This window comes from Triticum urartu, chromosome 1 (genome assembly GCF_003073215.2).
Source record: "Triticum urartu cultivar G1812 chromosome 1, Tu2.1, whole genome shotgun sequence".
Lineage (NCBI taxonomy): Eukaryota > Viridiplantae > Streptophyta > Magnoliopsida > Poales > Poaceae > Triticum > Triticum urartu.
In genome coordinates this window covers 397,955,521-398,027,609 of record NC_053022.1, presented here as the reverse complement: position 1 = coordinate 398,027,609, position 72,089 = coordinate 397,955,521, and positions in this window count along the sequence as shown.

The following is a 72,089-nucleotide window of genomic DNA, read 5'->3' as shown; positions in this document are numbered from 1 at the left end:
ATAATGATATAAGTTCGGAGGGCCCCACTTTGTGAAAGTGTTCGAACTTCTCACGTCGTATTATGGGGTGCTTGAGCCCCTGGCGTATGGACCGTACCAAAGTGTGCGGGTGCTAAATGTCATAACTAAACATATGTATTGAAAAAGAAATGAATAGAGAATGCAATAATAAGCTGAAGCTAAGCATTGTTTATTTTAAGGAACTTTTACATCTATGCCCTTAACTCGAACCCACTACTTAGTTTTGCCCCTAATTTTTAGGTATGCTCAGTTTTGCCCCTCCGCCGTTAGTTTCACTTATAGAAATGCCCTTCTCTGCCGTTACCATCCGGTCAAAGGTCTTTGACCGTCCTGAAAAAATAGCAAAAAAAAATCAAAAAAATATGAAATTTGGTGGGATCGAAGATAGTCATGTCCGCAAGGCGCGTGCACATTTTCATGCCGTTCGGACACTCCGGGAGCTCGTGTCAAAGGAAAACATAAATTTTGTATGCATGCGAGCAGTAAATTCAAAAAAATAGAAAAAAATCAAAAAAATATGAAATTTCGTGGGACTCAAGATATTCAGGTGCGCAATATGTGTGCACGTTTTTGTTGTGTTTGGACATTGTAGGAGCTCGTGGAGAAAAAAAAATTTAGCTCAAAAAAACTTTGAAAAAATACACTATTTTGTTTTTTTTTCTCTAGAGCGCCCCGTACGTCATTTGATCACCAAAACTTGCAAGCACTTTGTGCACTCAAGCCTCTTTGACTCCAAATAAATTCAAATTTTTTTGAACTTTTTTGCTATTTTTTTCGAATTTACTGTTCATAGGCATAAATTATTTTTGTTTTCCTTTGCCACGAGCTCCCGGAGTGTCCAACCAACACAAAAATGTGCACGCGCCTTGCGGACATGACTATCTTCGATCCCACCAAATTTCATATTTTTTTGATTTTTTTTGCTATTTTTTTCTAGATGGTCAAAGTACTTTGACCGGACGGTAATGGCGCAAAAGGGCATTTCTATAAGTGACACTAACGGCGGAGGGGCAAAACTGAGCATACCTGAAAATTAGGGGCAAAACTGAGTAGTGGGTTCGAGTTAGGGGCAGAACTGGAATTGGCCCTTATTTTAAAAGGCTGTTGTGAAAGTAGAACGATACAAATAGTGCGATAAGCAAGAGATGGGACTATTTGACATGTCCCCCTCCAGGGGCGAGCTGCGAGACGGTATGTAAGACGGGTATTTTGCTCGTTATAGAGACCACCTGGGAATTCGACGTAGCTTTCTGGCTCCTTGGTTGTTGCATCGTGTGTTCGGCGGTTGTACTGCCGGACAGGCCTTCCGAAGAGTGGAGTCCTGAAAGTAGGAAATAATGACAAAATCGGGAGCCCCTAGTGTGGTTGAGCCGCATTTTTGGGCGTGCCGTGGTTGTGCCCCTCCCCCTGTGCCCATGGTATTTTCAGAGCGTAGTTATGTACGTGTAGTACTGATTTTGCAGTTTCGCGAGGGCTGGGGTTGTGGCCGTATTGCTATGCTTGCTCGGAACGTGCCAGGCGGTCTTGTTGTAGGTTACTCCGGGCGCGCTTGACGGTGTCCAGACGTTTAATAGCCGGACTGGAGAATTGCCTTGAGAGGCTTCTTTGTACTTCCGCTGCGAGGGCCACCATGTGCTCCTCCGTTCAGAGAGAGCGTTCGGTGTTTCTATTGACCGTAATGACTCCTCGAGGGCCTGGCATCTTGAGCTTGAGATATGCGTAGTGCGGCACCGCATTGAACTTTGCAAATGCAGTTCATCCGAGTAGTGCGTGATAGCCATTGCGGAACGGGACTATGTCGAAGATTAACTCCTTGCTTCGGAAATTATCCGGGGATCCGAAGACCACTTCAAGTGTAACTAAGCCTGTACAGTTGGCCTCTACACCTGGTATGACGCCTTTAAAGGTTGTTTTTGTGGGTTTAATCCTTGAGGGATCTATGCCCATTTTCCGCACGGTATCCTGATAAAGCAGGTTCAGGCTGCTGCCGCCATCCATAAGGACTCTAGTGAGGTGAAATCCGTCAATGATTGGGTCTAGAACCAATGCGGCGAATCCACCATGGCGGATGCTAGTGGGGTGGTCCCTTCGATCAAAAGTGATCGGGCAGGAGGACCATGGGTTGAACTTTGGGGCGAATGTCTCCAACGCGTATACGTCCCTGAGTGCACGTTTCCGCTCCCTTTTGGGGATGTGGGTTGCGTATATCATGTTCACCGTCCGCACTTGTGGGGGGAAGCCCTTCCGCTCCCTTCTTCGTCCTCGTCGTTGTGCAGCCCCTTGTCTCTGTTTTCGGCATTTAACTTGCCGGCCTGCTTGAACACACAACAATCCCTGTTAGTGTGATTGGCTGGTTTTTCGGGGGTGCCATGTATCTGGCACGAGCGATCGAGTATACGGTCCAAACTGGACGGGCCCGGAGTGTTCCTCTTAAATGGCTTTTTCCGCTGACCGGGCTTAGAGCCTCTGAATCCGGCATTAACTGCCGTATCTTCAGCGTTGTCGCTGTTAATGCGGCGCTTGTACTTGTTGCGACGTGACCAGCCATTGCTGTCCTTGGTATCCGAATTACCAGGGCTCTTGGTCATGTTATTGCTATGAGCCATCCAGCTATCTTCTCCCACGAAAAAGCGGGTCATGAGTGTCGTGAGGGATACCATAGATTTTGGCTTTTCCTGTCCAAGGTGCCGGGCAAGCCACTCGTCACGGATGTTATGCTTGAAGGCTGCTAGGGCCTCTGCGTCCGGGCAGTCGACGATTTGATTTTTCTTGGTTAGGAACCGTGTCTAGAATTGTCTGGCAGATTCTTCTGGCTGCTGAATTATGTGGCTCAGGTCATCGGCGTCTGGTGGTCGCACATAAGTGCCCTGGAAATGGTCGAGGAATGCGGCTTCTAGGTCCTCCCAACAACCAATTGATTCTGCTGGCAGGCTGTTAAGCCAATGCCGAGCTGGTCCTTTAAGCTTGAGTGGGAGGTATTTGATGGCGTGTAGATCATCGCCACGGGCCATGTGGATATGAAGGAGATAGTCCTCGATCCATACCGCAGGATCTGTTGTGCCATCGTATGATTCTATGTTTATGGGTTTGAAACCCTCTGGGATTTGATGATCCATTACTTCATCTGTGAAGCATAGTGGGTGTGCAGCGCCTCTGTACTGGGTTGTATCACGACGTAGCTCAAATGAGCTTTGTCTGCTGTGTTTGGCCTGGCCGGATTTACCGTATCCGGCGTGACGGTTATCGTCTCGTGTCGTGGGGCGCCCGCGCGATCCGTAGATCGATCTTGTTTGCCTTGCCCTGTCTTCCAACATATCTCGCAGGTCTAGCGCATTTCCCCGTGCCTTGGTATTTTTTGAGCGACGCTAGGGTGCGGCTTGAGTGGAGGGTCGGGAGGACTCTCTGTCGCGGCCGTGAGGTGGCCGGTCAGCCGCATCATGCACTGGTGATGTAGGCTTAAGTGCTTCCTCCTCTAAACGGGGTAGCGACCTGCGCTTTGGGTAGCTCTTGGAGGGGTGTTCGAGTTTGTATTCCTCGGCCGCAAGGACTTCCGTCCATCTGTCGGCTAGCAAGTCTTGATCAGCTCTAAGCTGTTGCTGTTTTTTCTTAAGGCTACTCGTCGTGGCCATAAGCCTGCGCTTAAACTGCTCTTGTTCGACGGGATCCTCAGGCACGACAAATTCGTCGTCGCCGAGGCTTGCCTCGTCTTCGGAGGGAGGCATGTAATTATCATCCTCTTCTTCTCTGTCTGCCGCTCTCTCAGGGGGGGATGGCTTCTCCATCCTCCTGCGCTGAATCTTGCTGGAGGGAATTGTCTTCGGCACTGTCCGGGGTGTTATTATCTCCCGTGCCGGCATCACCATTTTTACTTTGGCGGGACTTAGAGCGGCGCCGCTGACGTCGGTGCTTGGGTTGCTTCTTGGAGGGGTCGTCCCCCGTTGTTCCGTCGCCATTGCCTTCTTTGGGTGTATCCACCATATATATGTCATATGACGAGGTGGCTTTCCAGTGCCCTATAGGCGCTGGTTCATGTTCATCTCCTACATCGTCGTCCATACCGTCGATGTCTTCAGAGTCGAAGTCGAGCATGTCGGTTAGATCATCGACAGTGGCTACGAAGTGGGTGGTGGGTGGGCGTTGAATTTCTTCGTCGTCCGCATCCCAATCCTGTTGGCCATAGTCCGGCCAGGGCTCTCCTGACAAAGAGAGAGACCTTAGTGAATTCAGAATGTCGCCGAAGGGCGAGTGCTGAAAGATATCCGCGGCGGTGAATTCCATGATCGGCGCCCAATCAGATTCGATTGGCAGGGGCGCGGAAGGTTCGGAGTCCGAAAAAGAGTCCGGAACCTTGGAGTCATGGGCTTCGCAGAGGATGAGGCTGGTGTTCGGCTCGATCGCCGTTGAGACTGCAGCCCCCGAGGCGGTGTCCAGCCACCCGTCCTCGATCGGCGCAGTTGGCTCCGAGCTAAGGGTCAGAGCTGATGCGGGCGCGGCCTCTAGGGTACTGTTCGGTGGCAGAGCTACGTCATACCCATCCTGACAGTGCGGCGCGCCCGGCTGTGGCTCGAATTCGTCGAAGATCAAGTCTCCACGGATGGCGGCCATGTAGTTCAAACTTCCAAATTTGACCTGATGGCCAGGGGCGTAGCTTTCAATCTGCTCCAGATGGCCAAGCGAATTAGCCCGCAGTGCAAAGCCGCCGAACATGAAGATCTGTCTGGGGAGAAAGGTCTCACCCTGGACCGCATCGTTGTTGAAGATCAGAGGAGCCATCGGGCCTAAAGGTGACGACACAGAGGAACTCTCAATGAAAGCACCAGTGTCGGTGTCAAAACCGGCGGATCTCGGGCAGGGGGTCCCGAACTGTGCGTCTAGGCGGATGGTAACAGGAGACAAGGGACACAATGTTCAGGTTCGGGCCCTCTCGTTGGAGGTAAAACCCTACTCCTGCTTGATTAATACTGATAGTATGGGTAGTACAAGAGTAGATCTACCACGAGATCAAAGAGGCTAAACCCTAGAAGCTAGCCTATGGTATGATTGTTGTTCGTCCTATGGACTAAAACCCTCCAGTTTATATAGACACCGGAGAGGGCTAGGGTTACACAGAGTCGGTTACAATGGGAGGAGATCTACATATCCGTATTGCCAAGCTTGCCTTCCACGCCAAGGAAAGTCCCATCCGGACACGGGACGAAGTCTTCAATCTTGTATCTTCATAGTCCGAGAGTCCGGCCAAAGGTTATAGTCCGGCTATCCGGACACCCCCTAATCCAGGACTCCCTCAACGGTGATGTTATGGAGTACGTGCCTAAGTACTCTACTACTACTATATTAGTTGGAGGCACGTATTAACTTTTATATTTGTTTACGTGTATGCCCCGAGACCTTCCAACTAGACGTGTCTTTCTCTCCAGGTCGCACCTTATATCGTTCATACCACTAAGTACTACTACGTGTGGTCTCCGACCCAGAAGTGGAAGAAGTGGGGATGCTCTACCATGCTGTTTTTTTACGCTGGGCTCTACCACGCTGTTCATGTCCCACTCCTTTCGCTGACGTGTGGGACATCCAGCACATGCCGTGTTTGGCACCCTTCGTCGTAAGAGTTGAAACGCTAGCATTCATCAGAAATAAAAAATAATTATAAATCGGCAGTGATACTACTTTTTTGCGAACCAATCAGCACTGATACTATACCACGCGGTTTCCTTGCTCCTCAATATCGGAAAGAATACTTTCGTTCGCCAACATGTGGGACGTCGACCATCCTGGTCCACTTGCCATGCACGCAGAACTCCAAGGGAGAGTCACCCAGGTCGTCGCGCCGCAGTAACAATGACCAATGAGCCGTCAAATCACAGGCCCACTTCCCACTTTGAAGTTGCTCGGACGAAGGAACCATCATGACTTCGTTGAATTCCGCTTGTTGGAGAAAACTACTGTACCAGCAGTACTGCTAGCTACAGTAGTTACTCCAACAGAGGCCTCCTTTCGTTCATAGGATAGGAATATGAAAATCATAGGAAGTGAGATGACATGCATCTCAATTCCTATAGAGAAAGAGATGCCATTTGATGCTTAGGATAGAAATTTTTCCATTTAGTCTAGGCTAATGTACTGGTAATTTGCTCTAAAAACTACAGTAGTAACTAGTAGTATTGGTACATGCTCGTACTCAGACACAGGCACACACACTAACTACTAGTACCACTACTTCTCACATGCTGGCCAGACGTCGTCGTTCTCCTTCCCGACTTTGTCGGCGACACCCCCACCGTGTTTGGATCTCCGCCGACCTTGTTTGAAAGTTTCCATCAAACTGGACAAATATAAAAATTAAACGTAAAACGGCGCCCAACAGGATTCAAACCTGCGACCCCGCAGACAAAGCCGACGCGCGCAAACCGCCAGGCCACTTGGACGCAAGTGCTACATAAGATGCGAGATTTCTTTTATAGCAGCTTGAACACGTTGGGCTGGCTGTTGGGCCCATCGCGGATACGTTCCGTTAATTACTCATTTTTCTTTTTTTTAATTATTGATTATAATATTATTACATTTTTGTCTGATTTTTAACATTTCCGTTAATTTTAACATTTAATAAGAATTAAGTGGACTTTTTTTAGAAGATACTATTACATGCACGGCCCAAATTCTATGTGTCTTCGCTAGGACCACAAGCATGCACAATTATTGTGTAACCTCATTATATTATACAAATACGCAACTATTGCAAAAATTATATGCCCAACACACAGTTTTTTTACTTACTCGTATATTTATTATATTTTGGTAAACACACTATTATTAAAAAGTTGATAACATGTATTAAAAAATGTTATCATAATAAATTTAGAAATGAAATAAAATAACTCATCATGTATTAAGAAAATGTTCAACATAAATTACAAAAATGTTCATCGTATATTAGAAAATTGTTCAACATAAATACAAAAATGTACACCGTATATTAAGAAAAATGTGTGAACATATATGTTTGTTTGTGTTTCCCTATTTACAAAAAGTTCATCGTATATTAAAAAGATGTGTATATTAAAATTTTCTTATTAAATGTTATACGATACTGAAAAAGGTTATATGATATTAAAAAACGTCATCGCGTCATATAATTAAAAAAATGTTCATTGCATCATATATTAAAAAAGTGTATCATATTTTAATATACAATGATCTTATTGAAATATAAGATGAACATTTAAATATACGATGACTTTTTTCCGTACTATAAAAATGTTCATCGAACACATACATTATATACACAATGTGTGTAACTTTTTCTATATATGATACGCACATTGCGTACGTCCCGAAGAATACCCATCTGAGAAAAGATAAAAGAGACATACAAAAAAAACAGGAATAAAAACAAGTACAGGAAAAAAACGAAATGGCCCAACCTATAAAAGCGTGCACGTTGAGAGGAAATATGCTGTGGCGCAATGGCAGCGACGTTGCGCTGCGAACCCACCATCGCTAGTTCGACTCCTGGCATCGCGCTGGGCGCGTGTGTAGGTTTTTTTAAAAAAAATCCTAGCAGGGCCCTTTTTATCAAACCAGGGATGGATGCGTAATTAAATAAGAGGTAAGGGTCTTTTTTGGAAAAGAACATGCCACATCAGCACTTGACAGGCGGGCCTTAACGGTCAGATACACTGTCAATACGCGGTTTAGACTATTTTGTAACAGGCAGTCCCAAACATGGTACTGACATGTAAAAATTACGAAAAGTGGTATCAATCCGCCACCACCGCCCCAAATGTGGTACTATCGTGTAATTTACTCTTGTATACGAGATATGGTGATTATACGGTCACTGGCTCAGCGTATAGCTCCGTATTTGTCTGGTTGACCAGTCAAACAGTCCGCATGCGCCTCATCAGCTCGTGTTCTTTATCTATCTACGCGGGCCTACCTGTCAATGGAGAAAGAAATACTGTAAAAACCAAAATTATGCGTATGTGGGGAATCAAACCACGGACTCGTCGCTGCAACGCACCCTCGTCAGCCAAACGAAAATGAAATACTTCGCGTCAGACACTCACGCTCACGCTGTCAAAGCATGCTAATGCATGCACGTCGCCCTCTAAATCAAAGTCCTGCTCATGGCGCAACGCAAACGGCAAGCCCATCACCTGCGCGCCCCGGCGGTGCCTGACATTACTGTTTAGAAGTTTGATGGAGGCCTACGCGAACGCCGAGCATGTATTCACCTAGCTCAACACCAACGGTCATACTCGGACCGCCTTGCTCATGTATATCGTCCATCACAATGACAATCTATAAAACAGCCTAAGCTAGAGAGGGTACTATGGTAGTATGGTACGGAGTATGTACTATCGTGAGCAACCGATCTTAGTGCCATTGCACACCGAAACCCCTTCCATTGCTAGCGTGCGCTTCCCGCCTGAAACGGTCACCGTCTCTCCAGAATGTCAATGCCGCATTCACCGGACTTAACTGCAGGTGCAATTGGTGTGCCACTCACATGCGGGCCAGATGCCCGTTGGGCCCACATGTCAGTAACCCAAACGCATCTGCAGTTAAGTCACTGAAGCAGCGTCCGCATTCACGCTCGACGAACCTACTCCGGCGCCAATTCTCCATCCGTCTGCCGTGGCTCATTGCCATTCGCCCGCTATATTAACTTGAGCCCCAGCTCCCAGCCATAGCCAAAGACCCACACTTATTCTCCTCCGGTCCCTTCCTTCTGTCGGCACCACTTCAACCATGGCCTCCTGGCGCTCCGAAGCTCTCTTGGACGTACTGTCGCAGGAGCAGACGAGGGACATCGGCGGCTCCGCTCCGGGCACGCTCCAAAGCTCTCTTCGACGTACTGTCGCAGGAGCAAACGAAGGAGATCAATGGCACCCCCCCCCGGCCGCCCTCCGCCACCACGACCACGAAGTCGGCGCGCGTGCGCGGGCGCAGCCGGCAGCGAGGAAGAGTAGTACACGGTAGGTCGCCGCCGCTCTGGTCCTGGGAAGGCCATCGCTACTCCACTCAGTCGACGCCAAGCTTGGTGGGGTAAACATCGGCGGCCGATTAGCCGCTTGACAGCGACGTGGAGGCGGAAATCTTCAGAACCTTGTGCTCCGGAGGAGGAGGTTATCGAGGCGGATGAGGAGGAGGCAAAGGCAATGGCCGGCTTTCTCAGGTTCATGGCCGGACATGGTGGTCGGGCGCCGACGATCGTTTAGATTAGGTTTACAGTAGGTTTTAGTACGGTTTGTGCGAAATATGTAATGAATTTCGTCCAGTTTGTAGGAAAAGTTTTCGAAATGTAATGAATTTCATCCGGTTAATTTGAAATTTGCTTTGTTTGCGTTAATTTCGTCCGGTTACTTCATATAGTTGTCGAAAGGTATGAGGGCAGCATCGGATGGCATCCATCAGTGTCCTCGGACAGATGCCGGTGTAAATTTGTGGGCCAGCGCTGGAGATGCCCTGACTATCATGCTATAATCGCTAACAATCCTCCATTATTTGGCAGGGAACAGTTATCCCTCGATCAAAATCAGATCCGCGGTGTTTCGCACTCCTCCTGCATAAGAGTGTAAACTCTTGCTTACATAAAAATGGAGCAAGTGGACGGCACTATAGCACGTCATATCACACGAACTAGCCCGCCTAACGAGCGGGAAAGCACCGCCCTCGTCATTTTGTTTTGGATTTCTATCGATCGATCGTGCGAAAATGTTGCGCTTCGCAAGTTCTAAAGGAAAAGGCGACACACTTACGACTCGTGCACGTCGCAACCCCGACAGTCCGGCTCGCACGCCGCTCACCAGAGGGGACACGCGTTGTCTTGCAATTTCACTGACATGTGGGACCGTAATTGAATAAACCGTCGATAACTGAAATCTAATCGCTCGGCGGGCGTCGGCTGAGAAGAGATAAACGGGGGAGAGAGAAGAGGTCGCCCGCCTGCCACGCACGGACTCCAAGAAATATATGGTGATAATGTGAGGTGGGCCATGCTGGAGTCCGGACCGCTTTCGGAGCCCGCTCTCACCGCCCTGGCCCCTCAAGACGCCAGCTGCCCGTCGCATGCATGCATAGCAAGTAGTACTCCTTATGTGGAGGAGAGAGAGGCATTGACAAAGTCAAGGAGCAGGCTCTACAAGAGCCCGTCTCTACACGTGCTCCTAGGTATAAAAAATAATTCTAAAAAAAGGCATAAAAATTGTGTCTTAAAAAAGAAAGGTAAAAAACATTTGAGAGGAAATAGATAGAGAGAAAGGGAGAAAAAGTTGTAACCTGGGCATTACATGAGGAAGGAGGGAGTGGTGCACATGCCAAGTTCACTGGGCTGCCGTGTTTCACACTCCTCCGCCGTAACAGTGGAGACAATAGATTTCATCAAAAATAAACAATGAATACTCATTGCTCATCCTCTATATCGGAAAGAATACTTTCATTCGCCGACATGTGGGACGTCGACCATCCTGGTCCACCTGCCATGCACAAAATTATCTTGGTCTACCCCGATCGTATCGCAGGCCCAACCTTTCCCACTGTAAGTTGTTCAGACGAAGGAACCATCATGACTTCGTTGAATTCCGCTTCTTCAAGAAAACTTACTATACCCGCAATACTGCTACCACACGCGAAGACTGGACAGCACTGTACCACGTCATATCACTGAAACCCACTAGGCCAAACTAGCCCGCCTAGGTCATCTATTTTGGAATGGAGGGAGTATGTCTCTGCACTGCTATGATTTTGTGTTGCACGTTCTCTGTACTTTTGCTACAATTTTCCTACCCGATGAACCAAATGAGGCCTGAATGTATGTCGACTATTGTCTGATCGATCGCTAAGCCTACAATTTTAGGAGCTAGGGCTATTGGTCGATCGACAAGGGATAAGTATAAGCGTACCACGAGCTCATCAGCCCCAACGTTTCTCTTCGGTGAGTGTTTTGCAAGTACTATAGCTCGCACAGTAGCTAGCCTACTAACACCAAGAATCATCAAACAAGCCTTGTTGATATAATAAACAGTTCAAACTTACATCTAAGCATGCCATATATTACATCAAAAGCTGGTGAGGATACATCTGTTTCCATAACTCGGAGAGGGTTCGCATGATTCACTATCAAACAAAAGTAGCAAGATCCGCCCACAGAAGACAGTGCACTAGCCCTAAGATGGTTTGATAACACGCATCGTTCTGGTAATTAAACATAGGGCAATGCAAACTACCCAGAAGGATTAGTGCGACCAACTATTTCTTGTCATCGATCTCTCGGGCAATGACCACAACACGGACAGCGGCATGGGAATCGATTTCTAGGGCGATGTCCACAGGACTGACCGCGACATCGGAATCGATCTCTCGGGTGATGTCCACAGGATGGACAACGGCATCGGAATCGATCTCCGGGGCGATGCCAACAGGACGGGCCACGACCTCGGAATCATCAAGGACGTCCACCGGCACCTGCACAACCCTAACATATTAGCAAGCACATTGCAAATAATCAAAAACCACAACTATGGTAATAAGCCATTATTTTTTACCTTGTGCAGCTCACCGGGGGATCTCATCCCTCTGGGGGCCATCTCCTCGTCCTCGATGGGGGCCATCACCTTGCCAGGGGAATACTGCTTCTCAACGGCGACTATCTCCTCAAACTCGGTCTTGAGCCTCACATAGGTGGCAATCAGAGTTCCTGGGGTAGGCACGGTGGGGCCCTTGCTGTTCTTCCAACTTTCATTGAGGAGTTCGTCCGCCAACGTCCTCAACTCTTTGGCCAGTGCTTGTTTCTTGGAGTTCTTCGTCTCCATGGGTTGGCCCGCCAACATGGTCAACTCGTTGGTCGGTGCTCGCTTCCTGGAGATCGCTGTCTCCAGTGGGTTGTCCGCCGGCAACTCTTTGCCTAGTGCTCCAGGATCCACCAATGAACTGACAAACAAAAAGCAATCGAAAGGAAACCACAATCGCAATGAAAACGGGAAAAGAATAGGATGTGAGAATCGGTCGGTGCTTCGCAAAAAGAAGATTCTTGGAATGAAAATATAGCAGCATAACTAATTCGCCCACCTTTCCTTCGTCGGTACAGAAGAAAAATGGCAGAAGTGAGTAGCCTGGAGTGAGGTTTTCTTCAAGAAAGGGAAGAAAGGGCTTGAACGAGCGTTCCAGTGAAATGATGGTTGCTTCGTCCAGTCCAACTTGGAGGCCACCTTACCACTACTGGTAAAGGTGTGGGTTTTGTGATATGACGGGTCATGACGGCCACGCCGGGGTGACAGTTGAGTCTCGACTGTAGCGCCTCGCTGTGATTTGGTGGATGGCACGCGGGCCCGGATGCTTTGAAATGTCCCGCATGTAGATAGAGCGGCTAGTCATATAGGAGTGCTCAATATTGTGCATGGCGACCAAGGTGGAGAGGAAAACAAGAGAACTACGTAATTAATGCATGAGTTTAATTAGGGTAGTTTTGTAAAGTACGAGATACATTCCTCCAATCGCAAAATGCCTTGGTTCATGAGATTTGAGATTTGAGCCCTATAAACCGAAAGGGGGGAGTACTGCACACGATGTAGTCTAGTCACTTGTTGAAATCTCTAGAAAGGCAAATACTCATTTCCAGTTTACAGGGCTATACTACTCCCTCCGTCTAGGTGTGTAAGTCATCTTACGAAAACCAAATAGTCCCAAAACACTTAGGCGCGGTGCATTAACTTCTACCTTGTTTCTTGTTTCTTGACATATCAACCAATAAGAGATGAGAGGTGTGCATGCTTTTAATGACTTGCAATGGCTACTTCATTGCATGCAATGCTATTAATTAGCAAATAAACATTGGTGACCCCAGGAGGAAACGGTGCTAAGCGCGTGGACCTATGCAGAATGAGTATCAACCAATGGATAATGGAGTTTAATTGTTAAACAATAGCAATTTTGTCTCATGCAAGAGCCTGGCTAGTACTCCAAGGAACCGCACCACGCGAGCGTTCGCAACTGCCACGTTCGGGTTGCGCTTGGCTCTTTGCCTCTTCGAGAAGACGAACAATGATGTTACTCCTACTTCTACAGTATCGAATCCACTGCTGCATGTCCGTCCACCTCGTGCGGGAGGGATAGCGTGTAGCAAAAGCTTCTACTTATTGCTCCTTCCTTTGTGTCTATGATAGGTGGGCCCAACAGGTGGTTGGCCCTCCTGTCATGCAGCCAAAGGCAGGTGCAGTTAAGGCACTAGAGCTCGGTCCGCGAGGGAGAGGGTGTTGTAGTAATAAAATTTCTCGGTCTTGTACGAGTTGACGCGACGCATCGAAGCACTGCACTAGATATAAGTCTTTTTACACACTTCAAATGGGCTACTTCGTATGTAGGAGTAGACATATTTTGCTTCGTATGTAGTCACTTATTGCAATCTCTAAAAAGACTTATATTTGGAAACGGAGGGATTACAATGCATGCATGCATGTCGTGACTTCCTTTTAATACTTGCATGTGTTGATCTGATGCACCTTGCCAAATTTTGACTATAAATTTAACTAACCAAATTTTTATGCATGTCACAAAAAATTATGGGGCTGTTTGGATTATGACTATGTTTGTATTATGTTGCCACATTATTTTTCCCACACTTTCCACGCTTGCCTAACCTAAGTTGCTCAAATTGTTAGACACACTTTGGCTTTCCTAAGGGAATCTTGCCACAATTTTTGTGTCTATGACATGTGGGGTTCACTGCTAATAAAAAAATTCTTGTCTTAGGTGTGGCTAATAAAAAAGACTTATATTTAGGAACGGAGGGAGTAGAAAATATAAATAATAATGCATGTTGGGGCTACCCACATTTCCGCTAATTTTAGCCGTGGGCTTGTTCACAATTTTTACGAGGGGTGGTTGTTCATTTAATGGAGGGACTTGTAGTACCAGACTTGAACGATACAAAGTGCGACCTGGCACACCGTAACACCACTTGGAACAAGCAGGTAGCTATCTCAAAAAACAATCAACAACTAAAAAACCGTGACCTGACATGTAGTAGTACACAATTTTAAACGATTGTTTTGATGGAGTGAAAAAGGAAAACTACCCCACTACGTATATATAGGTCGGAGCCTCCGCGCTTGCTTGCTAGGGTTGCTCTATTCACACACTGTCATCCTCTCCAGATCTAAACAAGATAGGGGTAGTAACACTGTCTTTCTCCCTTCAAAAATAACTGGCTTTCTATCCTCACCGCTGGTTACAGATCCGGACGTATCCCCCTCCGCCGGTGAAGGGGAGGAGGGGCACTGTTTAGGCCGTCCTCGACAGCGAGGGAGGAGACCCACTGCCGGCCGCACCGTTATCTCTGGCCGAGCGCCGGCGCGGGAGGTCCTCCGATACCTTCGTCGTTGCCTGTGGGCGGATCCGGCCTCCCGCCGCCCACCTATCCACATCCCGACGACCTTCAGGTATATATTCGTTCGAAACCGCCTTAGCTCTACTTCCCCAGCTCGCTATGTCGCTGCATGTGCATCATTTTCTACCTCTCAGCCCCTGATAACCAACAAGTATAGGAGATCGCAATAGTTTTCGATAAGTAAGAGTGTCGAACCCAACGAGGAGCTAAAGGTAGAACAAATATTCCCTCAAGTTCTATCGACCACCGATACAACTCTACGCACGCTTAACGTTCGCTTTACCTAGAACAAGTATGAAACTAGAAGTACTTTGTAGGTGTTGTTGGGTAGGTTTGCAAGATAATAAAGAGTATGTAAATAAAAAGTAGGGGCTATTCAGATAAATAAACAATAAAGTAAATATAGCGAGTGTGGAAAAGTGGTGGTAGGAGTTGTGGAATTGCCCCTAAGCAATTGAGTACTTTACTAGACCGATAGCAAGCATTATGTGGGAGAGGTCACTACTAGCATGTCATCCCTGACTTGGAATTCTATGCACTTATGATTGGAACTATTAGCAAGCATCCGCAACTACTAATGTTCATTAAGGTAAAACCCAACCATAGCATTAAGGTATATTGGTCCCCCTTTAATCCCGTATGCATCAATTTCTATGCTAGGTTGAAGCTTCTGTCGCTCTTGCCCTCCAATACATAGTCCTATCAACATACAACTAACCCTAGGGTGTGATCCATGCGCGCAATCATATGATGGGCACCAAAGGACAACAACATAACCACAAGAAAATTAAATCAATCATAGCAATTCATCAACCACCGATAGGACAACGAAAATCTACTCAGACATCATAGGATGCCAACACATCATTGGATAATAATATGAAGCATAAAGCACCATGTTCAAGTAGAGGGTATAGCGGGTTGCGGGAGAGTGGACCGCTGTAGATAGAGGGGGAAGGTGATGGAGATGTTGGTGAAGATGGCGGAGGTGTTGGTGTAGATCACGGTGATGATGATGGCCCCCGGTGGCACTCCGGTGCCACCGGAAGCGAGGGGGAGAGAGCCCCCCTCCTTGTTCTTCTTCCTTGACCTCCTCCCTAGATGGGAGAAGGGTTTCCCCTCTGGTCCATGGCCTCCATGGCACGGGAGGGGTGAGAGCCCCTCCGAGATTGGATATGTCTCTCTGTCTCTCTCTGTTTCTGCGTGCTTAGATTCTTCCCTTTCACCGTTTCTTATATTCCCGGAGATCCGTAACTCCGATTGGGATGACATTTTGACACGATCTCTATCCGTAAATTAGATTTCTTGCGGCAAAAGAAGGGCACCAACCGCCTTACGGGTGGCCCACAAGGGTCAGGGGCGCGCCCAGGGGGGCAGGCTTGCCCCCCTACCTCGTGGCCACCTCGCGCACCGTCTCGCACGGATTTTTATTCCCAAAAATCATATATATTTCAAAAAAAATCTCCGTCAGTTTTTATTCCGTTTGGACTCTGTTTGATATGGATATTCTGCGAAACAAAAAAACATGCAATAAACAGGAACTGGCACTGGGCACTGGATCAATATGTTAGTCCCAAAAATAGTATAAAAAGTTGCCAAAAGTATATGAAAGTTGTAGAATATTGGCATGGAACAATCAAAAATTATAGATACGACGGAGACGTATCAGCATCCCCAAGCTTAATTCCTGCTCGTCCTCGAGTAGGTAAATGATACAAAAGATAATTTTTGATGTGGAATGCTACCTAGCATAATCTTCATCATATGTATAATCATGGCATGAATATTAAGATACGAGTGATTCAAAGCAATAGTCTATCATTTGACATAAAAACAATAATACTTCAAGCCTACTAATAAAGCAATCATGTCTTTTCAAAATAACATGGCCAAAGAAAGTTATCCCTACAAAATCATATAGTCTGGCTATGCTCCATCTTCACCACACAAAATATTCACATCATGCACAACCCTGATGACAAGCCAAGCAATTGTTTCATACTTTTGACGTTCTCAAACCTTTTCAACTGTCACGCAATATATGAGCGTGAGCCATGGACATAGCACTATAGGTGGAATAGAATATGATGGTTGTGGAGAAGACAAAACGGAGAAGATAGTCTCACATCAACTAGGTGTATCAACGGGCTATGGAGATGCCCATCAATAGATATCAATGTGAGTGAGTAGGGATTGTCATGCAACGGATGCACTAGATCTATAAGTGTATGAAAGCTCCAACTGAAACTAAGTGGGTGTGCATCCAACTTGCTTGTTCATGAAGACCTCGGGCATTTGAGGAAGCCCATCATCGGAATATACAAGCCAAGTTCTGTAATGAAAATTCCCACTAGTATATGAAAGTGATAACTCAAGAGACTCTCTATATGAAGAACATGGTGCTACTTTGAAGCACAAGTGTGGAAAAAGGATAGTAGCACTGCCCCTTCTCTCTTTTTCTCTCATTTGTTTTTTTTTATTTTTTTGGTGGGCTTCTTTGGCCTCTCTTTTTTATTTGGGCTTCTTTGGCCTCTTTTATTTTTTTGTAAAGTCCAGAGTCTCATCCCGACTTATGGGGGAATCATAGTCTCCATCATCCTTTCCTCACCGGGGCAATGCTCTAATAATGATGATCATCACACTTTATTTACTTACAACTCAATATTACAACTCGATACTAGAACAAAGATATGACTCTATATGAATGCCTCTGGCGGTGTACCGGGATGTGCAATGATCTAGCGTAGCAATGACATCAAAAAACGGACAAGCCATGAAAACATCATGCTAGCTATCTTACGATCATGCAAAACAATATGACAATGAATGCTCAAGTCATGTATATGATGATGATGGAAGTTGCATGGCAATATATCTCGGAATGGCTATGGAAATGCCATAATAGGTAAGTATGGTGGCTGTTTTGAGGAAGCTATATGGTGGGTTTATGGTATCGGCGAAAGTTGTGCGGTACTAGAGAGGCTAGCAACGGTGGAAGGGTGAGAGTGTGTATAATCCATGGACTCAACATTAGTCATAAAGAACTCACATACTTATTGCAAAAATCTATTAGTCATCGAAACAAAGTACTACGCGCATGCTCCTAGGGGGATAGATTGGTAGGAAAAGACCATCGCTCGTCCCCGACCGCCACTCATAAGGAAGACAATCAATAAATAAATCATGCTCCGACTTCATTACATAACGGTTCACCATACGTGCATGCTACGGGAATCACAAACCTCAACACAAGTATTTCTACTAATCCACAACTACCCACTAGCATGACTCTAATATCACCATTTTTATATCGCAAAACTATTGCAAGGAATCAAACATATCATATTCAGTGATCTACAAGTTTTATGTAGGATTTTATGACTAACCATGTGAATGACCAATTCCTATCTTCTCTCTAAATAGAGATAAGTGAAGTAAGAGAGTTTAATTCTTTCTACAAAAGATATGCCCACGCTCTAACAAATATAAGTGAAGCAAAATAGCATTCTACAAATGGCGGTTTTCTATGTAAAGAGAAACATGCAATCCAAACTTCAAATGATATAAGTGAAGCACATGAAGCATTCTATAAAGCCATACTCAAAAGGTATAAGTGAAGTGCAATGAGAATTCTATAAATCAACCAAGGACTATCTCATACCAGCATGGTGCATAAAAGAAAGATGAAAAATAAATGCAAAAGACGCTCCAAGATTGCACATATTGCATGAACGAAACGAATCCGAAAACATACCGATACTTGTTGAAGAAAGAGGGGATACCTTCCGGGGCATCCCCAAGCTTAGACGCTTGAGTCTCCTTGAATATTTACATGGGGTGCCTCGGGCATCCCCAAGCTTGAGATCTTTCCTCTCTTCCTTCTTCTCACATCAAAACCTTCTCAATCATCGAACACTTCATCCACACAAAACTTCAATAGGAAACTTGGTAAGATCCGTTAGTATAATAAAGCAAATCACTACTCTAAGTACTGTTGCAAACCAATTCATATTTTGTTTTTGCATTTTGTCAACTGTAATATAACTTTTTCATGGCTTAATCCACTGATATAAATCAATAGTTTCATCAAAACAAGCAAACTATGCATCAAAAACAGAATCTGTCTAAAACAGAACAGTCTGTAATAATCTGAACATTCACCATACTTCTGATACTTGAAAAATTCTACCAAAATTAGGAAAAATAAAAAATTTGTATAGGAAGACAGTGCAAAAATAATCAGAACCATTTGACGTTCCAGCTAAAAATGCAAAATCGCGCACTACAGCCAAAGTTTCTGTCCTAAACCGTACAAACCATCAAGCAAATGTAAACATCCTAAAGGCAAACCTTGGCACATTATTTTTATTTCTAAACTTTATAAAAGCACACAACAGAAATAAATGACTCTCTAAAACTTCCGGGTTGTCTCCCTGGCAGCGCTTTCTTTAAAGCCATTAAGCTAGGCATATAGTGCTCAAGTAATGAATCCACCCGGATCCCAAGGTATATCAAAGCCAATTTTAATTAACAATGATTTGTAATTTAGTAGTGAGCACAAAGTAACATATATAATGTAATGACGAAGTCTAACTCTCTTCCTATGCATCGGCATGTCATAAAAGAACAATTCATGCACACAAAGTAAAGGCCAATGCATAGTATAAACAGTTTTTTGCAATTTTATCGTATTGAAAACATAGAGAGGTGGAGATATAGTTCCTCTCTCATAATAATTGCAAGTAGGAGCAGCAAGCACATGCATATTATATTAATAAAAATCATCATGTGTAATAGTAAGACGCAACCCATCAATATAATCCTTAATAAGAGCAAACTTCTCTGATATAGTGTAGTTTGGAGAATTCAAAAGGATAATAGGACTATCATGTGTGGGTGCAATAGCAACAATTTCACGTTTAACATAAGGAACTATAGCAAGTTCATATCCATAAGCATAATTCATATTGGCATCTTGGCCACAAGTACAGCAAGCATCATCAAAAAGGGATATTTCAAAAGAATCAACGGGATCATAACAATCATCATAGCAATCATCCTTCGGTAAGCACGAAGGGAAATTAAACAATGTATGAGTTGAAGAGTTACTCTCATTAGAAGGTGGGCACGGGTAGCTAATCCGCTCTTCCTCCTTTTGTTCTTCGCTCTCTTCCTCATCTTTTTCATCCAATGAGCTCACAGTTTCATCAACTTCTTCTTCCATAGACTCCTGCAAAATATTAGTCTCTTCTTGGACAGCGGAGACTTTCTCAATAAGCGCATTAATATAGGAATTATATTCATAATTATCATAGCAATATTTTAAGATAGCTAAATTTTCAGGCCTATAAACATCATCATCATAAGCTTCATGCTTTTCAAACAAAGATTCAATTTCATAAGCACCCTTAAAAGCAACAAATTCTTATATTTGTTCCACATCATAGTAATCATATATACCATTAGCATAAGAAGCTAAGGTTTCATTATCATTAAATTCACATGAAAAGGGAAGGTGTGGAGCCTTCACCTTAGAGCAACAAGTATAATCATATCTCAAGCATAGTTGCCTAGCATACCAATTCAATATATGAATTTTATCCCATAATGGTTTCCCTTTTTGTGTCAAGCGGTAATCCCTAAAGTATTCACGTTCATCCAACGTTACTCCCATTACATAATTGAATGGGGTTTTCTGAGGATTATTAAAGTAATACATAATATCTTTCACATAACCAGCATCGAGGGTTTTAGGAGGTTCCCAATCTCCATGAACAGAAAGTACACCTAATTTTTTTTGGTATTTCGTATTCCATATCCATAACTAAAGATAAAGAACAACTAAGAACAGCAAATAAAAATTACTTAGTGATAAAGCAAACAGGCACACACGAGAATATTCACCCCACGCTATTGCTCCCCGGCAACGGCGCCAGAAAAAGGTCTTGATAACCCACAAGTATAGGGGATCGCAACAGTTTTCGATAAGTAAGAGTGTCGAACCCAACGAGGAGCTAAAGGTAGAACAAATATTCCCTCAAGTTCTATCGACCACCGATACAACTCTACGCACGCTTAACGTTCGCTTTACCTAGAACAAGTATGAAACTAGAAGTACTTTGTAGGTGTTGTTGGATAGGTTTGCAAGATAATAAAGAGTACGTAAATAAAAAGTAGGGGCTGTTTATATAAAAAAATAAAGTAAATATAGAGAGTGTGGAAAAGTGGTGGTAGGAGTTGTGGAATTGCCCCTAAGCAATTGACTACTTTACTAGACCGATAGCAAGTATTATGTGGGAGAGGCCACTGCTAGCATGTCATCCCTGACTTGGAATTCTATGCACTTATGATTGGAACTATTAGCAAGCATCCGCAACTACTAATGTTCATTAAGGTAAAACCCAACCATAGCATTAAGGTATATTGGTCCCGCTTCAATCCTGTATGCATCAATTTCTATGCTAGGTTGAAGCTTCTGTCCCTCTTGCCCTCCAATACATAGTCCTATCAACATACAACTAACCCTAGGGTGTGATCCATGCGCGCAATCATATGATGGGCACCAAAGGACAACAACATAACCACAAGCAAATTAAATCAATCATAGAAATTCATCAACCACCGATAGGACAACGAAAATCTACTCAGACATCATAGGATGGCAACACATCATTGGATAATAATATGAAGCATAAAGCACCATGCTCAAGTAGAGGGTACAGCGGGTTGCGGGAGAGTGGACCGCTGTAGATAGAGGGGGGAAGGTGATGGATATGTTGGTGAAGATGGCGGAGGTGTTGGTGTAGATCGCGGTGATGATGATGGCCCCCGGTGGCACTCTGGTGCCACTGGAAGCAAGGGGGAGAGAGCCCCCCCCCCTTCTTCTTCTTCTTCCTTGACCTCCTCCCTAGATGGGAGAAGGGTTTCCCCTCTAGTCCATGGCCTCCATGGCACGGGAGGGGCGAGAGCCCCTCCGAGATTGGATCTGTCTCTCTGTCTCTCTCTGTTTCTGCGTTCTCAGACTCTTCCCTTTCACCGTTTCTTATATTCCCGGAGATCCATAACTCCGACTGGGCTGAAATTTTGACACGATCTCTATCCGTAAATTAGCTTTCTTTCAGTGAAAGAAGGGCACCAACTGCCTTACGGGTGGCCCACGAGGGTCAGGGGCGCGCCCCCTACCTCGTGGCCACCTCGGGCACCGTCTCGCGTGGATTTTTCTTCCCTAAAATCATATATATTCCAAAAAAATCTCCGTCGGTTTTTATTCCGTTTGGACTCCGTTTGATATGGATATTCTACGAAACAAAAAACATGCAACAACCAGGAACTGGCACTGGGCACTGGATCAATATGTTAGTCCCAAAAATAGTATAAAAAGTTGCCAAAAGTATATGAAAGTTGTAGAATATTGGCATGGAACAATCAAAAATTATAGATACGATGGAGACGTATCAGCCCCTCTTGATCGGATGGTCCAACGTCACATTTTTTTCTATTGTTAGAGGTAAAGCTACTTCATGGAGTCGAATCTAGTACTCCCTCCGTCCGAAAATACTTGTCATTGAAATGGATGTATCTAGATGTATTTTAGTTCTAGACACATCCATTTTGATGACAAGTAATTCCAGACGGAGGGAGTACTTTGTTCAAACAAGAAATAAAGTGGGGGTGGGGGAATTTAGTATGTAATAGGACTTGGTACAAACAGGAAGGAAAGGGGGTGAAAGTAGTACAGACTGGTCATCCAACTGGTCTCTTGGTCGAAAAGGGAAATATAGGGGTAACGTTGTACACAGTGGTATGACCAGGACTAGATTTGCTATCCACACATAGGAGTGGGTGGCTAGAGTGAACAAAAATGGGACCAACCCAGATATGTTTCTTGGATGTTTGTTTCTCGGGGCAACAAAGTATGAGTCACCACTTTATGCCCCTGTTTATGTACATGGTGCTGGACTGCTGGTGCACCCACTGTCCCATGCCCTTATACCAAATATTTAGGCTCTGTTTGGAATAAAGGGGCAGAAAACATAGGTCTTGATGAAAATAGAGGAATAGGAAAGGAATGTAGGTATAAAACTATGGAACAGCGAACCGGAGGAAACTCTCAAGATAATGTGTTCGGATGGACTACAAAATGTACAGATTTGTTTTTTTAGAGTAGCATGCTTGGCAGTATGAGATGCTATTTGTTTATTCAGCTGCATAGTGACTACTCTTGTCCTCACCTCACGTACCACACATAGGTTGATTTTTTTTATTCCGGCAACACAGCACAACAACCTGTCTGACGCATGGCAGCGAGTGCCTGCCTCGGGCTTCTGCCCAAAAAATGAGCAGCGCGTGGATGTTTCTAATCCTATGGAATCAGTACTACCAGACCAGCTTTCCTATGAAACACTATTCACCTTTCCCGTGTTCCGAACGGTTGGAAAGGAAAGAATACCATAGGAATTGTGTTCCTACGAAAATCCTGCACCAAACCTGTGAACCGAACGCAGCCTTAGCTATTCTTAATCTAAGGTCCTAGTAAAAATGAAGTCATGCCACTGTTATAAGAAATGACAAGTTTAGCCAAATGTTTTTGCCTGTAATTGTTTGAGACTCTGACTGTTTCCTCTGTGCCTTTTTGTGCAAACAGGGATATCCAATTCACCTGGTTGCTGTTGTGACCTTTTGGTGCACTGCACAAAACTCTTCTTAAAAGAAGTGACTTTTGTGCTGTTTAACTGGAATGTCAGAATGGAATAGTTGGTTCATTTTGGTGGAACTACACAAAGGGAGATCTGTGTTCCAATCCTCATCATCCATATTGGCGCCATAACGATTTGTGCACCCGCGGGTACACGTGAGTGCTTTATCATCTCTTATGGGACTACATGAATAAGCTTTTTTCTCAGGTTGGTACGGGCCTAAGGCCTTCATCCATATTAGTTTGTTGTCATCTCTATTTGTATTGTGCTACTGTCATCAGAAACTCCTTTATCTTTGGACGTTGAAGTTTTGCAACCTATGATAAATGGCAATGCTTTGAGTGTTGAGTTGAGCTAATTGGCACTGATTAAATAAACTAATACCTCTCTTTAACCAAGACTACTATGTTGCTAACTTTACCCATTAAGATAATGAGGGTGCTTCTATTTGTTAGTGTATGTTTCATCAACTAGTCCCACTATTACAGTAATCTCACTCTCTCAATATATGTGCCAACAGGGATGCTCGATTTTTGTGGAACTGCACAAAAACTTTGGGTGCTTCATTGCCTCGACAGCTTCCATCCTTTCATGTCAGTCACTAATCTCTGCTTGCTTTCTTCCTTTGCTGTCAGTCGCTTGGCTTATCTCGGCTTCCACTCAAAGGAAATAGTAATTGATATGCTACCTCACACAGGTTGGTACTGGTCTTTATCCTGATTATTGTGCTTGTCATATGTATTGGTAATTTGGTATTGTGCTACTGTTTTCCGATTTCATAAAGGAGTAATTTGGAGCCTGAACTCGCAGGCAAATCATTACATCGGGTGATTTCAGTAGAACTGCAAAAAATGGTCAGATGGACAGGTACTTATGTTGCTGCTATGTACTCCAAAGTTCACTCAGACAAGCATCGATGTTGACAAGAAGTGCCTATATTCATTCGAGTATCAACCGGCGTCAACCAATTGTCAAGCTCCAAGTATTAGGAGAGTGAACGCCAAAAATATTGCTTGGTGCATAGCCCAGAAAAACGCAGTCCAGTCTTTGGTCCCAACTTGTGCCTTTTGGTTATCGGCACAGATGGTAGCGAACTATATGGCATGGAGTCTAAAGATTCCAGACAAGTTGGTTGACACATATATTCATCTGGCACTTAATCAGTCTGCATGCCAAGGATGCTCCATTTCAATTGAACTGCACAAAAAAATTGGGTGGTTCATTTTCTCAACCGCTCCTTTCTCGTCTGCAATGTAGAATTTTGGCGAGATATAGGACCAAGATGAGCCAGTAAACTAGTTGGATGAAAGTAGTGGCCAAGTTGCTCAAACCTCCCTCGGCACGAGGCCACTATTTGAGGATAAACCTACTAGCAAAGTTCAGATTGTCTGTGCTGCCTCTTATGTACTCGAAAGTTTACTCGTACAAGAACTAATTTTAGCAAGAAGTACCTCCGATTGAACACCATTTACCAGTCTGTACCCTAGGTAATTAAAGTTCTTCCATGGATCATATTGGTTGTGATCTCAATCATTTGGATGCATAAACATACTGAACATGTGTATATCTGAATCTTTTTGTGAATTATGTATGAATATTGTCGTGTCATCTATCAATCATCTGGATGCATAGATATGCTGAGCTTGTGTATATATGAATCTTTTGAGTTGTTGATAGTGAATGTTGGCTATGAATATGAACGTGTCCTGTGAACCTGAGTTTGATATGAATGTTTACCTTTTCTGTTGTATTTGTGTGTGAACTTGTTAGTATGCCTAATGTGGGGTATAAAACGCGGGTCTCTTATAAAATTAATGATGTGTCCAATTTATGTTTTCCCTTCTAACCACATTATATATATTTATATTGTTACTATTATCATATATTTTATAGACTTATATATACATTATAAAAACATCCCACGTGTTATTAACTTATAAAAGTAAATATTTAACGGAAGTTGGCAAGGAAAATCCTGGTTGTTTTTGACTCACGCGCAAGGAAAATCCTGGTGATTGCGTACAAAAGCTTGCGAAGATTTTAAGGACCAATTTAATAATAACGCGCTCATTTTTATTTTGAGCAATAACTCGCTAATTTCTTAATTATATATATAATGTGCCTCTCTGGTTTATTCTTTGATATTAATTGCTCCTTCTAACATAACATTATATATATAACGAGCCCACCTAATACGTGTATTTCAAGGAAGTGCAAATGGGCTGGGATTTCTTAGAAAATATAAATGGGCCTGATTGACGCGAAATTATTTGTTCACCCAGCCCAGCAAATGGACTGTACATTCTAGAAAACATGGGTTAAATATATGCCACATTTTTGCAGGCTGACATGTGGGCCAATAGGTCGAAGCCTACACAAGGCGTTGTCAACTTGGTCAACAAATGATTGTGTCATCCACAGCCATTGGATTTATATCCAACGGTCGGCATGCGCCTTCAATCTCTCTCTTCTTCCTCCAGCGTCGCCGGGACCGCCTGGTCCGGCCTCCGGCGGCTAGCGGCTCTGCTTAGCACGCATCACTGCGAAGCGCTACCCCACCGCCGGCCAGGCTATCCCTCCACCCCTCGACACCTCCTGTTATTCTCCACAGACTACAGACCCACGCCGCAATAGAACAAGGTATAACCCTTCTCCTCCTCTCAATCTGCGACTCCACTGCCGTGTTTTCCCATCTCCGAGTCGTTCCCGTCCGGGGCCTCGCCGTCGTCCACCGCCTCGCTGCGTTCGGTGCGGCGTGGTCAACAAACAAGAGTCATCAGAAGAGGACTGTACGTGGAGAGCCTGACGGCTGGGACCCACGAGGTCCATGGTCGCACGCAAGGAAAGTTCCTCCTTATTAAGCTGAAAAAAAAATGTTTCCTCCACCTGACAGCTGGGACCCATCGGATGTATCTTCGCACGGAAGGAAGTGCCTCCTTGTTTTGCAAAAAATTATTCATCCTGCTGACAGCTGGGACCCGTTAGATTTGGTGACTGACTTGTGGGCCTACTAAGCGGACGTCTACGCACGGCTTGTCAACTTAATCAACAAATGATTCTAGCAGCTGGACCGTTGGATGTTAATCCAACAGCCATGCTCCTTCCTCGACCTCTTTTCTTGCTCCTGTCTCCCGTGGGCGGCACCGTGGCTATGCTGCCGCGCACCCGAACCAGTGAAGTTTCCCACTCCTCTCCATCTGCGACTCCACTGCCCTGTCTTCCCCATCTCCGGGTCGTTCCAGTCTGGGTGCGCTCGGCACGGTGTGGTCAACGTGGTCAACAACCGAGAGTCATCGGAAGATGACTGTGCGTGAGAGGCTGACAGTGGGGACGCACCACGCCCATGGACGCATGCATGCAACGGAACGCGGCGAGGTCAACGTGGTCAAGGAACGACTTCCATCGGAAGTATACTGTACGTGGAGAGTCTCAGCTGGGTCCACGGTCGCAGCAAGTAAGTGCCTCCTTATTACGCAGAAAATAATGATTCCTCCAACTAACAGCAGGGACCCACTGGACGGGCCACCGTATTTTGCGAAAAAATGTTTGCCCCCTGACGGGCCACCGTATTTCATGAAAAAACGTTCCCCCCGCTGTCAGCTCAGACCCACCGGAAGTGCCTCCTTATTACACACAAAAAAATGAATACTCCCCTGGCTAGCTGGGACCCACCTTGGTGGGAGGCTGACTTGTGGGCCTACTAAGTTGACGGGGACGAAGGGCTTTGTCAACTTAGTAAATATGAACCATTCTAGCTCCAGTGACCGTACGATGTCCATCCAATGGCCGTAGTGCTTCTTCAACCTCTGGTCTTCTTGCTCCAGCCGCCTAAAGCAGCGTCGGTCGTGCCGCATGCTCCTGCCTCCCGTGGCCGGGTGTGCTGCCGCAGAGGCCTCACCGCCCCCTACTATTCCCACCACTGGCCAGGCCCTGCGGCGACGGCAGCCTCACACCGCAGCCGAACCAGTGAACCCACATACTCCTCTCCGCGCGGGCTTCCACTGCCGCGTCTTCCCCGGCTCCGCGTCGTCCCATTCCTAGGCCTCGCCCTCGTCCACCGCCGTGGTGCTCTCCGCGCGGCATGGTCAACGTGGTCAAGGAACGACTTCCATCGGAAGAGTACTATACGTGGAGAGGCTGGCAGCTGGGTCCACGGCCACAGACCAGTTTTTTTGTGATTTGCCAAGTAAGTCGCTTTGTCAGGCTTGTTGGGCTGTAAATCTTTCAAGACGAGGAGAGCTTTCATTCGGCTGGCCGAGAAAATGGCCCATCAATAATGAGAAATGGGTTGTACATTTTTAAAATACATCAAATCGGAAATTAGTTTCAAATATCTTTTTTTTCATTTCGAGATTTTAAATTACATTAATTTTTATGCGTGGAGCATTTGTTGGATTTTATATTGATATACATTTATTTTTAAAATCAGTTTGAATGTGAGTCGAAATTTCGGGATTAAAAACAGTTCAGACCGCACCGAAATATGCAAAATTTCGTATAATTTTTTAACTGTGGCCACAATATGGGTTGTAATGCTAAAAAAAAGAATATGGGCTCCAAAAAACCTTAATAATTAGCAAATGGGCTGTAAATTATTAGAAATAATGGCAGATGGGTTGTATGCTGTTTTCCACAGATTTGAGGCTTTCCTAAAAAAAGGTTGACGCACAAGCAGTGACTGTTGGATGGCCATCCAACGGCCGTCGTGCTTCTTGAATCTCTGCTCTTCCTGCTCCAGCCGCTCAAACAAGCGCTGGTGGGACTGCCTGCTCCCTCCTCCCCGCGACCGGCTCTGCTACCGCGCAGGCCTCACCGCCCCACCGTACTCCCATCGCTGGCCTAGCCATCCCTCTACTCGCCCACACTTGCTGTTATTCTCCGGCGATGGCAAACGAACCAGTAAACCCTCGTACAGTCGTACTCCCCTCTGCGTGGGAAACAACTGCCGAGTCTTCCCTGCCTCCGTGTCGTTCCCTTCCTAGGCCTCGCCGTTGTCCACCGCCTTGGTGCTCTCGGCGCGGCCTGGTCAACGTGGAGAGGCCGATAGCTAGGTCCATGGCCGCACGCAAGGAAATGCCTCCTTATTACGCGCAAAATAATGATTCCTCCACCTGACATCAGGGACCCACCGAAAGGGCCTCTGTATTTCACGAAAAAAACGTTACCGCCGCTGACAGCTCAGACCCACCAGCTATATCTTCGCACGCAAGGAAGTGCCTCCTTATTACGCACAAAAAAAATGAATACTCCCCCTGTTAGCTGGGAGCCAGTATAGTGGCAGGCTGACTTGTGGGCCTACTAAGTTGATGGGGACGGAGGGCTTTGTCAACTTAGTCAATATGCACGATTCTAGCTCCAGTGACCGTACGATGTCCATCCAACGGCCGTAGTGCTTCTTCAACCTCTGGTCTTCGTGCTCCAGCCACCCAAACCAGCGCCGGTCGTGCCTCGTGCTCCTGCCTCCCGTGGCCGGCTGCGATGCGGTGGAGGCCTCACCGCCCCCTACTACTCCCATCGCTAGCCAGGCCATCCCTCTACTCACCCACACCCCCTGTTATTCTGCGGCGACGGCAGCCTCACACCGCAGCGAACCAGTGAACCCTCGTACTCATCTACGCGTGGGCATCCACTGCCACGTCTTCCCCGGCTCCGCGTCGTCCCCTTCCTAGGCCTCGCCATCGTCCACCGCCCTGGTTCTCTCGGCGCGGCATGGTCAACGTGGTCAAGGAACGGCTTCCATCGGACGTGGACTGTACGTGGAGAGGCTGATAGCTAGGTCCACGGCCGCAGCAAGGAAGTGCCTACTTATTACGTGCAAAATAATTATTCCTCCACCTGACAGCAGGGACCCACCGGACGGGCCATCGTATTTTGCGGAAAAAAAACGTTTGCCCCTGACTGCTGGGACCCACCAGCTACATCTTCGCACGCAAGGAAGTGCGTCCGGGCAAAAAAAAGATTCGCCCCCTGACTGCTGGGACCCACTAGCTACATCTTCGCACGCAAGGAAGTGCCTGACAGTCGGGACCCACCTGGTCAAAGCGTATGTAGCGTTGTCATTCTGGTCGCGAACATGTACGTACATATATGCTGGTGGATGTAGAGGCGCACATGTGTCGTAGTAGAGGCGCGTACGTGTCATAGTAGAGACGCGCACATAGCATGTACATGTACATACAGCGGCCAGGGTGCAAGAAAGAAAATACGGCAACGTATGTGTACATACGGGCGGGGTCTCGAATGCCTACTCGCGCATACGTACGGCAAGGGCTCATGTACATGGTTGGGTCAGAACGGAGAAATAGCGTCGTTCGTGTTCATGGGGAGGCAACGGAATGCGTCGTGTTCATGGGGAGGCAACGGAATGTGCTGTGTTCATCGGGAGGCAACGGAACGCGTGGGAGCCAACCGGCTGGGTCGGGACGGAATGCGTGGTCGTGTTCATTGGGAGGGCTTGGACGGAACAGACGATGGAAACGAGGCCTGGCATACCGCAGAATGGAGGAAACGAACCTCCTACATTCAGAACATGGTCCTGTTGATCGGGAGGGGTGTGGCATACCGCAAAACGGAGGAAACGGACCTCCTACGGTCGAAACAGGGGTCCTGTTGATCGGGAGGGGTGTGGCGTACCGCAAAACGGACGAAACGGACCTCCTACGGTCGAAACGGGGGCCCTGTTGATCGGGAGGGGTGTGGCTTACCGCAAAACGGACGAAACGGACCTCCTACGGTCGAAACGGGGGTCATGTTCATCGGGACGGGTGTGGCGTACCGCAAATCGGGACTCCACGGGATACTGTTCATCTCCACCGTCGACCTCCTCCAGCCTCCACGGGCTACTGATACGTCTTCGTCGTATCTACTTTTCCAAACACTTTTGCCCTTGTTTTGGACTCTATCTTGTATGATTTGAATGGAACTAACCCGGACTGACGTTGTTTTCAGTAGAATTACCATGATGTTGTTTTATGTGCAGAAAACAAATATTCTCGGAATGACCTGAAACTCCACGGGAGGTCTTAGAAAAAACAATAAAAAATCCTCGCCAAATTGAAGACCAGGGGGCCCACACCCTTTCCACGAGGGTGGGGGGCACCCCCCCTAGGGCGCGCCCCCCTACTTCATGGGCCCCCTGTTGACCCTCCGACGCCAACTCCAACTCTATATATTTGCTTTCGAAGAGAAAAAAATCAGAGAGAAGAAATCATCACGTTTTACGATACGGAGCCGCCGCCAAGCCCTAAAACCTCTCGGGAGGGCTGATCTGGAGTCCGTTCGGGGCTCCGGAGAGGGGGATTCGTCACCGTCGTCATCATCAACCATCCTCCATCACCAATTTCATGATGCTCATCGCCGTGCGTGAGTAATTGCATCGTAGGCTTGCTGGACGGTGATGGGTTGGATGAGATTTATCATGTAATTGAGTTAGTTTTGTTAGGGTTTGATCCCTAGTATCCATTATGTTCTGAGATTGATGTTGCTATGACTTTGCTATGCTTAATGCTTGTCACTAGGGCCCGAGTGCCATGATTTCAGATCTGAACCTATTATGTTTTCATCAATATATGAGAGTTCTAGATCCTATCTTGCAAGTCTATAGTCACCTACTATGTGTTATGATCCGGCAACCCCGAAGTGACAATAATCGGGACCACTCCCGGTGATGACCATAGTTTGAGGAGTTCATGTATTCACTATGTGCTAATGCTTTGTTCCGGTTCTCTATTAAAAGGAGGCCTTAATATCCCTTAGTTTCCAATAGGACCCCGCTGCCACGGGAGGGTAGCACAAAAGATGTCATGCAAGTTCTTTTCCATAAGCATGTATGACTATATACGGAATACATGCCTACATTACATTGACGAACTGGAGCTTGTTCTGTGTCACCCTACGTTATGACTGTTACATGATGAACCGCATCCGGCATAATTATCCATCACTCATCCGGTGCCTACGAGTTTTCCATATACTGGTTTACGCTTATTTACTTTTCCGTTGCTACTGTTACAATCACTACAAAATACCAAAAACATTACTTTTGATGTCTTTACTTTTGTTGCCGCTACCACCACTATCATATTACTTTGCTACTAAACACTTTGCTGCAGATACTAAGTTTCCAGGTGTGGTTGAATTGACAACTCAGCTGCTAATACTTGAGAATATTCTTTGGCTCCCCTTGTGTCGAATCAATAAATTTGGGTTGAATACTTTACCCTCGAAAGCTGTTGCGATCCCCTATACTTGTGGGTTATCAAGACTAATTTCTGGCGCCGTTGCCGGGGGGCATAGCTCTATTCTTTGAGTCACTTGGGATTTATATCTGCTGGACACTATGAAGAACTTGAGAGATCCAAAAACCAAGATCTATCCCTCAACTACGAGGGGAGGTAAGGAACTGCCATCTAGCTCTGCACTTGTTTCACCTTCTGTTATGAGTAAGTTTGTGACACCTATATCTGCTTCTGCTATTCGTTCTGATATGTCGCATGTTATTGATGATGCCACTTCTGCTATGCATGATACTTATGATGAAACTGCTTCTATGCCTGATACTACTGTGCCCCTTAGTGAATTTCTTGATGAACAAATTGCTAGGGCTAGAGAAAAAGAAATTATTGAATCTAAATACGATGATGATAGTGATGATGAAAATATGCTTGTTATTCCTGAGGGTTATTTATTTGATCAAGATGCTTCTTTAGCTATTTTAGCTTGCAGAGATAGATATGAGCTTAAGAGGTTATTAATTAAATGGAACAAAGAATCACTTAGAGATAAAATGAAACCCGATCCTGCTTTTGCTACTTCACCTATATGTGTTCCTGATAAAGATTATGAATTCTCTGTTGATCCTGATATAAATACTTTGGTTGAATCTGATCCGGTTTATGGCTATGAATCTGAAACTGTTGTGGCACATCTTACTAAGTTAAATGATATAGCTGCCCTGTTCACTAATAATGAGAGATCACGTTACCTCTATTTACTCAAAATATTTCCGTTCTCATTAAAGGGCGATGCTAAGATATGGTTTAATTCTCTTGATCCTGGTTGTGTGCGTAGTCCCCAGGATATGATTTATTACTTCTCTGCTAAATATTTCCCTGCTCATAAGAAACAAGCTGCTTTGAGGGAAATATACAACTTTGTGCAAATTAAAGAAGAGAGTCTCCCACAAGCTTGGGGGAGGCTTCTCAAGTTACTTAATGCTTTGCCTGATCATCCTCTTAAGAAACCTGAAATACTTGATATCTTTTATAATGGACTAACCGATGCTTCCAGAGATTACCTGGATAGTTGTGCTGGTTCTCTTTTCAGGGAAAGAACACCGGATGAAGCTGAAATTCTATTGAATAATACGTTGACAAATGAAAATAATTGAGCACCTCCTGAGCCACCTTCTGAGCCAACTCCTGCTCCAATTACTGAGCCTATTCCTAAACCAACTTCGAAGAAAAGAGGTGTTCTATTTCTTAGTCCCGAAGATATGCAAGAGGCAAAGAAATCTATGAAAGAAAAAGGTATTAAAGCTGAAGACGTTAAGAATTTACCTCCTATTGAAGAAATACATGGTCTTCATTCATCGCTTGTTGAAGAAACTTATGATCTCAATCATTTATTTACTGAAGAACCTCCTGATCCCGATATCCCGACACAGGTAGTAAAGGTAAATTCTCTCTATAGATATGATAAAGCTGAAGTCCCTCCTACTAAAATTGCTAGTCAGTGCTTGGATGAGTTTGATAACTTTATGTATAAGCAAGATGACTTCAATGCTTATTTTGGTAGACAATTAAAAGAAAATGCTTATATGATTAGACGCTTGGGTGATTATATGGCTGATATTAAAGGTGAACTTAAACTTATTAGCAAACATGCTTCTATGGTCACCACTCAAGTAGAACAAGTACTTAAAGCTCAAAAAGAAGTGCTTAATGAAATGAATAGTAAGAAAAATGATTATGCTGTTAGAGTGGCTACTAGAGCTGGTAGAATGACTCAGGAACCTTTGTATCCTAAAGGCCACCCTAAGAGAATCGAGCAAGATTCTCAAAGAAATAATATTGATGTTCCTAGTTCTTCTAAAAAGAAGAAGAAGAAAAATGATAGAACTGTGCAAACTTCTAGTGAACCTATTGCTGAACCACATGATAATCCAAATGACATTTCTATGTCTGATGCTGAAACACAATCTGGTAATGAACATGAACCTAGTAAAAATATTAATGATGATGTTCATGATGATGCTCAACCTAGTAATGATAATGATGTAGAAATTCAACCTGTTGTTGATCTTGATAACCCACAATCAAAGAATCAATGTTATGATAAAAGAGACTTTGTTGCTAGGAAACATGGTAAAGAAAGGGAACCTTGGGTTCAGAAACCCATGCCTTTTCTTCCGAAACCATACAAGAAAAAGGATGATGAGGATTTTGAGCGCTTTGCTGAAATGATTAGGCCTATCTTTTTGCGTATGAGATTAACTGGTGTGCTCAAAACGAATCCTTATGCTAAATATATGAAAGATATCATTACTAATAAAAGAAAGATACCGGAAGCTGATATTTCCACCATGCTTGCTAATTATACTTTTAAGGGTGGAATACCAAAGAAACTTGGAGACCCCGGAGTACCTACTATACCTTGCTCCATTAAAAGAAATTATATTAAAACTGCTTTATGTGATCTTGGAGCCGGTGTTAGTGTTATGCCTCTCTCTTTATATCATAGACTTGACTTGAATAAGTTGACACCTACTGAAATATCTTTGCAAATAGCTGATAAATCAAATACTATACCTGTCGGTATTTGTGAGGATGTGCATGTTGTGGTTGCAAACGTTACTATTTTAACGGAATTTGTTATACTTGATATTCCCGAGGATGATAGTATGTCTATTATTCTTGGAAGACCTTTTCTTAATACTGCAGGGGCTGTTATTGATTGCAACAAAGGCAGTGTCACTTTTCATGTTAATGGTAATGAGCATACGGTACACTTTCCGAGGAAACAACCTCAAGTTCATAGTATCAACTCTATTGGAAAAATTCCATCGATTATATTTGGAGGTTTTGAATTTCATCTTCCTACTGTCAAAAAGAAATATGATATTCTTATTATTGGGGATGTGCATATCCCCGTTGAGGTAACTTAGTGTTATTCGAAATTTCTCCAGTTTCATGATTATCGGAATGAGTTTGTTAACAAGACTTGATCAACCTTGTTAGCGGATTCTTTTTGATGAGCATGAGATGGATGAAACTAGAAGCACAAACTTCTGTACCCTCTTTATATTTTCTGTTATTTATATTAAATAAAGTAAAAATAGTAGTTTTCTGTCTGATTCCTGACTTACCCGTGCAATATAAAAATATCCCGAAAATAAAAATCCTTAGAATGCCATGCCAATTTAATATGATTTTTTCGGGAATATTTGAGGATTTACTGTGCAAAAATTACCGCGGGAGGAGCTGCCACATGGTCACGAGGGTGGTGGGCGCCCCCCCCCCCTATAGGGCACGCCCCCTGCCTCGTGGGCCCATGGTGGCCCTCCTCCACTTATTCCAGCACCCATCTTCTTCCCCTATCTCACACAAACCCGAAAAACCAACTCAAACACGAGTTCCAGCCACTTTTGCTGTGATTTTCGATCTCCTTGCTCAAAGCACCTCTCGCAAAACTGCTTGGGGAGATTGTTCCTTGGTATGTGACTCCTCCATTGGTCCAATTAGTTTTTGTTCTAGTGCTTTATTCTTTGCAAATTTGTGCTGCATAGGTGACCATGTTCTTGAGCTTGCATGTCAAATTTATATGGTTCCTAGTAGTTCTAATGCTTGATATAGGCTCTAGGCACTTGTAGGAGTAGTTGCTATCAGTATTATTGAATTGGGTTTACTTTTATTTTGAAATTACTAAAAAATTCAGATTGTTTCAGAAAAATGATGAGGAGATTATTGAGGGGCTCATCAAGCCAAAGCTCAAAGGAAAAGGCACCTAAACCTAAGTATAATTTTCCACGCACCGCGGAGATTCGGGCGTGTGAATGGCCTTCTGAAGATTTTTTGAGAGCAGCCGGTATCTATGAAGATTTTCATGAATTGGCCCACAATGCAGGCCTCACCGCTTTCCTCAACGACCAATGCGATCAGTATCTCTTACTCACAAATACATTTGTGCAAAACTTTTATTTTCATTACGTGGGCTGCCGTCCAAGCTTACAAGAAGCCTGCACCAGCCCCGGAACAGGAACCACAAGATGAGCCTCCACGACAATCTGTTTATTCTTGGGATCCAGAGATGACTGTCAGCCAGTGGCAGTCAGAGTCTTCTTCTTCATCACAGTATGATCCCAACTATTCTTCCTCATCACAGTACGACCCCAACAACTATTACTATGGATATCCGCCAAGCCAGCCGTGGCCATAAACCAACTTAGGCCAAAAGCCTAAGCTTGGGGGAGTACGTATTTCTCACCGACATTACATTTATGTTCACACACACTCATTGCTAGATGTCAGTGCTCATACTTTTTCACTATAATATCCATGCTAGTTTATTTTCTTTTTCCTGCTTTCTTCTTGTGTGTTTGCTTAACCTTAAGAAAAAACAAAAAAATAGTAGTAGTTTATTTTTCTTCTGTAGTAGTAATAATTAAAAATAAAACCCAAAAATATTTCCCGTTCTTCTTTCGCTTGTTGGGAGCTTTCCCGTGTAAATAGTTCTATTTCTTTTCCTTTCTTGGGGGTCAGTAGGAGAAGACCATAATTAAATTGTTGAAGTGACTCTTATATGCATTATTGATTGATTTAACCAAGAGCCCATATTGCCTTGTCTTCTCCTATTTATTGAATGCTCGCAGATTCCAGCTTAGTCCAATGCACGTGCACTCTTATTATTATTCACACCATTCGGTCGTGCAAGTTTAAGGCAATTATGATGATATATGATGGACTGACTGAGATGAGAAAAGCTGGTAAGAACTCGACCTCTTTTGTTTTTGTAAATATGATGAGTCTGTCGTTCTTGATTCAGCTTATTATGAATAAACATGTTTGCAATGACAATTAGAGATCATAGTTGCTTGTGCCATGCTTGATTAGCTATGAGTTATAATGATTTACCTTGTATGCCAACATGCTATTGAGATGATTATGATGTGGTATGATGGGGTGGTATCCTCCTTTGAATGATTTAAGTGACTTGACTTGGCACATGTTCACGCATGTAGATGAAACAAAATCAACATAGCCTTCACGATATTTATGTTCATGGTGGATTATATCTTACTCATGCTTGCATCCAATGTTTATTAATTTTAATGCATGTACATGGCTGTTGTCGCTCTCTAGTTGGTCGCTTCCCAGTCTTTTGCTAGCCTTCACCTGTACTAAGCGGGAATACTGCTTGTGCATCCAATCCCTTATACCCCAAATTTATTCCAGATGAGTCCACCATACCTTCCTATATGCGGTATCTACCTGCCGTTCCAAGCAAATTTGTATGTGCCAAACTCTAAACCTTCAAATAAACATTCAGTTTTGTATGCTCGAATAGCTCATGTATCAACAAAGGTTGTCCTTATATTCCGTGTTAGGCGGGTTATTCTCAAGAGGAGTGGACTCCGCTCCTCACTCACGAGAAAATGGCTGGTCACTGGTGTCGGTGTCAAAACCGGCGGATCTCGGGTAGGGGTCCTGAACTATGCGTCTAGGCCGGATGGTAACAGGAGGCAAGGGACACAAAGTTTTACCCAGGTTCGGGCCCTCTTGATGGAGGTAAAACCCTACGTCCTGCTTGATTAATATTGAAGATATGGGTGTTACAAGAGTAGATCTACCACGAGATCAGAGAGGCTAAACCCTAGAAGCTAGCCTACGGTATGATTGTATGTTGTGATTGTTGTCCTACGGACTAAAACCCTTCGGTTTATATAGACACCGGAGAGGGTTAGGGTTACCCAAGGTCGGTTACAAAGGAGGAGATATCCATATACGTATCGCCTAGCTTGCCTTCCACGCCAAGTAGAGTCCCATTCGGACACGAGACGAAGTCTTCAATCTTGTATCTTCATAGTCTAACAGTCCGGCCAATGGAGATAGTCCGGCTGTCCGGAGACCCCCTAATCTAGGACTCCCTCAGTAGCCCCTGAACCAGGCTTCAATGATGATGAGTCCGGCGCGCAGTTGTCTTCGGCATTGCAAGGTGGGTTCCTTCTCCAAATACATCACAGAAGAATTTGAATACGAGGATAGTGTCCGACCCTGCAAAATAAGTTCCACATTTCACCATAGAGAATAATGCTTTCGCAGATCTAATCCGCTAGCTTGTTTTGGCAACATGACATTACGTCATGGCCCGGTGATTACTCAAACCGTTTCTCTTAACCAGCTCCACACATAACGCGAGGCGGTTTCTTGACACGTCTTGCCAAAGCAGAGATCGTGTTCCCCTGATTACGGGATTCTCATTAATGCGGTTCGTGGGTAACCCAACCGTGTCTAGGACTCCTAGATTATAGCTAAGTCCAAAACGGCTACGGAGAGGACGCTTGATATTCACCCTCTTTATAAGGGGACAAGGTTTTCGCTTTTTCCCTCTCGTGATCAACCAAACCCTTCCCCCGCCTCGAGTTCTAACACCCAGAGCCCAGGTTAGGTGCTCCGGATCTTCAATCATGTCCGGATCCAGCCTTCAAGGCTGATGGATGCCCTCCTCCGTGGCGGAAGAGGACATTAAGAAGTTGAGGGAGGCCAGATACCTGACCGCCGAGGTTTCGCATCGGCTGCCTGCTCGAGGGCAGGTCGTCCCTACTCCCGAACCCAACAAGAACGTTGTGTTCATCTCCCACTTCCTCCGAGGTCTAGGCCTCACTCTGGATCCTTTCGTCAAGGGCTTGATGTTCTATTACGGGTTAGATTTCCACGATCTAGCCCCGGACTCCTTTCTCCACATCACAACATTTATTGTCGTGTGTGAGGCCTTCCTCCGCGTTACCCCTCACTTTGTCCTGTGGCTCAAGACCTTTGAAGTAAAGCCAAAGATGATCGAGGAGCAACAAGTCGCGTGCGGAGGTGCATCAATAGGCAGGATGGCAGGAGCTCCATGGCCGAGAGGTTCCTTTCCAGAGGTGCCCGAATTATGGCAACGGGAGTGGTTTTATGTCACGGCTCCCAGAAGTGTCAAGTGGGCGGTTGCCCCTGCTTTCCGCTCGGGCCCCCCACGACAACTGATGTCATGGATTAGCAGGGGTCTGAGCTGGGGTCCAGCCGAGGACGGGCCTATGCTGCAAAGCCGCATCCGAGATATCTTCGAGGGAGATTTCAATTTGGTTGCAGTAATACAAGTTATGCTGGTTCGCCAAGTCTAGCCTTGCAAATGCCGGCCCCTGCACTTGTGGGAGTTCAACCCAGAGGGACCACGTGCCATTCAAAGTTTCCTCGGCCTGACGCACGAGGAGATGTACAAGTCATTCTTCGGACCACAAGTGGAGTGTCCGGATATCACCGAGGATGTGGGCCTGAGCAGTAACCGCGCCGCCGAACAAGTAAGAAATCCTCTAACCGAACACACTATCTTTTATTCAAGGTTATTTTTGAGAGTTTGCCTTTTGACCAAGACTGGCTAACGAAGGCGAAGATGATTCGGTGTTTGGCCCCCCTCCCTGAGGGTTTGCAAAATCCGGTTTTGGAGAAGATGCTCGAGGTCGCACCTTGCCCGGAGCCCTTGAAGGAAGATACTGGGGGGGATAATACGGGCAAACGCGGGCCCCCATCGCTACCCGCTCCGACCGAGGGAATGAGCGTTTCCAGGAAGGAGGACGACCGGGGGAGGAAAAGGACTGCTTCCGAGGATCCAGAAGTCGAAGCCTCCAAACGGGAGAAGAAGTCTCCCACAGAGGGTCCTGCCTCGGAGGGTGCTTTTGCCGCACAAAGTCCGCGAGGGGATCAGCCCTCCAACGAGTCGTAAGTGATCCAAAATATTTTAATAGTAAGAGTATGCTATCTTTTTCCTCTGAGAAAACAACCACCGCATATATCTTGCAGTTCGGGCCTCAGCCCCTCTCAAATGAGTTCATCTTCGAGGGATCTTCTTCCGGAGATGATGGAGAGCGAAACGCCTCCCCCAGACTCCTCCGCTCTAGAAGCGGGCGACCCCGAAGTGTCGTCGCGGAGAGCCTCTCCGGATCCGGTGAGGCCAGAAGATAGTCTCGTAGACCCCAGAAGTCCCCAGTGTCCGGCTCCCGAAGAGAGAATACGAAAAAGTCTGGCACCGTGTAGTGTGCGGTCGGACGTTCTGAGGGAGTTGGTGGGGTGAGCGGCCATCTCAGAAGAGCACCGTACGCTGATGGGTACGGTGATGGAGAGAATCTCGTCCGCTGAAAGGGGATTAGATGAAGCCTTTATGAGTCTATTGACAGGCTTTGAGGCATGTGAGATAATATGTGATAGTACTGCACATGTTATAGTAGCCCCTGAGACTCTAGTTGTCGTCAAGAACGGCGGCGAACAGAAGATCAAATTCCCAGTCAATAACCAATATGCTTTTATGTGCAGGTGGTGGGAGCTCCGGTGGCTAGCCGGACTAGGGAGTTTGCCCAAGTAAAACGGCAACTGGATGCGGCAGACGCCGACATCGAGCTTGTGAACAAGAGGCTTGACGAGGCACAGGGTACGTGTTATTATCTGGTGAACGCCACATAGTAAGAGCAGCATAATGCCAGTATCTTTAATATGTTGTGACTGCAGATGGGCCTACCACCATGGAAGCCTTGCGGGTGGAACTTGCCCGAGCCAAGGAACAAGCGAGGAGTAGTAATGCGGCTGCTTTGAAGGCGGCCGAAGAGTTGAAAGCCGAGAAGGCCGCACTTTGCGAGAGCCAAGAGAAGATGGCCAAGATGGCTGTAGAATTGAAAGACACTGCCGACCGTTGCCGGGTCCTTGGGAAAGAGAACCAAGCAAAGGCAACGGACCTTGAGAAGGCCGCGGCGGCAGACAAAGACACCTGTTCTGCTATGAGAGCGAAGAAGGAGGAGCTGCGGGAAGCCGGGGATATTGCGGCTGGAAAACCCTTCATGTTACGGAGGAAGTTCGGAGATCCACGGTATGCCCCTCTAGATTGGCTATGGAGCTCGGCAGATGCGTATATGGATTTGGCGGCGAGCGCTGCCAATGCGGCCAAGTACTTCCAAGGTCAGACAGATCGTGAAGTGGACAAGCTATTCTGGACGCAATTCCATGTTCCAGAGCGTCCTCTTTCATTGACTGACTAGCTAGCCGAATGGGCCGAACTGAATAGGTTGTCCGGACTTGCCATGAGGTCTGTTGTGGATCAATTATGGCCGGAAGGGCCTAAGCCGAACAGCTATTTCAGCTTAGTGCAGCAGCTCCTTGATGCGGTGTCGCGCATTAATGCGATGAAGAGGTCGGCATGCATAGAAGGCTCGCGGATGGCCCTTGCCCGTGTTAAAGCATACTGGGCGGAGATGGACGCTACCACTGTTGCGGCGCAGGGTTCGGCCATAGGCCGTGTGGCTGCCGAACACTATTTCGAGGAAGTTCTCGAGGGTGCTCGTTTGATAGAGGCCCAGTGCTCGAAAGATATTATGTTTGAGTGATATGTATTCTCATTGTAAACATAATGCTTTTATGAAGTGTTTATAAGGTTGTGTTTATACTTTTGCCTGAAAGTAGTATGATGCCTCTTGTGCGGCCCTTTATGTATACATGTGTATAACCTGAAAGATTGCAGCCGTCGGCTTCAACCCCCACGCATATAATGCGGAGGTGCTCGCAAAAAAACACGTGTTCACACTTAACCCAATGTCTTGGTCCTGATAAGGAGGTGATAGCGCAGCGAGCGAGGGAACCGGACTATAATGCTTGAACACTTTCACTTAGTCATAGGAGTTTGACAGTGGGGCTACTAGATAGCCCCTGGTGGCTCCGCACTCTCCCGATCGCGGGGTGCGTATACGCCTAGCCGGAAAACGGCCCTTCATTAAGGCGGAGGAATTCTAACATTCCGATAGGTCATCGAGTGGTTGACCAGTCTCACGCTATATCATGACAGTCAGTTTTCGGCTTTCTCTACTGAGGCGCTCATCCGGATGAACCAGGGCACAATCGCAGTAGTTCTCCTGGTGCTACCTTAGCCGGTAAAGCGGAACGTAAGGCACCAAAACACAGGAGCCGGGCAAACCCAACATTGACCAAAGACAATGATTCGGAGCTAATGCATATAAGGCCGAACTCGCGACGCCGAACACTCCCTAAGGTATTTGGTCTTTATGGTATAAACCGGGCCAAAATAGTGCCGCTTGTAAGAAGCCCCTTGTGTCCAGGTACGTGCGTTATTCTGACGTGGCCACATGCCAAGATGTCAGCATCCTTCTCAATTGTGCTGAGAATTCGGTGGATATGTATCAACAAGAGACAGTAAAAAAGGTTTACGCAGGGTCTTAATCTAAAAAGAATCCTTGGAGCGGGTCCCTTCTGCACGTCTGTGCCTGTGTCTCCGTTGTGTCGTATCCTAGACGGGTGTAGCACGATGATTATCTGTAAAAGAGAGGAGCTTAGGTAAAAAGGTTGTCATGCAAAAAGATAGTTTTTTAAATAAACCATGTATAATTCAAGGTGAGTAAGAATTGCCACTTGTCTGCGCACGTTGAGCCCCTTGTATTGTAATAGTGGACCTGCTAATTAGTTGGTGAGGCCGTTTTTTGTGTGCAGCTGTTAAGGCAGCCGCACGCTCTTCAGTGCACAGAAATTGCTTAATATTTCTGTTCACTGTAATGATGCCACGTGGACTGGGCATCTTGAGTGTGAGGGAAACGTAGTGTGGTATTGCATTAAAGCAAGCGAAAGCTTCATGTCCCAGTAGTGCTTTATAACCACTTTGGAACGGAGCGATGTGGAAGGTTAGATGTTCGCTATGGAAGTTATCGGGGGAGCCGAATATAACGTTTAGTAGCAGGGAGCCCGTGCAATGAGCCCCTGGTCCTGGCGTTACTCCTTTAAAGGTAATATTGCTATGGTGAATTTTTGTTGTGTCTATCCCCATTTTGCGGATTGTATCCTGTTATATCAGGTTTAGACTACTGCCACCGTCCATCAGGACTCGTGCGAGGCAGTATCCGTCAATTATTGGGTCTAATACCAGGGCAGCCCATCCTGCACGCCGGATACTTGCTGAGTAATCACGATGGTCGAAAGTGATCGGTTGAGAGGACTAGTGGCAGGACTCCGCGGTGATAGGCCTTTGGGCGTATTTTTCTGGGAGTGCCGTTTTGTTTTTTCCATTGATCACGTGTAGCACGTTTACTGTTTTGACTTCTGGTGGAAATTTCTTTTGTTCCCCAGCATCTCCCTTGAGAGGCTCATTCTCATCTTCGCTTGGTGTATCCTCCCCCTTGTGTATGGCGTTGAGCTTGCCGGACTGCTTGAAGACCCAACATTCTCTGTGGGTATGATTGGCTGGTTTGCCAGGGGTGCTATGGACCTGACATATTTGGTCCAGAATTTTATTCAGGCTGGACAGTTCGTCTCTGGCGCCTTTAGAGGGCGGCTTCTGACCTGGCTGAGAGCTTTTGAATACGGCATTTACTGTCGTGCTCTTCGTGTTGTCTCCTTTGTTCCGGCGTTTGTTATTGCTGTTGCGCCGTGATTTCCCGTTTCCATCTCTAACTTCGGATGTACTGGGGTTGCTGGTGCTGCATCTGGCTAGCCAGCTGTCCTCACCTATGCAAAAGCGGGTCATGAGGCTTGTTAATGCTGCCATCGTTCTCGGCTTTTCTTGGCTGAGGTGTCTGGCGAGCCATTCGTCACGGATGCTATGTTTAAAAGCTGCCAATGCTTCGGCGTCCGGACAGTCGACAATTTGGTTCTTTTTAGTAAGAAACATGTTCCAAAGTTTTCCGGCTGACTCTCCGGGCTGTTGAGTTATATGGCTCAAATCATCCGCGTCCGGAGGCCGGACATAAGTTCCTTGGAAATTTGCCCGAAAAGCGTCTTCAAGCTCTTCCCAACTTCCAATGGAGTTTTCGGGGAGGCCTTTAAGCCAGTGGTGGGCTGGCCCTTTGAGCTTGAGGGGTAAGTACTTGATGGCATGGAGATCATCTCCTCGAGCCATATGGATATGGAGGATATAGTCCTCAATCCAGACCCCAGGGTCTGTTGTTCCGTCGTATGCCTCTATGTTCACGGGTTTGAATCCCTCTGGAAATTCATGGTCCATCACCTCATTGGTGAAACATAGGGGGTGTGCTGCACCCCTGTATCTAGGTGTACCGCATTGTTCGGATGTTTGTTGTGTTACATTGTAAGCTGGGGCGCGCTTGCGTGGTCCATAGATGGATCTGGTTGCGCCATCCTTTTGGTGCGAGCCCTCGCATGGGTCGCGTATTGACTTGTGAGTGGCGTTGTTTGCCGCTTGATGTTGGCCGTGAGGTCGTCTATCTGGCCAGGTGGCCGTTTTGATTTTTGGTTGTGAGGGGTCTGAGGCCTCCTCATCGAATTCAGGTAGCAATTTCCGCTTTGGGTAGCTCTTTGTGGGGCGATTGTCGCCGTACTTCGTTGTTGTGTTGGGTACTTTACTCCATCTGATTTGGAGTGTGTCATGCGCAGCCTTGAGCCTTTGCTTCTGCTTTTTTAGGCTCCTCGCGGTGGCAACAAGCCTTTGACGGGCATTCTGCTGCTCCGGGTGCCTGTCCGGCATTGTGTCGTCCGGACTATTATCTTTGACAGAATTGGTTTGTTCGGTTTGATTCTCCGTATTGCCATGGTCCGGCAGTGATTCGCCCTGCTCCAACGCTGGGTCTGTGTGGTCGTTATTTCTGGCGAGGTGGGATCTGGGGTGGCGCTTGCGCCGCCTCTTTGACTGCTTCTCGAGGGAACAAGCCTTCGGTGCGTCCTTCCGTTCCTCGTCATCGTTTTGTTTTGGTGTGTCCACCATGTATACATCATATGATGAAGTGGACGTCCGGCACCCTGTGGGCGGTGGTTCATCTTTGCCTCCTGCATCGTTGTCCATACCGTCAATGTCTGCAGAGTCGAAGTCGAGCATGTCGGTTAAATCCTCGACAGTGGCTACAAAGTGGGTGGTGGGTGGGCGTCGAATTTCCTCATCGTCCGCATCCCAATCCTGTTGGCCATAATCTGGCCAGGGCTCTCCTGACAAAGAGAGAGACCTTAGTGAATTCAGAATGTCGCCGAAAGGCGAGTGCTGAAAGATATCCGCGACGGTGAATTCCATGATCGGCGCCCACTCGGATTCGATTGGCAGGGGCGCGGATGGTTCGGGGTCCGGAAGAGAGTCTGGCACCTTGGAGTCATGGGTTGTGCGGAGATTTATGCTGGTATTCGGCTTGATCGCCGTTGAGACTGCAACCCCTGAGGCGGTGTCTAACCACCTGTCCTCGATTGGCGCGCCGGCTCCGAGCTAAGGGTTGGAGCTGATGCGGGCGCGGCCTCTGGGGTACCGTCCGGTGGCAGAGCTAGGTCATACCCATCATGACAGTGCGGCGCGCCCGGTTGTGGCTCGACTCCGTCAAAGATCAAGTCCCCACGGATGTTGGCCGTGTAATTCAAACTTCCAAATCTGACCTGATGGCCAGGGGCATAGCTTTCAATCTGCTCCAGATGGCCAAGTGAATTAGCCCGTAGTGCAAAGCCGCCGAATACGAAGATCTCCCCAGGGAGAAAAGTCTCACCCTGGGCCGCATCGCTATCGATGATAGTAGGAGCCATCGAGCCTAACGGCCACGACACAGAGGAACTCTTAATGAAAGCACCAATGTCGGTGTCAAAACCGGCGGATCTCGGGTAGGGGGTCCCGAACTGTGTGTCTAGGCCGGATGGTAACAGGAGGCAAGGGACACGAAGTTTTACCCAGGTTCGGGCCCTCTTGATGGAGGTAAAACCCTACGTCTTGCTTGATTAATATTGAAGATATGGGTGTTACAAGAGTAGATCTACCACGAGATCAGAGAGGCTAAACCCTAGAAGCTAGCCTACGGTATGATTGTATGTTGTGATTGTTGTCCTACGGACTAAAACCCTTCGGTTTATATAGACATCGGAGAGGGTTAGGGTTACACAAGGTCGGTTACAAAGGAGGAGATATCCATATACGTATCACCTAGCTTGCCTTCCATGCCAAGTAGAGTTCCATCCGGACACGAGACGAAGTCTTCAATCTTGTATCTTCATAGTCTAACAGTCCGGCCAATGGAGATAGTCCGGCTGTCCGGAGACCCCCTAATCTAGGACTCCCTCAACCGGGATGCCCAGTCCCATGCTTTATGCAAACTAAATCAAAATTAATTGCAAACAAAACTCCCCCTGGGACCTGATGTATGTTGGAGGCACTCGTTGTTTCGAGCAAGCCATGGATTGATGCTTGTTGGTGGAGGGGGAGTATAAACTTTACCATTCTGTTTGGGAACCGCCTATAATGTGTTTAGCATGGAAGATATCGCCATCTCTTAGTTGTTACATTGACAATGAAAGTATACAGCTCCAAATACAATTTATCTATCTCAAAACCGAGCTCTGGCACCTCTACAAATCCCTGCTTCCCTCTGCGAAGGGCCTATCCATTTACTTTTATGCTGAGTCATCACCCTCTTATTAAAAAGCACTAGCTGGAGAGCACAGCCGTCATTTGCATTCATCACTATTAATTTATGTTGGGTATGACTATGATTGGATCTCTTTTACCATGAATTACAATGTCTAGTCAGTCCTTGATCTTTAAAGGTGCTCTGCATTTATGTTTTGCGGTCTCAGAAAGGGCTAGCGAGATACCAACTTGTTATATCATATTATGATTGTTTTGAGAAAGTGTTGTCATCCGAGATTTATTATTATTACTTGCTAGTTGATTATGCTATTGATATGAGTAACGATGAGACCTGAGAATTATTGCAAATGTGGTTAGTTATGATTTATATTGAAAACTTGAATGCTTGCTTGACATAGTTACAACAACAAGAGCAAACAGAGTTTGTAAAAAGTTTTTCTTTCTTTCAGTTTGTCAACTGAGTTGCTTGAGGACAAGCAAGGGTTTAAGCTTGGGGGAGTTGATACGTCTCCATCGTATCTACTTTTCCAAACACTTTTGCCCTTGTTTTGGACTCTATCTTGTATGATTTGAATGGAACTAACCCGGATTGACACTGTTTTCAGCAGAATTACCATGATGTTGTTTTATGTGCAGAAAACAAATATTCTCGGAATGACCTGAAACTCCACGGGAGGTCTTAGAAAAAACAATAAAAAATCCTTGCCAAATATGAAGACCAGGGGGCCCACACCCTTTCCACGAGGGTGGGGGGGAGCCCCCCTAGGGCGTGCCCCCTACCTCGTGGCCCCCCTGTTGACCCTCCGACGCCAACTCCAACTCTATATATTTGCTTTCGGAGAGAAAAAAATCGGAGAGAAAAAAATCGGAGAGAAGAAATCATCGCGTTCTATGATACGGAGCCACCGCCAAGCCCTAAAACCTCTCGGGAGGGCTGATCTGGAGTCCATTCGGGGCTCCGGAGAGGGGGATTCGTCGCCATCGTCACCATCAACCATCCTCCATCACCAATTTCATGATGCTCACCGCCGTGCGTGAGTAATTGCATCATAGGCTTGCTGGACGGTGATGGGTTGGATGAGATTTATCATGTAATCGAGTTAGTTTTGTTAGGGTTTGATCCCTAGTATCCATTATGTTCTGAGATTGATGTTGCTATGACTTTGCTATGCTTAATGCTTGTCACTAGGGCCCGAGTGCCATGATTTCAGATCTGAACCTATTATTTTTTTCGTCAATATATGAGAGTTCTAGATCCTATCTTGCAAGTCTATAGTCACCTACTATGTGTTATGATCCGACAACCCCGAAGTGACAATAATCGGGACCACTCCCGGTGATGACCATAGTTTGAGGAGTTCATGTATTCACTATGTGCTAATGCTTTGTTTCGGTTCTCTATTAAAAGGAGGCCTTAATATCCCTTAGTTTCCAATAGGACCCCGCTGCCACGGGAGGGTAGGACAAAAGATGTCATGCAAGTTCTTTTCCATAAGCATGTATGACTATATACGGAATACATCCCTACATTACATTGACGAACTGGAGCTAGTTCTGTGTCACCCTATGTTATGACTGTTACATGATGAACCGCATCTGGCATAATTATCCATCACTGATCCGGTGCCTACGAGTTTTCCATATACTGGTTTACGCTTATTTACTTTTCCGTTGCTACTGCTACAATCACTACAAAATACCAAAAACATTACTTTTGATGTCTTTACTTTTGTTGCCGCTATCACCACTATCATATTACTTTGCTACTAAACACTTTGCTGCAGATACTAAGTTTCCAGGTGTGGTTGAATTGACAACTCAGCTGCTAATACTTGAGAATATTCTTTGGCTCCCCTTGTGTCGAATAAATAAATTTGGGTTGAATACTCTACCCTCGAAAGATGTTGCGACCCCCTATACTTGTGGGTTATCAGCTACCGTCAACCTCCTCCAGCCTCCACGGGCTCCTGTTCATCCAGCCTCCACCGCGCGCTACTCCACCGGCTACTGTTCAACCACCCCTCCACGGGCACCCCTCCACCGTCTACTATTCATCCAGCCCTCCACACCACGGGGTCCTATTCAACCACCCCTCCACAGGCACCCCTCCACCGTCTACTGTTCATCCAGCCCTCCACCACACCACAGGGCCCTGTTCATCCAGAGGCAACGCCACCGCTCACTGTTCATCCAAACCCCCCGCAACACTCACTGTTCATCCCAGAGGCAGCATCGATCGGCTTCAGTTAGCAGAAGTAGCAAAGGAATCGCTCGATCGGGTTCAGTTAACAGCCATCGATCGATCGCTCGGGTTCAGTAACGCGTAGCCTGCAGTGCAATCGCTCAGGTTCAGTTAGAGCCCAACGCCTCACTCAGGTTCAGTTAGAGCCAACGCCTCGCACACACGTGCGTACGTGTACGAGAGAACCGCGCATCGCTCAGCCCCTGACCTCCCACCGTAACCGGTAACTCCCCAAAATTTTCCTCGCCCTCGCTTCTACCACGGTTTTTTTCGTCATGGACGACCCAAAGAATGTCATGCAGCTGCATCTCCGGCCCGCCCAGGACGAAAAGCCCATTTTCTGTCATGATATTTTGCCATAGAAGTAGGAGCCCACCACATTTATGATGATACCGGGTTTTGTCACAATTATCATCATAGAAGTGTCATATGTATGATAGAAAAAAAATTCGTTCGGCCCAAAATGTCACGGATGTGTCTTTTTTTTTGTAGTGTAGTTAACACGCATTTCCATTTTCATTTAACCATAACCAGTGTACTTAGACCGGCACAATACTAGCTTGAATGACCATGTTTGATTGTTGTTAAATGTCAGGCATGTTGCAGTTAGCACACCTTTCCACTTGTTTTGCTTTACTAGCGAGCTTAAACCTGCACACTGAAGCTATCTTTTGGAGATTATTTTATCTACCATGTGTAATGTTGGTTGATGTTTAGCCTGTTGTGCTTAACATGCTTCTTGATGTACCTACACAGGACAATTTTGGGAACGACTACTGTTTTCCATCGAGGTTAGTTTCATCCCATGGCTTATATCTGCTCACTGTTCAGGATATCCGTAGCTGGTACCATATAGGTCGGCGGCTGATAAGGGACTAATCGGTGAACTGGACTTTTAACTGAATATATCTGCAACCCTTTTTTCCTTAGGTTAACTAAGGCCATATGTAATATATCTGAGGCTACATAGCAACATGCGATGCACTTAATGTCTAAATATGCAATCCTAGGCTACATAGAAACAAGGAAGAGTGTTACATTAATGTTCTAATGATGTCTAGATATACATAGAAGAGCAGTAGCAGCAGCAACAACAACACAGCCCTGTTTGGATACTCAACGTAGCTAGAGGTTAGAGTTAGTTTCTAGCTCATTACTAACCCTGAACTAACTCCATCCAAATAGTTGTTTGGATGGCAGGGTTAGATTGACAATAAATGCACCAGGAGAACTAGCTCCAATTAGCACCTCTTGGGTTGGATACTAGTTTTTTTGGGTGGTTTATAGATGCAACTAGCTCAAACTAGCCGTCATGTTTAGATATACTTTAGGGCTATTTGAGCCCGAACTAGCTCAAACTAACTGTAACCCATGGATACAGCATCAGATAATCTTTAAGAACGAACTAAACTCCTTCCGGCCCATAATATAAGATGTTAATTCATCTAATATGTGAGTATATTGGATGTTATAAGATACTCCCTCCGTTCCTAAATATTTGTTCTTTAGAGATTTCAAATGGACTACCACATCCGGATGTATATAGACATATTATAAAAGAGTGTTGTACTACATCATTGTGCCATTGCTGTTTAGCTTCTAATATTAACTTGGTGCTTTTAGGTACATCTGTCATTGGTAAAGATCCGCGTTTCAACCCTTTATGTGTATGGGGCAATGAGATATCGATGAACCAGCATCAAGTGAGGAAGCTGATAAAGAATGTTAGTAAAATGGGTCCAAAGATGGCAATTAAACTATTTTTTACACTTTATCCAAGACAATAGCGAACTGCAGGATGGTAAGTAAGAACTCTGCAGCCTTCTTTTTACTGCCCATAATGAGTTGTTTTAGATGACAATGTCTGAAATCTTATTCCTTTGCAGTGGTTGCCAAAGCAGTTTACTCAAGATTACCTGTCAAGCTACATGATTGGTGGGCCTGCAAAGGTTAAAGTATTTCTACCAGAACATGATGATTATCTAGATGTTTTCATGAAGACCGTGAAGGATGGGTGGTCGGCCATCACAAGGGGTTGGACTAGAGTCGTGCGTGCCTTCTGCATGGAGGAGGGCACAATATGGGCATTCTGCTTCACCTTGTTCAGCAATCAGAATATATTTCGCCTCTTTCTTTATCGTCTTTAATAGTACAAGTATACAACTATGGTTCATCATTCTTTATTTGGTTCTTATGTAATTCTTGAACATATGTACCTATGAATTGAATAATGCATTGGTTGTTTGAACCTGATGGATATGAATAAAGTTGTAGCATACATTCAAATTCAAATCCAAATCCAGTACAATTTGGAAAAGCAACAATTAAATTACGGTGAAATTACGCTCTCCAGGTTGTTACGGCACACACGGTTGGTAAAATACAAACGTTTGCGATATGCACCATAATCCGAGATAGTTCACAAAGAGGAAACGTGTGCAAGCATGCACATAGTTGCCGTTTGCAAAGCGTGTGCGATGTCAGGCAATATCACAAACGGTGCGGGCAAACTAAACATTTGTGTTAGTTGCCTTATCATACACGATTCACAACCATGAACTGGTTCTGATGAAGTATGCATCGTAAACGTTGCACCACAGAATAGCGTGTGCGATAGTTGTCGTGTACGACGATGTTACGATGGTCCGACGTTTAGTAATCCTATCCGACACTCATACGATGATTAGCTAATCTTCTTAATGGTGAACTGTTTGTGATGGGCCACGCATCATACACGTTCTATAATAGTGAACCGTTTGTAATGGGTCGCGCATCGTAAATGTAGCACCACAGAATACTGACTGCGATGGCAAGGCGAGCAGAAACGAGTAGGAGTACTGTAGGGGCCCTATCCCCGACGCTTTCTGGGTCGTGTGGGAAGGACCCCCTATCGCCCACACTCACTTGGCGACAGTTCCAAATGCCGTCACGGAAAGGGGTTTTAAACCATTTGTTTAGGACCGACGCGCACCAGTGAAACTATGTTCTCAGTCAACTTTGCAACTACAATTCATCATCTTTCCAAGAAGGGTCTCATATCAGAGCCTTTTGGCAAGTCCACATAATCAACCATCATTTAATCGTCTATGATTGCTAACACTCACCGCATACACATGCGGAAATTTTTTCAACCGGACACATAGAAAGATAGGGGCTTATAATTTTGCCTCCACATGGTGCTTGCCAAAGATAAAATAAAAGGGAAAAGAGGAAAATACGTTGACTCTTGCATAAAAAGTACATACATAAAGTAAAAGATAGGCCCTTCGCAGAGGGAAGCAGAGGTTGTCACGCGCTTTTTGGTTTGTATGCTTAATATCTTAGTGCAAAAGAACGTCACGTTATATTGCCCCTTATGATAGCAACATTTATTATGCAGTCCGCTGATACGTCTCCAACATATCTATAATTTTTGATTGTTCCATGTTGTTATATTATCAATCTTGTATGTTTTATAATCATTTTATAGTCATTTTATATCATTTTTGGTACTAACCTATTGACATAGTGCCAAGTGCCAGTTTCTGTTTTTCCCTGTTTTTTACATCGCAGAAAATCAAATATCAGACGGAGTCCAAATGCCACGAAACTTTACGGAGATTTTTTATGGACCATAAGAAATATGTTGGGCCCTGGTTGCACCTGGGGGGAGTTCCGAGGAGGGGACAACCCACCAGGGTGCGCCAGGAGGCCCAGGCGCGCCCTGGTGGGTTGTGCCCACCTCGGGTGCCCCCAGGACCGCCTCTTTGCTCTATAAATACCCCAAAAATACCAGAACCCTAGGGGAGTCGAAGAAATATTCATCCAGCCGCCGCAGAGTCCAGAACCACCAGAACCAATCTAGACACCATCTCGGATGGGGTTCACCACCTCCATTGGCCTCTCCGATGATGCGTGAGTAGTTCTTTGTAGACCTTCGGGTCCGTAGTTAGTAGCTAGATGGCTTCATATCTCTCTCTCTCTCTTGATTCTCAATACAATGGTCTCTTGGAGATCCATACGATGTAACTCTTTTTGCAGTGTGTTTGTTGGGATCTGATGAACTTTGAGTTTATGATCAGTGACGGTGTCCTGGACTAGGGGGTACTCACCACGTCATCTCCCGATCTATTAGATTGGGCCGAGGACCCCCGTGGCCGTATACTCATGGGCCAGTTCGGACGGCTACCGCATACAAGGAAGATTCCACAAGACTTGGCGATCAAGACAAGGACTTCTCCCCACCGGCGTATTCAGCTAGGACTCTTGTTATCCTAGGCCTCCGGTGCATTATATAAACCGAGGCCAGGCTAGTCGATAGAATCAACTCCATACACAACAATCATACCATAGGCTAGCTTCTAGGGTTTAGCCTCCTTGATCTCGTGGTAGATCTACTCTTGTATTACCCATATCATCAATATTAATCAAGCAAGAGTAGGGTTTTACCTCCATCGAGAGGGCCCGAACCTGGGTAAAACAAAGTGTCCCCTGTCTCCTGTTACCATCCGGCCTAGACGCACAGTTCGAGACCCCCTACCCGAGATCCGCCGGTTTTGACACCGACATTGGTGCTTTCATTGAGAGTTCCGCTGTGTGATCGACAAAAGGATCGATGGCTCGCCTGCAGATCAACTGCGACTTCGGCATCTTCGTCACCAGCTCGACTGGTCACCTTGGTTCGACCAAGAATTGCGCCCCGTGTTCGGATCACCATGTCCAGATGAGGGCCTTCATCAAACATCAACTCCGATCTCTATCAAGATCACGGAGGAATCATCTATGGAGCTCGGGGGCTCAACGTCAACATTGCCTTCAAGCGACCGTGCTGTTTTTCTGGACAGCGAACTCGTATCTGCCACCACCACCTCCTCGAGTATCGCTTTGACGATCGCTTTGGTGGAATTGTGCGGAATTGAGTCTACAACAACCCTGGAAAATTTCGTCGAGTTCCGATGGAGGAATCTCTGGCAATCCACGATATACCGAAGCCCTGTCAAATCTGAACGGGAATTTGGATGAGTTTAGGGCGTGGTGTCCAGCTTCTAGCTCGGACGTCCTTTGGAAGATCCAACCGTTGATCGGCTGCGGAATTCCTATATCTACCACCTCTCAAAATTTCGGCTCGATCCGACCGTCCAAACTCCGGGAACCTTCCGATTAGTGCATCACTTTTCGGATCTGTTTTCTGCGCGAAAATGAATCCGACCTGAGTTCATCTTTTTTATGAACAGGATTTCGGACATCCCTTTTGAAGGAAGTTTTGTATGGGGTGTCAAACCAGTCCGGCAATATTACTCCACGGCTGCCGACCTGCGCTAGACACGGCGTCACTTTGTTGAGCCGAGCTCAACTTCTTCGGATTATCAGCTCGGCCAGCCGAACAAGAGCCCGGCATCGCGAAGGATAAACCATCACCAACATCGCCGCCCCACGGATTACACGGAGCGGGCATACTGGCATCGCCGCACGGTCGCTTCATCAAGCCGGCATCGACCACGTCACGACCTGCATCGACAGGGCCGCACAATTGCTTCTTCAAGCTGGTGTCCATCACGCCGACCTGCTTCGACTCATCGGCTGACATCGAGGCTTCGACATCTCGGCTGGACCGGGGGCTCCATCATCTCTTCATCAACCTACTCCGGTAACGGGCGTGCGGATCGAGTCCCAATTTTGGGAATCACCTTCCTTCGGATTGCTACAACAAATAAACCAGGTGCTATTAATCCCAGTATTTTTTTGCTTGTTTGGGTTCATTTTTCCCAAGGAATTATTACTCTGGTTTGTCCGTCATATGTACACAGGTCTATCAAATGGTGGCTGCATTAACGACAGTCGCATGGTGGTTCGGTCAGTTTCCGTACATAGTCCGGCGAACGCCACACTCGGAGCTCGGACCGACCTGCGAATTCAGGCTTTGCCACGCCTTTACCGCATCACGCCGACGCCCTACATCGACTTGACTTCGGCGCCAGGCCATATTTCTTCTATTCCTCACTTTGCATAAATTATTTATTATGCAACATTTTTTTTAATTATCATTATTACTATTATCTCCGGTTTGCACTATTTTTTGTGCACAGGAAAATGATTCGGGGACTTCGGCGTCACTCTGCCGGTCTGCATTGACCGTGCTATGTCACCACTTCGGAGTGCCGAGCTCTTCGCTCCACCACCTCGGGACCGGCTTGGGGGATGGCACCTTGTCCCGCATCAAGCTCGGACCGCGTCATCAATACCGAACACATTAACCAGCTAAGTTGCCTTCATGCTCAAAGTTTTAAATTTTTAACTTGTGTTCGGCTCGACCAAGCATTATACTTTTTTGGAAAAAAGTTGCTTGTAAATTTTTTTCCTTGTCCAAACTTTGTTTGTGACGCGCAAATTCAAATACCCAATTCATTTGGGGGCTTCCTTCATGAAGCTTTTTTCCTCTTGCATATGATTATACTTGTACGGCTTCGTTCCTTGTTCGTGTACTATGCCACAATATGCACCACATTGACTTAAGTGATTTGCAAGCTGGGTTGCCTCGCTCCTGTGTTTACCCCTACGTTCCCGATTGTTCGGCTAGGGAGTAAAGGGAGCACCTCTGCGATTGTCACGATCGGGTCGCCCGAGCCGGACCTCAGACTGGGTGAAGCCGAAAGCTAGCGCTCTTATAGTTATTCAATGATGGTCGGCACACAACGGAACTCATGAGTACAAAAAATCTATTGCACAAGCCTCATAATAACAATGAGCACCGAAGAAAGGTATCGGTGGGGGTACTATTTTCTTTGAAGATGCTCCTTACACTTCATGGTAATATAGCATAAGTTCCCTGAGCGCGCTTTGTCTGTTACAGCCTTATGGCCTGATTGCCTGGTTATTGGAAACACCGTCGATATTCTCGACTGATGGAGTACATAACACTTTTCGGTCCTTGACCGAAGAGGGAGAAGCTGGCGGTCGGTTAAGACGCGTTTAAAGTTCGGTTGAACATAGATATGATATAAGTACTTCGGTACATGAAATCATTCTTTCACCCAAGTCACTTGGGGGCTCTTAAATTTATATGAGCTATTTTATAGTAAATGTGTTTTCTTCTTGGTCGTTGCAAAGTCTTTTTCTATCGCTCCTTTTTCAACGTGAGTGTGTGGTCAATAGCCAGCCGTAGGCTGACCCGCTTGAAGTCTTGAGATCGGATGTGTAATGTTAAAGCACGACAGAAGCACTCTTTTTTTTCTAAAAACCAATTTTCGGATTGGCACCGAACACTTGATATTGTTCGGACGTCATGTTTTTACTGACGTTTCTTGGTTTTCCAAGCTTTTTGGCACTTTTAAACTATTTGTGCTTTTCCAGCATTAGTCTCGCAGTGCAACTCGGACACCTTTAGGGATTCGGCAAAAACATTCTCAGATATTGCTATATATGCATCGGTTTCGAATTGTGTCTTCGGTCAATAGTTGGGTTGCCCGGCTCCTGCACTTGCTTCCTACATTCCGTTTTGTTCGGCTAGGCGTGCAAAGCGAGAACCACTGCGATTGTGCTTCCAGCTCACATGGTTAAGCACCTTAGTGGAGAAAGCCGAAAACTGACTGTCACAATAAGCGTAAACTGGTCAGCGATCCGATGACTATGATGGGCCATTCATAACATTGGCCGAAGTGTTTACGGCTTGACCTCGACTGTCGCCGAACACTACCGGGGGCTATTAACTGGCCTCCCAAACTAAATCCTCGATATTTTGCTCTTACATTCGAGCTGAGGTTTCATGATCATGCTTAGCATGACAACCCAAAGAAAGGAACCGATAGCGGGACTATTTTCTTTGGAATACATTTCTTCTGTTAAACAGTAATATAACATATCTCTCTACATACCTTTGTTTATAAAACCGTGTGGCCAGATTGCCTTGTTTGTCGTAAATCTTTGCCCTCATAAAGGCTTTATAAAGTAGGACAAACACTCCTCGGCTACTGGCCAAGGAGGTGGAAGCCGATGGTCGGTCAACAAAGTTTTGTACAATGCGGATCCGAGCATTAATGACGTAAAGTACTTGGATACATAGAGTCATTACACATAATTTGTGATTTTACTATGGATATTTATCCTTAATTCGGCCACCCATGCCCACATTAAGGCTCGGGGGCTACTGGGCTTCGGGCTTATTATTTACAAATATTAAAGGGGCACATTGATCCCCTGATCTGGTGTTGCCACCCGACCAGTGTCTCGGGGGCTACTGCATTGCTTGTCCAATGCAGAAAATTTTATGTGTAATATAGTTTCCGAGGAGATTTTGATCCTCAGGTTGGTCGGCCGCACCCAACCCGAGTCTTGAGGACTGAGTACGCCGCTTTTGTGTCCCGAAGTATTCTGCCGAGCTAGGACTTGATCCTCAGGTCGATTTTGCAAATCAACCTGAGTCTCAGCGGCTACTGGGATCAGCGGTCTTATGTCATCCTTCATGTGCATCTCGGGTTTTAGACCGATACACACCTTGAGGGCTACTGGCTATATATCTCGGCAGAGAATAAATTGCACCAATAAAAAATATTGACAAAAAATCGGCCCATAGTCGGGGTGGTGCACCACCTCGGAAGCAGTCCGGCATAAAGCTCGGGCGCTAGTGGCTGGCTCCATAGAGGGCATTTCCGGCATTAAGCTCGGCTAAACTCCTTCAACTTTTTTGAACCAAGGTGATATGACACCTCGGATATAGTCCGGCGTTGGAGCTGGGACATTGTCCGGCGTTGGAGCTTGGACATAGTCCGGCGTTGGAGCTCGGATACATTCCGGCGTTGGAGCTCGGAAGCGGTCCGGCATTGGTGCTCGGCCGCAAAAGATACCTCGAATGCAGTCCGGCGTTAGAGCTCGGACGCAAGAGGACACTGCCTCCCGGGAACAACTTCAAACCCGAGGTGTGGCACAAAAATAACAAGGCATTGATAATGGCTGGAAACTTAAAGGGGCTCCTCGGATACCCGACATGTAAACTCGCCGGATGCATTTCGGTGATCCTCAAGATCGAAGATAAAGAAGATTTGTTGAACCAGTTTTCAAGACCGGCAACCGAAGATGAAGAAGAGTTCGGAAGAATCGAGGAGCGTCCCTAACTTGAAGACCAGTTCAGGGGGCTACTGACGATGTCCTGGAGTAGGGGGTACTCACCACGTCGTCTCCCGATCTATTAGATTGGGCCGAGGACCCCCGTGGCCGTATACTCATGGGCCAGTTCGGATGGCTACCGCATACAAGGAAGATTCCACAAGACTTGGCGATCAAGACAAGGACTTCTCCCCACCAGCGTATTCGGCTAGGACTCTTGTTATCCTAGGCCTCCGGTGCATTATATAAACCGAGGCCAGGCTAGTCGATAGAATCAACTCCATACACAACAATCATACCATAGGCTAGCTTCTAGGGTTTAGCCTCCTTGATCTCGTGGTAGATCTACTCTTGTACTACCCATATCATCAATATTAATCAAGCAGGAGTAGGGTTTTACCTCCATCGAGAGGGCCCGAACCTGGGTAAAACAAAGTGTCCCCTGTCTCCTGTTACCATCCGGCCTAGACGCACAGTTCAGGACCCCCTACCCGAGATCCGCCGATTTTGACACCGACAATCAGTCATATCTTTTTATATCCATGAAAGTTATTTGAGTTTCTTTGATCTATTATATGCATGATCTCTTATAGCCTCATATTTATTCTCCGATATTTGGGTTTTGTTTGGCCAACTTGATCTATTTATCTTGCAATGGGAAGAGGTGCCCGGTAGTGGGTTCGATCTTACGGTGCTTGATCCCAGTGATAGAAAGGGAACCGACACGTATGTATTGTTGCTACTAAGGATAAAAAGATGGGATCTATATCTACGCAATAGATAAACGGATCTTTTCTACATCATTTCATCGTTCTTATTGCATTACTCCATTTTTCCATGAACTTAATACACTAGATGCATGCTTGATAGCGGACGATGTGTGGAGTAATACTAGTAGATGCAAGCAGGAGTCGGTCTACTAATCATGGACGTGATGCCTATGTAATGATCATTGCCTGGATATCGTCATAATTATTTGAGTTTCTATCAATTGCCCAACAGTAATTTGTTTACCCACCGTTTGCTATTTTTCTCGAGAGAAGCCACTCGTGAAACCTACGGCCCCGGGTCTTCTTTCTCATATATTTGCTTGCGATCTAATTTTCCTTTGCATTTTTATTCAGATCTATTAAACCAAAAATACAAAAATACTTTGATGCACTTTATTTTATTTGAGATCTATTATTTCAATCTATTACAATCTCTGGCATCGTTACCCGAAAGGGATTGACAACCCCTTTAACACGTCGGTTTGCGAGGTGTTGTTATCTGTGTGCAGGTGTTGTTTATGTTGTGTTGCTTGGTTCTCCTACTGGTTCGATAACCTTGGTTTGTTCACTGAGGCGTCACTATGCTGCATCATCCCTTCCTCTTTGGGGAAATACCGACGTAGTCCTAACAAACAACAAATTTTACTACTTGTACTTTTCCTTATGTGATGTCATTACTTACCATAAGATTAGCATATGATCTTTTTCATTATCTTTTTTTATTTTGATTGCAACATAAAAGTAAAGAAACAAAACTCAGCTAAACTTTACTATATAACTTTCACTCGATTACGTAGAAGGATAGATCACTAAACTAACACACAAAAATATATCATGCTAAATTTTTTTCAACTAAATTATAAGATAACTAAAGATCGAACTAAGATAGGTAAAGGTAATAAAAGTGGTGGAGCTTGGCAAAACCCAAGGGGAGTGCCCATACCCGTAACTCAAGTCTCCTTTGGTGGGGAACATGATGGTGGAGGTGGTGATGAGGTAGTGGCGAGCTTATCCTCTGATTTCCAGGGCAGCGGCTCACCATCAAAAGTGGATGCACGAGTTTCCCGGGTCCTGCAAATGGCAGCTAAACTCATACCTTTAAATCTTGCCTCATATCCAAGGACTTGATTTTGGAGATCATAGACTTGGCTTTGCAGAAAGTTGATTTGCTCGTTGAGGGTGAAGATGATGTCCTTCATGGACCGGCCATCCACCATGTTATCACGGGTGAATTTCGTGATCATGGAGTGATTGACACTGACTCATCCCCTGGCACTTGAAGATGTCTTGTTCCACCACCTCGAGCCTGGCCTCCATGCTCCCCGTCCTCTTGGGCCCCTGAACATCCTGGATGTGGAGCACCCCCGCACGTATCTCAATGGCTTGAGGGTGCTTTATCACCTCCGACAAGTACGAGTTGATGACCTTCTCAAAGAACTTGTCCTTGGAGGAGCTTGGTGGAGCCATGGCGATCTAGATCTAAACAAAAAACAGCATGAAACAAGAACACAAGATTTCTTCGTGATATGGCGGTCAATACGTTCGGGGGGTATATAATGATTTTTTTTATCTTGGGAAACAAGCAAAACGGAAGGAAAATGGAGTCGGGAAGGTTCCCGAGGGGGCACAATGCACTAGGGTGCGCCAGGGAGGGCAGGCGCGCCCTGGTGTACCGTGCCCACCTCGGTTGCCTTCCTGGTTGTTTCTTATTTTCCTAATTTTTCTAATATTCAAAAACTGACAACATTTTTTTGCTGATTTTTTGGAGTCCGTTTACTTACGTATCACGTACCTCCTCTTTTTCAAGGTTCTGGAGTGTTTTGGAAGGTTTCTTTTATGTGTTCCTCCGGTGTCATGGTTTGGATAATATTGGTTTCAACATTAATAGGCGTACCTGAGATATAGTGTTTAATTCTTTGCCCATTGACGACCTTCGGGTTAGTGCCTTCGGCATTATTGATTTTAATGGCTCTAGAACGATAAACCTCTTTGATAATGTAAGGTCCTTCCCATTTGGAAAAAAGTTTTCCTGCAAAAAACTAAAACGAGAGTTGTACAAAAGAACATGTTCACCAACTTTGAATTCCCGCTTTTGGATTCTTTTGTCATGCCACCTTTTAACTTTTTCTTTAAATAATTTGGAATTTTCATAAGCTTGGGTTCTCCATTCATCTAGGGAGCTAATATCAAATAACCTCTTTTCACCGGCAAGTTTGAAGTCATAATTGAGTTCTTTAATTGCCCAATATGCTTTATGTTCTAACTCAAGAGGCAAATGACAAGCTTTATCCACCTCAATACCTCGTTCAAAAATTCTATGTCCCAAGATAATACCTTCATTAACCATAAAGTGGCACTTCTCCCAATTCAAGACAAGATTAGTATGTTCACATCTCGACAAAACTCGATCAAGGTTGCTTAAGCAATCATCAAAATAAGTTCCGTAAACGAAAAAATCATCCATGATAATCTCAACAATCTTTTCACAAAAATAATAGAATATAGCAGTCATACATCTTTGAAAGGTAGCAGGTGCATTGCATAAACTAAAAGGCATAATCTATAAGCAAAAGTACCAAAAGGTCATGTAAAAGTAGTTTTTTCTTGATCCTCCTGTGACACAGGTATTTGAGAAAAACTAGAATAACCATCTAGAAAGCAAAAGTGTATATGTTTTGATAGTCTTTCTAGCACTTGATCAATAAAAGGCAGAGGGTAATGATCTTTTCTAGTAGCTTTATTTAATTTTCTAAAATCAATTACCATTCTATAGCCAATAACAATTCTTTGTGGAATAAGTTCATTTTTATCATTAGGAACAACAGTAATACCTCCCTTCCTTAGGGACACAATGGACGGGACTTACCCATCTACTATCAACTATGGGATAGATTATACCTGCTTCCAGAAGCTTTAGTATTTCAGTTCTTACCACTTCTTTCATCTTAGGATTCAAACATCGATGGTGATCAACAACGGGTTTAGCATCAGGTTCCATATTAATCTTGTGTTGACATAGAGTGGAACTAATGCCCTTAAAATCATCAAGAGTGTATCCAATAGCAGCACGGTGCGTCTTCAGAATTTTCAATAATCTTTCTTCTTCATGTTCTGAAAGGTTAGCACTAATAATAACAGGATACATCTTTTTCTCATCAAGATAAGCACACTTCAAAGTGTCTGGCAATTGCTTTAATTCAAACACAGGATCACCTTTAGGTGCAGGAGGACCTCCTAGAGTTTCAATAGGCAAATTGTGTTTAAGCAGAGGTTGTTGTTCAAAGAAAATTTTATCTATTTCATTTCTTTCACGCAAGTGCATATAATTTTCATGGTCTAGCAAATATATATCTAGTGGATCAGTAGGAGGCATAGCAATAGAAACAAGACCAATTATTTCATCCTTACTAGGTAATTCTTTCTTATGAGGTTGTCTACTAAACTTAGAGAAATTAAACTCATGAGAATCATCACCAAAGCTAACACTGATGTTTTTATGGCAATCTATAGTAGCATTGACAGTGTTCAAGAAAGGTCTACCAAAAATAATGGGACAAAAGTCATCTTGTGGGGAACCAAGAACTAGAAAAGCAGTTGGATATTTTATTTTCCCACGCAAGACTTCAACATCTCTAATAATCCCAAGTGGTGTGATGGTGTCTCTATTAGAAAGTTTAATAGTAACATCTATGTCTTCTATTTCAGCAGGTGCTATATAATCCATAATTTCTTGGTATGAGGTAAAAGGGATAGCACTCACGCTAGCACCTAAGTCACATAAACCATGATAACAATGATCTCCTATTTTAACTAAGACAACAGGCATGCCAACAGCAGGTCTATGTTTATCTTTTTCATCGGGTTTGGCAATTCTAGCAACTTCATCACAGAAATAAATAACATTCCCATCAATATTTTCTACCAACCGATCTTTAACCATAGCAACACTAGGTTCTACTTTAATTTTCTCAGAGGGTTTAGGTGCTTTAATATTACTTTTGCGAACCACAGTTGACACCTTAGAATGTTCCTTTATCCTAACAAGGAAATGTGGTTTCTCAAAATAAGCAGTAGGCACAACTAGATCAACATTGTAAATAATAGTTTCATCTTTAGCTTTAACTGATTCTTTAATTTCTTCTTTAATAGGGGGGTGATATTTAAACCACTTCTCCTTAGGGAGATCAACATGAGTAGCAAATGATTCACAAAAACAGGCTACTATCTCAGGGTCAAGTCAATATTTAGTGCTAAACTTGTGAAAAGCATAGGTATTCATAAAAGATTCAACACAGTCATACTCAAGCATAATACGTGACTCTTTACCTTCGTCGAGTTCCCAATCTTCATAGTTGTGTTTAATTCTTTCTAAAAGATCCCACCTGAATTCAATAGTCTTATTCATGAAAGAACCAGTATCAAGCATGGATTGATCATCATGAGAAAGCTAAGGATAAAAGTTCCAAATAATAATTTCTCTCGAGAGCTCATGATTGGGGCATGAATATAACATTGACTTAAGCCTCCCCCAAGCTAGAGCGATACTTTCTCCTTCATGAGGCCAAAAATTATATATATAATTTCGATCACGATGAACTAGATGCATAGGATAAAAATTTTGGTGAAATTCCAATATCAATCGATTCCAGTTCCAAGATCCAATATCATCGCATAGCCTATACCATGTCAATGCTTTTCCCTTCAAAGATAAAGGGAAAACCTTCTTCTTAACTTCATCTCCGGGTAAAGCTGCAAGCTTAAATAATCCACAAATTTCATCCACATGTATCAAGTGCATATCAGGATGTTTTGTTCCATCTCCTGCATAAGGATTAGCTAGCAGTTGTTCTATCATACCTGAAGGAATTTGATGTCTACTACACAACTTGTTCTTGTAGACTCATGTTGGGCCTCCAAGCACAGAGTTTTGTAGGATAGTAGCAAATTTCCCTCAAGTGGATGACCTAAGGTTTATCAATCCATGGAAGGTGTAGGATGAAGATTGTCTCTCTCAAACAACCCTGCAATCAAATACAAGAAATCTCTTGTGTCCCCAACACACCCAATACAATGGAAAATTGTATAGGTGCACTAATTTGGCGAAGAGATGGTGATAAAAGTGTAATATGGATGGTACAAATATATTTTTATAATCTGAATAAATAAAAACAGCAAGGTAGCAAATAGAAAACGAGCACAAAAATGGTATTGCAATGCTTGAAAATGAGGCCTAGGGTTCGTACTTTCGCTAGTGCAATCTCTCAACAATGCTAATCTAATTGGATCATATAACCATCCCTCAAAGTGCGATGAAGAATCACTCCAAAGTTCCTATCTAGCGGAGAACATAAGAAGAAATTGTTTGTAGCTATTCTTTCCGATCGATCTATCCAAGAGTTCATACTAAAATAACACCAAGTTATTCTTTCCGATCGATCTATCAAGAGTTCGTATTAAAATAACACTAAGTTATTCTTTCCGATCGATCTATCAAGAGTTCGTACTAAAATAACATCAAAGCAAATTCGGATTCATAATACTTAATCCAACACAAAGAATCTCAAAGAGTGCTCCAAAATTTCTACCGTAGAAACAAAAGACGAGAACATGGATCAACACATATGCAGAGATTACCCCAATGTCCCCTCGGGAATCCGCGAGTTGAGTGCCAAAACATATCTCAAGTGAATCAATATAACACCCCATTGTCACCACGGCTATTCATATGCAAAACATATACCAAGTGCTCTCAAATCCATAAAAGTATTCAAACTGATAAAATGAAATCTCAAAGGGAAAACTCGATTCATCACAACAAGATACAGAGGGGAAAACACCATATGATCCGACTACATTAACAAAGCCCACGATACATCAAGATCATGACATCTCAAGAACACGAGAGAGAGAGAGAGAGAGATATTAAACACATAGCTACTAGAACAAACACTCAACCCCGAGGGTGGACTACTCCCTCCTCGTCGTGGTGGTCGCCGGGATGATGAAGATGGCCAACGATGATGATTTCCCCCTTCGGCAGAGTCCCGAAAGGGGGTCTAGATTGGTTTTTGGTGGCTACAAATCCTTGTGGTGATGGAACTTCTGATCTAGGTTAACCCCAAGGGTTTTTGGAATGTTTGGTGATTTATAGGGCAAAGAGGGGGTCCGAGAGGCCACCGAGGTGCGCACAACCCACCTGGGCGCGCCTGGGCCCCCAGGCACGCCCTGGTGGGTTGTGCCCCCCTCGGGGCACCCCCCAGGTGCTGCTCTGGCCCACTGGATGTCCTTTGGTCCATAAAAATCCACAAAAAGTTTCGTGGTGTTTGGACTCTGTTTGATATTGATTTCCTGCAATGTAAAAAACAAGCAAAAAAACAGCAACTGGCACTGGGCACTGGGTCAACAGGTTAGTCCCAAAAAATGATATAAATTTGCTATAAAATGATTGTAAAACATCCAAGAATGATAATATAACAGCATGAATACTTCATAAATTATAGATACGTTGGACATGTATCAGCATCCCCAAGCTTAATTCCTACTCGTCCTCGAGTAGGTAAATGAGAAAAGAAATAATTTATGAAGTGTGAATGCTAGCAAAGTGCACAAGATTGATCAATGACAATTTCAATCACTTTTCCTAGCATCATAACAGAAATTCTTTCTTATAAAACTTGTCATGTTAAAGTAGCAATCAATTCACATGTTAAGGTTTAAAAATGAATTCTCTTGAAACTCAACAACCTATGTTCTTAGTCACCAAGCAATTGTAATTCAACTTATTCAATGGAGTTCAAGTAAGAGCTCCACATACTCAACCATCATATAGTCTTCTATGATTGCTAACACTCACCGCATACACATGAGCAAAACGTTTCAACCGGACACATAGAAAGATAGGGGCTTATAATTTCGCCTCCCAATGTATTCACCTCAAGGGTGATGTCAACAATAATAACTCATGCTACCCATATCCAACTGGATATATGTGCCTAGATCTTTCCTCGCCACATGATGCTTGCCAAAAGAGAAAAATAAAAAGGAATAGAGAGAAAAACTTTGAATCTTACATGAAAGTAAATACATAAAAGTAAAATATAGGCCCTTCGTAGAGGGAAGCAGAGGTTGTCATGCGCTTATTTGTTTGTATGCTCAACCCCTTAGTGCAAAATATTGTCATGTTATATTGCCCCTTATGATAGCAACCTTTATTATGCAGTATGTCGCTTTTATTCTTTGCCATCACAAGTTCATACAATGCTCAATTTTCTCTTACACTAAATGATCTAACACTTTTAGAAGCAATTTTTATTGCCTTATTGCACCGATGAAAACTTACTTGAAGGATGTTGCTCAATCCTTAGGTAGGTATGGTGGACTCTTGAAAATAAGATTTGTCTTTAAGGGTCTTTGGATGCACAAGTAGTATCTCTACTTGGTGCGCAATTTTTGGCTAGCAAGGATGGGGGGAAAGCACCACATGTTGAAGGATCTATGACCATATAACTTCTATGTGAATATGAACAAACATAAACTATTATGTTGTCTTCCTTGTCCAATGTCAACAATTTTGGCATACAATATTTTGATGGGGGATCACAATCACAAAAGATTTCCAAGATAGTGTATTTGCATGTGAAAGTTCTCTTCCTTATACTAATTATTCATGAATTGCTTGCATGACCAATATTGTGATTGTCAAGCTTCAAAAGATTTCACTTTCTAAACCCAATGTGAAGCTACCACTAGGCATGATATGAACATCTACTTTCATCTTCATTATATTCAATTTATTCAACAATTTACTCATAGGATATAAGTGAACCACAAGAGTAAATGACAAGCTACTCCAAAAAGATATAAGTGAAGATCAAACGAGTAGTTAAGTAAATGGATAGCTATTTGAGGACTCTCTCTTATTTAAAAACTTTCAGATCTAAGTATCTTATTAAAACAGCAAGCAAAACAACAAAATTACATTCCAAGAATAGCACAACTCATGTGAAGAAGCAAAAATTTAGGCTCAACCGATACTAACCGATAATTGTTGATGAAGAAAGGTGGGATGCCTACCGGGGCATCCCCAAGCTTTGATGCTTGAGACTTCTTGAAATATTATCTTGGGGTGCCTTGGGCATCCCCAAGCTTGAGCTTTTGTGTCTCCTTAATTCCTCTCATATCACGGTTTTCCTAAATCTCAAAAACTTCATACACACAAAACTCAAGAAGAACTTGTGAGATACGTTAGTATAAATCAATGCAAAAACTTTATCACTCTCTACTGTAGCAAATCACTAAAATTATTATTTAACATTGCATACTAAATGCCTCAGCATATTTAACACTCCTATCCTCAAATAGATTCATTTAACAAGCAAACATATGCAAACATAACAACAATCTGCCAAAATAGTACAGTCTATAAAGAATGCAAGAGTATCAATACTTATTTAACTCCAAAAATTATGAAAATTTAAAACACTCTAGAAAGTTTATCAGAGCTTGATATGCAAAAAAATTAAGCATTTTATCACATTCTGACTTTTCTAGGGAATTTTTGCAACAGAGGTAAACTTTTTGTTTTGAAATAGCAACTCATATACTTGCAAAATAAGGGTGTCGAAACCAACGAGGAGCAGAAGGAAATGTCAAGTGGTTTTCGGTAAGGTATTTTCTGCAATCACTGAAATAGTCGGTAATAGGTAGTTTGGTAGCAAGATAATTTGTAATGGACAAGTAACGGTAACGGTAAATAAAGTGCAGCAAGGTAGTCCAATCCTTTTGTGGCAAAGGACAGGCCAAAACGGTCTCTTATAATAAATAAAGCATTCTTGAGGGCACACGGGAATTTCATCTAGTCACTTTCATCATGTTGGTTTGATTTGCGTTTGCCACTTTGATAATTTGATATGTGGGTGGACCGGTGCTTGGTTGTTGTTCTTACTTGAACAAACCTCCCACTTATGATTAACCCCCTCGCAAGCATCCGCAACTATGAGAAAAGTATTAAGATCAAATCTAACCATAGCATTAAACATTTGGATCCAAATCGGTCCCTTACGAAGTAGCACATAAACTAGGGTTTAAGCCTCTGTCACTCTAGCAACCTATCATCTAATAACTACTCCACAATGCATTCCCTTAGGCCCAAAGATGGTGAAGTGCCATGTAGTCGACGTTCACATGACACCACTAAGGGAATCACAACATACATATCATCAAACTATCAAACACATATCAAGTTCACATGATTAATTGCAACATGATTTCTCTTGTGGCCTCAAGAACAAAAGTAACTACTCACAAATGATAATAATTCTCAAGATTAGAGGGGTATTAAATAGCATAATGGATCTGAACATATAATCTTCCACCAAATAAACCATATAGTAATCAACACTAGTAGTCACTCACATGTACCAATCTGAGGTTCTGGTACAAAGATTGAACACAAGAGATGAACTAGGGTTTTTGAGGAGATGGTGCTGTTGAGGACGTTGATGGAGATTGGTGATACGTCCAGTTTGCATCATGTTTTCTTACTGTTATTTATAATGTTTTTATCCATAATAATGCTTTTGGAGTAATTCTAATGTCTTTCTCTCATAATTTGCAAGGTACACACCAAGAGGGAGAATTCCGGCAGCTGGAAATCTGGACCTGGAAAAGCTATGTCAGGCCACCTATTCTGCACAACTCCAAACAAGCTGAAACTTCACGGAGATTTTTTATGGAATATTTAAGAATTACTGGAGCAAATAACTACCAGAGGGGGCCCACCAGGTGGGCACAACCCACCTTGGCGTGCCCTGGTGGGTTGTCCCCTCCTCGGCCCACCTCCGGTGCCCATCTTTTGGTGTATAAGTCATTTTGACCTAGAAAAAATAAGGAGAGGACTTTCGGGATGAAGCACCGCCGCCTTGAGGTGGAACTTGGGAAGGAGCACTTTTGCCCTCTGGCGAAGCGATTCCACCGGGGGAACTTCCCTCCCGGAGGGGGAAATCATCATCATCATCACCAACAACTCTCCCATCTTGGGGAGGGAAATCTCCATCAACATCTTCAACAGCACCATCTCCTCTCAAACCCTAGTTCATCTCTTGTGTTCAATCTTGTTACCGGAACTATAGATTGGTGCTTGTGGGTGACTAGTAGTGTTGATTACATCTTGTAGCTGACTACTATATGGTTTTTTTGGTGGAAGATCATATGTTCAGATCCAATATGCTATTTAATACCCCTCTGATCATGAGCATGTTTATCATTTATGAGTAGTTACCTTTGTTCTTGAGGTCACGGGAGAAATCATGTTGCAAGTAATCATGTGAATTTGATATGTGTTCGATATTTTGATAGTATGTATGTTGTGATTCCCTTAGTGGTTTCATGTGAACGTCGACTACATGACACTTCACCATATTTGGGACTAAGGGAATGCATTGTGGAGTAGCAATTAGATGATGGGTTGCGAGAGTTATAGAAACTTAAACCCCAGTTTATGCGCTATTCCGTAAGGGACCGATTGGACCCAAAAGTTTAATGTTATGGTTAGAATTTTTTCTTAATACTTTTCTCTTAGTTGTGAATGCTTGCGGGAGGGTTAATCATGACTAGGAGGTTTGTTCAAGTAAGAACAACACCTAAGCACCGGTCCACCTACATATCAAATTATCAAAGTAGCGAACACGAATTAAACCAACATGATGAAAGTGACTAGATGAAATTCTAGTGGACCCTCAAGAATGCTTTGCTTATCATAAGAGACCGTTTTGGCCTGTCCTTTGCCTCAAAAGGATTGGGCTACCTTGCTGCACTTTTTTTACTACTATCGTCACTTGCTCGTTACAAATTATCTTGCTATCAAACTACTCTGCTACTTACAACTTCAGCACTTGCAGACATTACCTTACTGAAAAACTACTTGTCATTTCCTTCTGCTCTCGTTGGGTTCGACACTCTTACTTATCGAAAATAGCTACATTTGATCCCCTATACTTGTGGGTTGTCAAGGCTATTTTCTGGCGCCGTTGCCGGGGAGTGAAGCATCTTTGGTATGTGGAATTTGGTAAGGAAACATTTATATAGTGTTCTGAAATTTATTCTCACTTGTTACTATGGAAAACAATCCTTTGAGGGGTTTGTTCAAGGTATCTTCACCTCGTTCAGAACCACAATTAGCTACCCCTCAACCTACTGCACCTACTAAAAATATTGAATATGAAATTCCTTCGGTTATGATAGAACAACTGCTAGCTAATCCTTATGCAGGAGATGGAACTGAACATCCTGATATGCACTTGATATATGTAGAACAAGTTTGTGGATTGTTCAAGCTTGCAGGTTTACCCGAAGATGAAGTTATGAAGAAGGTGTAACATCCTTTTTCAATTTGGAATGTTATACATTAGATCATCAATGCATATCATATTTTATTTTGCATTTGGTTGATCCTAGAAATTTTACGCAACTCAAGGACCCACAGAGAGAATTGGGGATTTCGTTATTTTCATATTTGAGTTCTCTCAAATTTTGAGAATAGGATCATCTGATTTTATTTATTTTATCATCAATTATTTCTATTACAAAAATATGAGAGAGGGAATAAAATGACTTTCCCAAAATAAAGAAATATTGAGGATTTAATAATAAAGTCAAATAAGATTTTATTTCGGAGTTTTTCGGTGTTTTATTTGAATTTAGGAAAAATATGCGTTTTTCAAAATTGCATTTAGGTCCCAAGTAAATGTTCACCTTGTGAGGCTTGATTTTAGAAGCCCGTGAAAATTTATTTCAGAATTTTTGGAGTCCATTTTGTATTTCTTTTTATTTTTCTTCCGAGCGGAATAATTTTAAAAAAACGAACCGACCTATGGGCCGTGTCCGACTAGGACTCCGGCCCGAGGGGGGCCTTTATAAGCCGGGGCAGCCCACCCCAAGGGAAACCCTAGCCAGCCCCATCCCAGCCGCTGCCGCCGCCCTAGCCGCCGCCGCCCTAGCCGCCGCCAGAATCCCGCCGCCAAGGTTCGTCGTGCCTCGTTTTCTGTGCTGAAAAAAAAGAGAAAAAAATATCAGCCTTCGTAGTTTTTATTTTTCTCAAACTAAATCCGCGATTTTTCTGATCGCGATTCCTGATCCGATTTTCTTTTTAGTTTAACTTTTCGCTCGTTTATCGGAATCGGGTGATTCAAGCGCCTAGAGTTTCATATCGAAACCCTCTATCCGTTTAACCAACTCAAACAAGATTTTGCTACTGTAAAATTTGCCCTAGATCCAGATTAGTAGAATGAAGTTGCTTCTTTCTCCGTTTGACTTTTGTTGCTTCGTTCGATTTGATTCTTTTTGCCAACCAGAGTTCTTAAGTTGAACCTTCTAGTTATATCTCTTATTTGAGTTTTACCTATGCATTAGATGAGTACTTATTGTATGCTTGTTTGTTTGTCTGTGATAGAATACCCGGAGTGCGCCGCTTGTTACTTCAAATCTCTAGGTTTCGCGGATCATCAGCAAGGCAAGTAACACTTTGATCATACCTTTTCTACTACCCAGTTTTATTGCATTAGATCAATCCTCACACACTGCATGATTAGGATCTAATTAAATTGTGGGATGGGAAGTAGTTGATGTAGTACCTATTACCCGTTTATTATCAAACCTTTGGGAGTTACTTCTACGTTTGCTTATTATATCATGCTATGCTAGTAGACGTGGATTGGGTGAGTGATATCCATGACAGATGTGAGTTTTGTTAATTAATGGTTTATCTAAGGTGGCAACTTAAACACACATCTGGGTGGACTGAGGCACCTGGATATTCTAGGACTTGCCTGTTTTCTTTTGGACCGCCACCCAGGCTCAAAGGGATCATGAGACTATTCATACTAGAAACTTCCGTGTGCAGCCACAAGCTATTATGGGCTCTAGCATAGTTGACTAAGTCGTGCGAACTCTTACAGTGGTAGACTAGCAAATGTAGGGGATGTAGGTGGTACGGTCTACCCGATCGTAAGGTGCTAGCACTTCTGAAATACTATGTCTCGGTCATCCGTCTTCTCAAACACCATGTAGTGCGAGAAACCCAATGGAGGCGATCGAGTCTTATGGGGAAAACTGTGCAAACCTCTGTAGAGTGTAATAAACTAATCATGGTTAGCCGTGTCCCCGGTTATGGACATCTTGAGTATCTAGTACTTGGATTATCATGTGAATCTCAACATGTTACTCTAAATTAATTATGTTGGGTTTTGTTTAATGATGATTACTTTAATTGGGATTGAGAATGCTGTCAACCATTCTCAATGTTTAACAACTACCATGATAGTAATTAAATGTATTCCTTTGAAGTAGGGAAAAATTGGCTTTACGCAAAACTGTAACCATAGAGCTTTCCACCAGCCATATATGCATATAGTATAGCTGTTTCATTCCATTACTCTCTATGTGTTACATTGCCAGCATATTCCATGTGCTGACCTGTTTCGGGCTGCAACGTTAATGTTGCAGACTTTTCAGACGATGATTAAGGAGTTTTTAGGTCGTGGTTCTATACTCAGTGATGCCGTTGGAGTTGATGGACTCACTTATCTTCCAAGCCTTCCGCTGTTATCGTTATTAGATGGCCTTAAGCCATATTTATTGTAATAAGTTCTCTTTTGAGACACTCGATGTAATAAGTGTGTGATTGCTACTCTGCTATAAATCCTCCGAGTACTGTGTGGTGTCAGCATTACTGATCCAGGGATGACACCGGAGCACAGAGATCAGACTATTTGAGGACTGGTCGCTACAGAGATGGTATTAGAGCACACGCTGACTGTAGGACACGACCACTAAGCTAAAAGACCTAGATCACTATTCACTCTCTTCTCTTCTGACCTCTCATCTTTTCTACTCTTTAGGATGGCGGATGCAAGGAACAAGTTCACGCAACCGGATGAAGATACACCTTTTGGACGTCACTTGAAGGAAGTCACTAGATACCTGAACATAGGAGTACCAAGCTTCACCGGAACCTACAACGCCACTTTACCTGAAGAAGAGCGCTGGATGATTCAAGTTCAAGTTCCAGGAAGGACGTTCATGCCAGTCACTGAACCCATAGAGTTTTCTTTTGATTCACCAACTTGGAGTCTAGGACAGAGCATGGCAGCTCACATCGCCATGGGACGCATTGGAGAAGTCTACCGCAATGATCTCAAGGATACTATCTACCAGATTTGTGGGCGCCGAGATGAGCACTGGGAGATGATCAGCACCAGGAAGGATAGATCAATTGCAGCTTTTATCCAGGAGCTAAACCAACACATTCGACG